Source organism: Ptychodera flava, unplaced genomic scaffold, assembly GCF_041260155.1.
Source record: "Ptychodera flava strain L36383 unplaced genomic scaffold, AS_Pfla_20210202 Scaffold_84__1_contigs__length_488627_pilon, whole genome shotgun sequence".
NCBI classification, from domain to species: domain Eukaryota; kingdom Metazoa; phylum Hemichordata; class Enteropneusta; family Ptychoderidae; genus Ptychodera; species Ptychodera flava.
The window spans coordinates 301,993-374,081 of NW_027248406.1; the positions used below are offsets into that span (position 1 = coordinate 301,993).

The window sequence follows — 72,089 nt, forward strand, 5'->3', positions numbered from 1 at the left end:
ATAATTGATGCAAATTAATTACTGTGATGACGTCATAAAAACCAAATGGCAACCGAAAATTACAAAATGGCCTCTTATGAAGTTCACTATGCTTAGTACAATAGCCCATTTTACGTGACAAAATGATAGTTTCAAGGTAATGTACAATTTGTCTTGATGATCCGTAAACTCAAAATAAATGATAAATGTACCAAAACTTAGCCAATAAGCTCAACACAAGTTGCAAACTATTATGAAATTATTGATTATTTAACGATGGCCTCTGTCTGAAAAAGTGAATCAATGTTAAGGGAATGAGGGCAACTTTACGCATCGGTTCTACCTTTGAAAGTGTTACGATATAGTGAGTAGATCAATAGTAGTGTGATTTCATGATAACGAAAACCATGGCGAGAAACCGGTGAATAAATCATGCCTTGACCCTAGTCATGGGACCTTGGCCCCCGAAAAAGGATTTATGTTTGTGATTTTGGTCTTTTGCTTACTTTGTTTGAGAAGCCTTTTTCGTTTGTTGAATTTTATGTTTTTTATGTGTGATGACAGACACATAGTTTTGTGCAACAGTAGTTCTCTTTTTGGAGGATGTGCTGGCCTAAAAAAGACCGCTTGGTCTGGGTTTTATGAACAACGAGAAGACTTTTTTGACTTTTGAAGCTAGCTTCCCTTGCTTTTTTGCAGCTTTCGTGAATTTTATGAAAAGCGTCTTTGCCTTTCGTTTTGGTATCGTTTTGCTGTTTGGAAACCAAAAACATAAAAACGCCAGGAAGAACATAAACAGAAATTCGAAGATTAAACAAAAGCGAGAGCTCAGAAAGATTCTCAGTTTTATCAAAAATCTTGCAAATCAAATCTTACCAAATGTTGAAATCAAAGCATTAAGCAAAGGCTTGAAATTTATTCCCACTCCGAAGTGCCTATACAGAAAAATTGTCCTGTCAGATATCAACAAATCTATTCGCATCATAAGATTGTGCAATATCATGAAAAACAAACGATCAATTCATCAATCAGACATCTGTTTGAAGATAAATCCAATGTCGACGCTACTAACAGCGGAAAATCCAAAATTGTAAAACTGTCTTGAAGCAATTTAGATAGATAGAGGAAATTCCATTCACAACCCACATCAGAAAGAACACAACTCTAACAGAAAAGACTGCCCTGAATAATCTGTCTAAAAAAATAAATCACAAGAAAACCCATCAATAAAGGAAGAGGCATAGCAATTGTGAATACGACAAGCGACATTAAAGAAAGTTATAGACAGCTGCGAAATGTACACTATTTCTGTACATGAAGGCAACACTTGGCGACATTAAACATACGGTGGAAATTGTATATGGAATCATTTATCTGCGACAAGAAGATCATTGACGAGGTGATTTACAGTTTTTCCATTCCCATAAGTAGGATAATTTGTACAACACGATGGTATCTCCTGCCAAAAATACACAAAACCAAAGCAGAAGGAACAATCATCATCCAACGTCTCAATAGAAATGGCTGCTCGAGCCCAATAAACCAAATCTCGGAATTTCTAGACTTTGTCATAAAACCAATTATGCAAAGACGACTTACATATATCAGGGACACAAAAACTTCATTAACTAGATAGAATCAATAAAATACAAGCAAACTCTATTCTGGTAACATTAGGGGTGGAATCAATGCAGAAAAAAATGCCAAAAATGAAGCCATAAATACAGCGATCGTAGCGTTTGACTCTGAAACAGTACCAGCCAACTGATACGATACAAAAAACTCACCAACAACGTACATGAAAGCCTAACTGTCGCTTATTCTGAAACGCAACATATTTTAATTCAACTGAGAAAAATACAAACGAATCTATGGATGAAGCATGGGCTCACCAGAAATAGCTGATATCACATACCATGAAACGGAGAAAACTATATTAAATCCCAAATCCGGTCAAATATCCGTATGGAAATGTTTAAAAGGTAACATTTTCATGATTTACTCAGGAACAGAACATAAACGTATACATTCAGAACATTTGTCGAGGAGTGCAAACGCCCTGTACCCTACGTTCAACTTGGGAATTCATAATTGAACATTTTATCGACAAAATCTCATACCCCTGACCTTGTGGTCTTCAAATGCCAGAGACGCAATCGAGAGAGATGGCTCGATTGTAAAACCCACACAAACCATCTGACAATATTTATCTGCCACCAACCTTCAAATGCTTCATTAAAGGTTAATTACTCAGATATGTTCGCACATGCAACAACAATATGGACTTCAAAAAAAAGGTCAATTTCTCAACACAAAAACTTCAACAACGAGACTACAAAAGAAAGACATAATTGTATCAAAAAGAAGTTAATGTCACAAAAGGTCAGCCATCCTTCATCGACAAAAATAAGAGTAATGATGTAACAAAAACCTTGTCAGCACAACCTCATCATAAACAGCCTAATCAAACTATGTAATAAGAAACAGGAAAATAATGAAGGACGATTATACGCTGGCTATGGTCTTCCAGAAAACCTATAATAACGAATAAAAGAAAGAAAAACATACAAGATATCCTCCTTCAAGCAAAATTCAAACACAAGGAGAGTACAAATGAACGGTCTGAGCAACAATTCACGCAACAATCAGACTACAACATAATGATCTTGGCATCTCTCTTTGATGGCTACCATCAAACTAAGCATGTTGGAATACAAGACCATCAAGTGACTGAAGAAGGGACCTCACTTTGGCCCGAAATGCCACTAGGAGGAATCACCATCATAAAACATTTTTCTGGGACCAAGGTCACATTACGAGGGTCAAAACACTATCGATTCACTGGTTTCTCACCATCTTTCTCTATCACGAAACCACATTGATCTACTCACTATACCGTATCATTAACAAGGTTGAACCAGTGTGTGAAGTTGCCTTCATTTCCTTTTATATCGATTCGATTTTTCAAACACAGATTATTGTTTAATAATGAATAATCTCATAAGAGTTTGTGACTTGTGTTGAACTTATTGGCTAAGTTTTGGTACATTTATCTTTTATTTTGAGTTTATGGAATATTAATACATATTGTACATTACCTTGAAACAATCATTTTGTCACGTAAATGGGTTATTGTACCAAGCATAGTGAACTTCATAATAGGCCATTTTGTAATTTTCGGTTGCCATATTGGTTTTATGACGTCATCACAATAATTAATTTACATCAATTATATGTTTTGTCTGTAATTTGGGGTGTTAATATCAGTTCAGGCGATAAAATGCTGAAACGGGCTTAATTAACAGTGCTTTAACATTTTAGACAATGTTACGACAGATATTTTGAATTTGGTCGGCCATTTTGGCTTTATGACGTCATTGTAATAATTGATTTGCGTCAAATTTAATGTTTTATTTATAATTGAGAGTGTTTGTGTCAGTTTATTTAAAAAAATATTGAAAACTAGCCGAATAAACCGTATTTTACCATTTTTAAGCAATATAATGGCGGCCATTTTGTATTTATGACGTCATGGGGTCTTTCTGGTGGCCCAAATGTTTGGAGCAATAGCTAATTTTGATCTACACATATATGTGAACCTCTGTAGCAAATTTGGCACTTTTGTCATCCGTGTAACGATCTTGCTGTTTTTTGTTGCTAAGCCACCTGACTATGACCGTTTCGAACTTGAACACACTACAAGCAATTGTTAACACCTGTTCCAAAATGTGTGGCCGTGAATGTAAGAGCATGAAATCACTGTGTGAGAACAGCGCTTTTGTCAAAGCTGCTAAAATCATCAGGGATCCTTCCCACCCATTGGCTCAGCATTTTGAGGAGCTCCCGTCGTCAGGTCGCAGGTATAAAACTCTAGCTTTAAGAACACGTTGTGTTCGACTTAGTTATGTACCCTCTGCCATCCGACTTCTCAATCTGGGAATATCTTAAGTCCACTGTTCAACACTTATTGTAGTTAGTCTGTTCGTACCTTAGATGTGTGTTATCCTTTCTATCACCATTGCAGTTTTTAATGTTGCTTGTCTGTGCCATTGCAAGACAAGTTTCCCATTTTTAGGGACAATAAAGTTTAAAGTTTAAAGTTTAGTGAACGCAGAAGAACACACATTCAAGTTTACTGAAGTAATTTCTCATGCATGAATGTGGATTGGCTCATTCTTCCGTACAGGGTTTACGTCTGTTGCAATGGTTACACTAAAGAAGCTGAAGCTAACTTGACTGCATATTGCCGAGGTAAATACTCAGTCTATGCCATAAATAATTATGCACCTTGAAAAACCTTACCCTATCCGCATATTGACTACGTTGTCAGGATGAAAGACACTATTATGTTACAACTTTTATTCTTCGAAGATTTTTTCAATCCTTGATGTCAAATTCTCCATCGCCAATTCAAAGAAAAGAATTGAACACGTCTCACATAGATTTCATTGATGCATGAGTTACAAAAGTCTGTTTTGAGTTGATATAATCATAAAGGGACGGCATTTGATTGTTTTGAATATAGATCTGATAACGTTTTGAAACTGAAACTAAAATGGCATAGAGAAAAATCTGTCTCTAAAACTGGAGGATTGTAATGTTAACTTCTTATGGTAGGCCTTTATTATTGTACATTTTATATGCCATCATTTTCGCGTGTTTTGAGTAAATTTGGTGAAAGCTGCATTCAGTTTGTAACGTTATTCTGTATTCTCTTATGTTGAGCACTAATGACTGCCTTCCTGCCATTTCATTTACTCTGGTCTAAACTTTTTTTCAGAATGTCCTTACGGAACCTACGGCAAAAACTGTTCTGGCACGTGTACATGTGAAAACGGCAGTACCTGTGATAAAGTTGATGGCTTTTGTACATGTCCTCAGGGCTACTATGGTAAAAATTGTGAATTCTCTTGCAATTGTCCAAATAGCAATACCTGCAATATGCCTGACGGGTCCTGTATTTGTCCAAGTGGTCGCCATGGGTCTGCATGTCAAAACATTTGCAATTGTCCGAAGGACACTTCTTGTGATGGCAAAACTGGCAAATGCAACTGCCCAGAAGGTTTCTATGGCAGTCCTCCGAGCACAATGTGTAAACGCTGCAATTGTAAAAAAAACGCCAAGTGCGATCCGTCAGAAGGATGTGTCTGTAAATCCGGGTACTACGGTCCGCGGTGCGACAAACAGTGTGCGTGTTATAATGGTGCATCATGCTCGATCGAGGATCCTGACGAGTGTAAGTGTTCTCATGGATGGACCGGACGTTCATGCGCACAATGTGACAGTAACACCTTAAAGGTAAATAAGCGCCCGTATTGTGAAGATAAATGTTTCATGTGCCTTGACGGGCATGAATGCAAACCATCTGAAGGGAACTGTGTTTGCTTACCAGGTTGGCATGGTGACTGGTGTGACAGAAAGTGTGACGATGGGTATTACGGGGAGAACTGCATGAGCAAGTGTTCGTGTTTGAACGAAGGTAGTTGTGATCATGTGACCGGCGCCTGTAAGTGTACACCATGGTTTCTTGGCAAACATTGCGAGCAGCCATGTCCTGACAATTGCGTAGACTGTAAAGATGAACGCTGTGTTTCTTGTAAACCTGGCTGGATCGGAACATATTGCGGAACACCGTGCCAAGTTGGTTTCCATGGTGATAGCTGTAGAAAAAGATGTGGATGCTACTGTTCTGATTCATGCGATCATGTAAATGGAAGTTGCCCAAGTGTTGTTAGGTATACAATGTAGTCTGAATGTGAGAAGTAAATAGGCGCAAAGCCCGGCTCAGCAAGCCACCGCATAGCAATCGACGCCATTAACACATTTCCAATCTTGCTCTACGCAAGGTATTAGAATCAATGCAAAGTCAGCACTTAACAAAGTGCATTCGTGCTTTTGACAACAAGATTTTTAATTTCCTTAAATAGTATTCTTGATCCTTATAACACAGAGATATGTCCAACATCTACAATGTAATATTCAACTGTCGTCTCTCAACATGATTGTATTAACTTCAACTTGTCTTTTTACAAGTCTAATAGATCCATCACGTCTAATATGTTAAAATTTTGTGATACCAATCCAGCAGTCTTAAAAATGACAAAGACATTATTTAACGATGGAAATAAATTAAATTTCAGATGTGATAACAATAAGTGCAGATGTAAAAACGAAGCTACATGCATTGAACATCTGAAGAAATGTGACTGCAACCCTGGCTGGATCGGACAAGACTGCAACGTGTCAGCAGCGACATCTCGTAATTACGGTAAATTCAGCCGCATATGAATTTCATCAACCGTACTCTCGGAGCTGATTTGATATAGTAACACGATCCCAAATTGATCTTTGATTGTTGATGCACGAATTTACTGAAATAGCTTCATAGTGATCTTGTACAACCGTGGAGACAGTCCTCATTTCAAAGCAAAAGATCATTTACGCTAATACTTAGTAATTATCATACAATTTATTTACAGATGGCAAGAACTATACATTCAGCGTAGGTTATCGGGATAACAAAGGCACTTATAAGCTTCTATCAGCTATGGGCCGTCATTTACCTAACGTTAGCCTTGGCCTTTCGATACTTACCTTACTGACAATAACCACCTTACCTGCATTTGTGGTGGCCAAGAAGTGCTGTAGAAGCCTGCAAAAGTAAGTTTTACAATATCTTGAGAGATTGTTTCTCATAGTAGTCTAGTGTATTACATTTTCCGGAATTAGTGGTCTGAGTCGGTAGTATTACAATTCTTTACGATCATCACATTAATAATATACATTTGTTTATTTTGACATGAGTAGAGGAACCAATTGTTTGTAATATTACAGCATTCTGAGCTATTTTCAATGATATGTTAGGGAAAATTTGATACTTCGTTTTTTTCAACCGCGAAATGGTTGCCATATAATCGCTCGGTAACAGAACATGCACTATAATGATTTGTGTTAGTTTCGGCCTAAGATACAACTATGCACCAATTTGTAGCCTATTTGTATTCAGACTTTGATTTTAAAATCATTCTTTATTTAGTATTTGATATTCAGTTATTCGCTCGGTAATTAGACATTTAACACTTCGTAAAGCACTCATTATTCCAACTCAACAGCGTTGAGGGAAAGAACCTTAGCTCTGTTTGGTTTCATGACGATATCGGTTTGCACTTATTATTGGCAGCGTATTGTAATGTTTACTTTCCGTAGAAAAAGATCCAGTGGCGTTCCAATCCAAGAAACCCTGGTTGTAGAAACAATCACATTAGCGTCCAATAGTACAGTATCGGAAACACAACCAAGTGTAAGATTCAATGCAGAATCTGAACAAGAAACCTCTTTCCCAATTTACGCCAGCATTAAAGACAGTGCAGAACATCTATGCCAAGAGAGTGATGCTACAAAAGATGAACGTGATGCTTTCCTAGGAGACCCATTGTGGGATTCCCGAACACAGCCGAATGATCAACAGAGTACGGATATTCCAAATGCATGCACTGACAATGCTGATAATTATGAAAACGTAGATGGAGCCAGCAAGCGGTATAAGCAACGCAATCTTTCTGATCAGGCTTACTATGAAAATATGAACCCCTTACCGTAGATGAGCCTCTGTTAATCAAGTTAAAAGAGCAACTCTTCCGCTCTACTGTCCATCGCTAATGCTAAAACTTCTAAGACACATAGATGAATTAAAATAAATTTCCAATTGACCCATATATCGGCCAGGGTTCGACGGTCTGCTGAGGGCGACACATTTCTCTGTATTGAAAAAGCTGTAGTCTAACGTATCAATGCGTTATCACCAATGAATGATTGTAAACCATCGCTAGAGTATAGTTAGCTAGAACTTGGTGAATGTTAAGAACGATAGTAGACTTTGAGACCTGTTCCATCGTTTGACTTTTATATTAGCACAATTTTATTTAGGTTTCTCATTAGGTTGTTTATCATAATCCTTATATGACATATTAACGAAAATTAATAAATAGTGTAATAGTGTAAATCTGCGTTGTATTTGATAAAACTCGAATACTAATCTTACATGTCATGAAAATGAACCTTCAAATCATTTCGTACTTTGATTTCGTCGCGATAAGTCGACATCTTTAAGTATTTAGTCAACGATCAACCGTTTTCTTTCAAATTTAAGTAGACTGAATATTACATACTTGGATATTGATAATGCACGACATACAATATTATTTTAGTTAATATGCATTGTTAGTGAACATCATGAAAGTGACTCTGTTTACCTTAAACCAAAGTGCGATAAAAGTTTAACCATGGGCCTGAAATAAAAAGGATCGAACCGCATCGAGTTTCACAATTGTATGTATATCATTGTCCTATTTCTCCTTTTTCCCCGTTTGCTCCGATTTTTTGTGATCCCTTTTATAATTTATAATCGTACTGTTTTATTTATTTTACACTGTAAACGTGTTCACGAATTTCTGTAGATAAGCATTTATAGAATAAGTAAAGAGACCAGCTCTTCCGCTCTGCAGTCTATGGCTAAGCTAAAATTTGTAAGATGAAATAAATATATTTCTGATCGAATCTCATCTTGGCTATCAAGTCTTAAGTTATCTACATGTAGCCTCTATTTACCCAAGCCTTGAACATATGTTTGAAGCTTCTATCGATGATCTGAAAAAAATATACGGAGTGTTTCAATCAATTCAAGAAGTTATGAAGTGTAAAACGAAAAAGCAACAAAACATTTATTTGATAGCGTCAATGATATGCTAGGTTTTGAAATGTTATAAAACAGAACAATAAAGAAAAACATCTATTGTCTCAAAGTTTATGAATACAATCAGTCGCATCGTATAATTACTAATTAGGGAGCGTTCAGTTATTATGGCCGGGGTTGGGCCGGCAAAATCCAGGGAGGGGGGTTCAACTCAAATTTGAAAACTGCAAGGGGGGGGGGGGGGTTCATGTATTTTTCTAACAGCTCGGGGGATCATTTAATCTTCATAAGTGTCCGTCCCGCCAAAAAGCAGTTTCAGTGTTCAGAAATATTCTGGAAGATAAAAATGATGCGTTGTATGATTTCATTCTCTGAAGTTATTCAACTGTAAATCTGAACAAAAGTATAATTATCTGCCACATGAACATCTTGACTTGGAAACTCTGAGGCTTGTCTTATTGTAAATCAAGCTCACTGAGGGCAATGAACAATTCATATTATTCACATATTAGATATGTAGCAAGTTTTGTCAGGGAAATTATTGTGAACACACACGTTTGCACAAAAATGTTGCGATCCACCTGTAATTTCTGTCCAACCCCTTTGAGGAGTAATTTCAAGATTATACCAAGTCATAAAGGGAAATTTGAGCATTAACACCTTGTGAGTTTGTAAGGAAGGTCATATGAAAAAAATCTAAGATTTATTTTGGATTCTATCGCTCCATACCCCCCCCCAAGGTGTTTGTGTATGCAGCTTTACTCTAGCAATGTTGAGGGGGGGGGTGGTCATGAAATTTTTGTCATCTTAAAGGGGGTCATCAATTTTTTTGTACAATGGGTAGGGGGTTCACTTATTTTGACTGATGCGCAGGAAGAATTTGCCGGCCCACCCCCGGCCATAATAACTGAACGCTCCCTTAGAGCTGCTCAATGTCACGTGTAATCTAACAGCTGTTTAATTTCAAATGAAATGTATTGAAACAGCGGAGTTATCACAATTACTAGTTGTGACATGTACCAATTAATTATATCCCCAATATGTTTACAACTAGATAACTCTTCTAAGAAGTCAGTGATTGGCATAAAACATTAAAAAGTAATTACGAGCCATCAGATCCAGAGTGTCTGGTAAATGAAGTGTAAAAGCATGCAAATGACATAAATGTTCAAAGTTAGCAAGATTTATTGAATCTTTAGTTAAACGGAAATATTTCAAAACAGCTGACGTAAAGGTAAAATAAAACCATAGCATAAAAGGGCTTTGTAACTGATGTCAACAGCTTCATGGGAATGTTGCTTGCTACTATGACTAAAGCATTAACTTGTTTCATAGATAATGTTCCCCACTTGATAATTTCTTAGAAAAGAGGTATACGTCACTTAAAGGATAATCTTACAGTTATTTTAACCCGTTTCCCCGTTGCATATCGGCGGAAGGTCTTGGAATGCAGTAAATGTGCAGCGAGTGTGCACCAACAATCGATTATCATTTATCATTTACAAAAGATCGATTCTGCAAAGCTTTTATCGGTCTCTAGCTGCAGCAAGTGTCCAAATTTGATGGTATTCATTACGTAAAGTATCTTGCATTTGTTGTTCTTTTCTGTTTATAAGGGAACCTCTTCTCAATCGTTGGCTGTGAGGGCGCTGCAGTTGCCCAGCCTTCCTGCACATTCTTTACCCAGAAGCCTGGCTATCGCTTCTACTGTCCACGGTCCGGGAATATATACATGTGTATTAATAATTTACCGCTAATGTTATCATTTCTTAAAATGTATTAAGAAGGGTGTGCTTTGATTGGGTGTTCAGACGACTTCAGCTCATGGGCTTGTAACATTCTGTGCCTGATGAAACTTTTTCATAAGAAAGATAACATGACCAAAACTACGAGTATTACCACTGAATAATGTAGGTGTTAGTTTTAGGCGCTTCTAAAACGAAATATGTCATCCTTGTTTCGGCGGTACGAATAAAAGTTTCATTGGTGAACGTAATATAGACACCACATGTAAGTTACCAATTGGTGCCACTTCTGTTCTCTTTCGAGCTGGCAGTAAAACCGGATGAGATTAGACTTGTAACAGGTCGACTGGTGGATCTTAGCAGGTGATAAAACATAAATAAACCAGATGTGAACTGAATGTGCTCACTTGGTTTACAACAGATTCATTACATAGAAGTACGCTCCACAGAACAATCACATATCTATCAGATCATTATATGTAGCAGGTTTCATCAACTTTAGCACAGTACTTTTGGAATTAAATCACTAATTACAAAACTTCATTTAGTATGCAAATGAGCTGTTTGGTGCCATAATTTAAGAGTTATATCACTAATTACAAAGTTCATTAAATAGGCAAATGACCCCTACTAAATGCTTCACAACACAGTCAGATATCTGTCGGATCAGTATCTGCAGTAGATTTTATCAAATTTGGTGGAGTCATTTGAGAGCTATAAGACAAATTACAAGTCCTCATTGAATATACAAATGAGCTATTTATTAATTTTACACTACTCAGTGCTTCACGTGACAACTAGATATTTATCAGATCAATATCTGTAGCAGGCTTCAACAAATCTGGCGCCATAATTTCAGAGTTATATCACTAATTACAAAGTTCATTAAATATGCAAATGAACCCTCAATTAACTTCACACTACTTAATGCTTCTCAACACAGTCATATATGTGTCGGATCAGTATCTGCAGTAGATTTCATAAAATTGAGTACAGTTATTTAAGAGTCATATGACTAATTACAAAAGTTTATTAAATATGCAAATGGACTGTTTATTAACTTGATACTGCCCAATGCTTATAAGTACAATTAGATGGATATATATCAGGTCAATATTTGTTGCAGGTATCATCAAATTCGGTGTAGGAATTTCAGAGTTATATCACTAATTACAAAAGATCATTAAATATACAAATGAGCAGATAATTGGCATGACACTCCGGACTCACAGTTTCATCATAATGTTCTGAGATTGTCATATGTGAAAAGTTTCATGAAATTTTGTGCAGTATTTCTTGATATAGGTCGACAATGTCACCATAGGAATCCATTACATGAAAAAAGTGATATTTCATAACTTCATTAATATGCAAGCCACGCTAACCAAAATTTAATTAGTTCTTGCAATTAGCATATGGCACCTATCTAACAAATCTAACTTGAATCTGTTCAGGCGTTTTTTGGTCATCCTGTAAACAGACAGATAGACAGACAGACAGACAGGCAGACAGAGAGACACAGACACAAACACAAACACTCACACACACGGAGAGAGAGAAAGACATCGCAATGACACAGTGGGAGGCTTGCACGTCAGGAAAAAAGCAAGAACATGTCTTGGAACGTGTAACCCGTTCCCCGCCACACATTTGTATGTCTGTATTCAAATGGGACGTCCCTTAATGATAAACGACACTGACATTGCACTTTAATGGAATATGCTCAAAATTAAAGGGACATTAGCTGTAAATTTTGACTAATTTTTCACTACTCTTTTTCAATGCATCAACTACAGGATTTTGACTATAATCCGATTTCATGACCAATGCCCGGTGTCCTGCTTGCCATTACAGCCTGTGTATGCGAAATGACCATTGTTATTGTTGATAAATGTATTCTAGTCTGGACCTGAATACAAAATTTAAACAATAACAATGCAGATTATACTCATACAGGGTATATTTATGAGCTAAATATTAGGAATTTCTCCATGGTTCAGGGATTCAAACCAGAAACTGCAGATGATACACAGAACAAACAAAATAAGAAAAATGACCAAAGATACAGCTAATTGATCTCATGGTGTGAAAGACATTCAGTCTAGTTATTGCACTGACGGACTGACAAGAGCATGAAGAGTCTCACGTTGTGAACTTGACGTCTAGTTGATTGGCGTGTTAACGTTCATATTACGAAGCACGATGACGGACCGCACCTAATGAGTTAGGGACAATATATCACGAGCGTCGAAGTTTATTGTAAATTGATCTATTTTAATTTTAAAAATGTAAGTTTTGTCTCTGTCGTCCTTATTTCTAGCAGTTACCGTTATTTATTAAAAGAAATGTCTTCAAAAATCTGTTAGCATTGTACAGGCGCTAAAACTGTGGGGGAGTAAAGTGACGATGAGAATCCCCCGGGGTGGGTTCGAGTTAAACTGACGTCGAAACAGAAGCGAGTGATTCGGTAAAATGTAAAAAACCAAGGTTGGTTTATTACAATTCGAATCCAACAACAGTAACTAGTAACACCATAGTAGCTAAGCTTCTCCAGCCATAGATCAGCAATCTAGAGCTCTCCAAAACATGTAGTCCGTGGGCTAGAGGGGGTCTACGTGCACCCCCCCACAGGATAACAAACCTGTATTGATCCCTAGAATACGAAATGGAATTTTAACAGAAAAATATAGGGACGCAATAGCTGTTATGGTCATGTTTTGAAGGGTACCGCAAAATCACGATTTTCCAAGCCAAATGCATTTTCGTCAAATCTGTCTTCTTGTAAGTCATGTGCTGAGCTCATTTTTTAACATAACCTCATTTGTTTGGTATCATTAGAAAGGGAATTTATTCCTCTTTCAGATGACATATTGCACTATGCAATATCTTCTACAGTTTTTGTCAAATATAACCAAAACTTACCCCTTACCCCAAAATTTAACATTGCAAATTACAGTAAAACTCAAATTCTACCAATTTTTTAGCTAGGCATAATAAAATATGCATTGCTTTGTCTGAAATCTGTTTTATTTGATACAGGGACATGTCAAAAATATGAAATAGACTTTTAACAGAAAAAAATATTGGGAATCTACAGCTGTAACAGTCATATTTTGAAGGGTACCGCAAAATAACAGTGTTGCAGATTTGCATGCATTTTTGTTAAAACTGTCTTCCTATAAGTTATCTGCTGAGCTTGTTTTTGAATATAACCTGGCTTGTTGGGTATCATTAGAAAGATAATTAACTAGTTTTTGAAATGACATATTGTAACATGCAATATCTTCTATAGTTTTCATGATATATAACCAAAACTTACCCCATACCCCAAAGTTTACATTGAAAATTGCAGTCATAGCTAAAACCGAATTCTACCATTTTTTTAGCTTGACACAAAAAATCTAGCCGTTTTTGCTATTAAATCTGTTTTATTTGGTACACGAACATGTCAGAAATATGAAATAGACTTTTAACAGAAAAAATATTGGGAATCTACAGCTGTAACAGTCATATTTTGAAGGGTACCGCAAAATCATAGTGTAGCAGACTTGCATTCATTTTTGTTAAAACTGTCTTCTTATAATTTATCTGCTGAGCTTGTTTTTGAATATAACCTGGCTTGTTAGGTATCATTAGAAAGATAATTAACTAATCTGTAGAATGACATATGGTAGCATGCAATATCTTCTATTGTTTGAATGATATATAACCAAAACTTACCCCATACTCCAAAGTTTACATTGAAAATTGCAGTCATAGCGAAAACCAAATTCTACCATTTTTTTACCTAGACATATAACATCTGGCCATTTTTTCTATTAAATCTACTTTATTTGGTACAAAAACATGTCAGAAATATGAAATAGACTTTTAACAGAAAGAATATTGATATTCTGTGGCTGTAACAGGCATATTCTGTGGAGTACTGCAAAATCACAGCAGTGCAGACTCATATGTGTTTTGTCCCATTGTAGGTCATCTGCTGCGCTTATTTTATTACATAACCATGTTTATTTGGTATCATTAAAAAGCTAATTTACTACTTTTCTAAATGACATATTGTTATCTGCCATATCTGATATAGTTTTCATGATATATGACGAAAACTTACCCCATACCACAAAGTTTATATCGAAAATTACTTTCGTAGCTATCGTCAAATTCTACCAATTTTCTAGCTAGACATAACAAATAAGGCAATGCTTTCATGAAATCTTTTTATTTGGTACTGGGGAATGTCAGAAATATGAAATAGATTTTTAACAGAAAATATATTGGGACTCTGCAGCTGTAACAGTCATATTTTGAAGGGTCTCGCAAAATCACAGTATTGCCAACTCGCTTGCTTTTTTGTTAAATCTGTCTTCTTATAAGTCATCTGCTGAGCTTGATTTTTGACATAACCTGGCTTGTTAGGTATCAATAGAAAGGTAATTTACTAGTCTTTAAAATGACATATTGTAATATGCAATGTCTTGTTTAGGTTTCATGAGCAATTATCGCAGGATTGAGGCACGATTCATTCATGCAAATGAGATTTTGGGTAGCGAAGGGTAGCTGAGGTAGCGGATCATAATTGCAAAGTTTCATCTATTTGTATCTTCTTAGTAATTGTTTAAAAGTATAGTACTTGCTTAATGTCAAACAATTACACCAAACTATCAACCTTTAACGTGTCAATTAAACCCAACACGGCACACACTATATTCTGAACTCGGATGGTTATGTCTGCCGTGTGTGCGTAACTAGTGCGAACAGCTTCAGCCAGCGGGACCCACTGTACAGCCACGGTCGTGGAGGGTCGTGGTACAGCACATCTACCGAACACTAACTACGTTCCCGGTTTTTGTTCAAGTTAAAGAAAGATAATGGTAAGTGCCTACTGCTTTGTATTCCTATAAGACACTGTGCGGCTGTTATGAAGCTAATAACCCTTTCCCGATTTTTGTCGTGGGTAACTTGTGAGCTGCAGTGGCTTCTACGAGTCACTCGACCCACGCTCGACCCCTGACCGTTTCGACCCCTTCGGTATGAATGAAACTTGTATCATTATCATCTCGAAAGTACGTCCTCAGATTTTTCGATACTCATAGCACTTTGAAAGACTTTAGTGGAACCTTGTAACGTCTGGAACGCACCCGAATGGCTTGACAGATACATTGTGTGCGGTGGGACGCCGTATAACGCCGGGAACACACAGTATTGTATTTCCCGGTACAATGTTGACTCAACTGTGACGCACTCAAACACACATGGCACACACACAATATAAATACCAAGCTTGTGCTTACCAATAACAGTATTAGTCGGCTCAAGTCGATATATCGATGCTCCACGCTGCAGAGCTGTAGCAAACGGTGTATTGCCTGCTAATGTGGCTCCGAAGCGTCGCAGAGCTGTTTGGATCCTTCGGATAAAACACAAAGAGAAGTCTCCAGTAGTTCCACACGGGAGAGTAGAGTAAAGACGTCTCTGTATCAGGTTCCGGGATCCGTAGGTGTGCACTCCCGCCAACTGCTGATATGTCTTTTATACTCCTAGCCAGGTCAGGTGACAAATACCAACCAATCCACAGATGACATCCTGGACGGCTTCCACCGTTGAGGTCTCCAGCACAGATAATTACCCAAATACTACAACAGCACGGTATTCAGGGCACATCGCAGTTACGTGTGGTTCATTACACAGCGGCCGCGGTTATGCATACCACGGTTATGCATACCACGGCCGCCCTGCCGCCCTGCCGCCCACGGCCGCCCTGCATGCCTGCATACCATGGCCGCCGTGTAATTCTGATGCAGGGCCAGGCCAGGCCGAATAAAAAGAGGTCAGTCAGTTGTGAGCTGGGCCAGTAGGAGTATGGTTATATGATGAGACTACAATATTCTTCTATTTTCTAGGTCTCGCTAAGCAATGTCAATGTCATTCATGAGCGCGATGTTTGCAAACATCCTTCCGCCATGGAGGTTATCTCGCTTCAACGCTAACTACACGATGACATCGGCCGGAATGTGGTACATCGTATTTTGCTTTACATTAAAATACCTTTGAACCTACGATTTACTACTGTCAAACCATAGCATAAAACGTTATTCATCCAACGATCAATGATTAAGTCCACATGTGTCCGGAGTTGCCGGTGTACATGCATAGAGAGAATGGGAAGCTGTGACATGGTTTTGCCCTCCGGAATGAAAAAGACAATAAAAATCCATGTATATCAACACATGCAGTCAAAAAACAACCTTCCTCCGACAGATAAATACCTTTGACGTTTAATGTCCAACCCTGAGACGTGTTAATCGTTATTTAGTCTCTCTTTTGGCCCTAAATTCCTGGTTACGTACATCCTCAGGGTGTTACGTACGTCAGCCATTTTGAACGAGACAAATTACCCAAGGTTCAGCGCGCAAAAGTGATGAACTCGTGACCTTTGCACGATCAAAACAAACGTGAATCGCGGGAATAGGAGTCGTGGTCTATGCATATGTGTCGAAATCTTGCGTTGGAGACCAAAATAAGCAATGCTGTCGACCAGGGCCACAATATTTTTATTCTTGGCCAGGCAGGGACCGGCAAAACGTGCCTCATTACGCAATTATGCCGACGTAAAGGGTCATTATGTGCAATGACCGCAACAACTGGTGTGGCGGCAAGTCTCCTACCAGGCGGACAGACGATCCACAGATTTTCAGGTGTCATGGACGGCCGTTTCACTGACCATGAATTGGCCAGGAAAATAATACATGAACCAGAAATGAAAGAAGTCAAAATGAATATTCTCAACACCGAACTTCTTGTTATAGATGAAGTTTCAATGCTATCGGCTAAGATCTTTCTTCGGGTAAGCATCATCGTTTGTACTCCATGTGATCATGGATGTAAAGACATCCATGATGTGATGATGTGGTTGGCTCCGAATATTTTGCTAGTAAAGCTTTAATTTGTTTACATTCTAGTTTTATGTGTCGTACATCCCACCTAAGAAAACACTTTGGGTGGGTGTGGGGGCCTTGGGGAAGTCTTTCATACAGCTGCTTTTGACGTGATAAACTTTCTACCCCCCCCCCCCATATTATGGTGTTTTTGTCATAATGATTTAATTTATTAATGGCCATAATTTTTTCTATTTGTTAGATTGAAGCAGTTTTCCGTATGGTAAGAAAATCCAGTCTCCCTTTCGGTGGAATGCAAGTCGTTTTAAGTGGTGACCTTTACCAGCTTAAACCAGTGCCAAATATTGCATACAATGATCCTGGCTGTATGTTTATCAAAGCCGAGCAATTCAAGAACTTAGTTCCACACTGTTTTTTCCTTTCTACAGTTCACAGGCAGACTGAGAGTGAGTTGATATTTGAAAGGTAAAATATTTCCATGTGCAGCGTGCATCAGCCTTCTGCACTTTTGGAGCTGAACGTTTCACCACTTTACCATGATGATTACCGGTAGGCATTATGAGAATACAGAAATTTTGCATTGACTGATCGTTTGTTCACCAATGTGCCCTCTCTAAGCCTATTTGACGCGATATGACCCATGAATATTCTCCCTGATACCAACAAATTTTCAGTTGAATAGGAAATTATACATTGTGACTCCCCGGGTGTGACTCAAATAAATTCACAAATTTTTCAATGGACTATAAAGTTTCCTGAAATGTCTTTTGTTAGAGGGCACACTGCTGTTCACTCTGATACTATTCCATATTACTGTTTATTTACTGTGGTTTGATGTAGTATGTTACATTATTAATAATTGGTACCTGTAATGGATTCCATCCTATATTTCCTATCATTTACAGATGATCTGATTGAAGCAATTAATCTTTGCTGTCGAGGTGAAATTAAAAACTCTGTAACAAATTTACTGAAGAGGCTTCAACGGCCCTTGCCTCCAGGCGAAACACCGGTGAAACTTTTTGCACTCAACTATGATGTGGATATTAGCAATGCCAATCACCTAATGGCAATGGAAGGTAAGAATGATCATGAGGTAAAACAGCTTGCACCACTGTTATGAGTCTGATAGGAAAAACATTAAACAGCATGGCCCTATCTGTTGATAATGTTTTGATAGATATATTGAAAACAATACTGGGTGTGTCATACTGGTATGGACTGTTCATTCAGATACGTGTAAGGATGTATGATCACAAAGCTGTCACCTGTCATCATAATTTTGAATTACCGTTAGTGATTTTTAAATTCAAGGATGCTTGCACATTCTCATCATACACCAGCACAAAATAAAAATTCGAACAGTAAAGATGCTTAATATAAAAGAAAGATGTTTTAATAAATTGAGTAATATATTTGTTGCCAATATTACATTAAACCCAAATCCCACAGTATTTACAGTTTCATTAGATGGATTATTTGAATCTTTGAGTGTTATCAATTTTTTTTTTCAAAATTTATAAATCATAGGTTTTGTCTTGTGCAAGTGAAGGGGAAGTTCATGCTATTTTTTTATATGTGCTAGAATTTTGGTCGCTTAATCTGTAAAAAGCCATTTTCACATTTTCGCCATTGCAACTTGCATTATTTTCCACAAAAAAGAATAAAGGTAGTGATGGCAGTTGCAGTTTAGGGATTCATCAACATAATGTATGATGAATCATGTGGAAAAAAGCACCAAGCTTGGCGTTTTTATAACGTGATGTAGCAGGGAACATCTGTTGATGGATATGGCTTTGTCTTTTCACTGACTTTCACTGCTGTGCGTATTTTCAGAACGTAAACAATAATTATGCAAATACGCATAGCCTTGTGTGAACTTGAATGACACTGCCTTACCCATCGAAAGATGGTCCCAACAATATCACCAGATGAAAGCGCCAAGCTCGGCACTTTGTGACCATAATCTGCAACTTCCTCCACTATTTTTATCCGTTTTTGTAAAAAATCAAGTGAGTTACAAATGGTGAAAATGGCTTTTCTGGATTAAGCGACTACAAATTTAAGTTAGCACTTATGTAAAAATAAGCCTTGATGAACTTCCTCTTTAAAGAAAAAAATGTATCAAAATTAACAGATTATATACTCTTGTTTTGGAAACTTTTCATAGCTCAACATTAACCCAGACAAATTTTGACCAATTTGCAGTTGGCTTGGGCTAACAGATATAGAAAGTCTGCTCATGTGTTTACAAATGACACAAGGAAAAACCCAACAAAAAAATGCTGAATGAATTCAAGAACTAAAATATAAACTACTAATGACTTCTCGATGACCAGTACAGAATGTATATACACACCATACAAAGGCAGTATCGAACATCAACATATACATGTAGAACTGCACAGTCTTTTGTTATGTTTTCTGTAAGTACATCCTAACGGTGGTGCATTCCTCACATAAAAGTTGAACGGTTTGGCTTTAGAGAGCCCTGCATTCGATTTTCTTCCTCGGGAGATGGATGTTTGGCCAAGGATAACCGCATTCACTGTTTTATTGTAGGTCATGTAATTGGGATTGGTGAGATTACCATTGTGTAGACCTCTTTGTTGGCAGAAGTGATTTTCCACTGGATCAGAATTGAACAATGCTGGAATGATGTAGCTCCCAGGATAAGCTTTTAAATGTTGTTCGCACACAGCCAGGAACCCAAGAATGATTGAGTCCAGATTATCTAAACATTCATTCGATGGCAACATTTTGGAGCTCTTTGCTTGTTGGCCATTCTTATCAGAGAGGACAGAGGTACGCCATTTGGAGAACCATTGGTGTGTATTCTTCAGGGCATATAACCGGTCATCTGATATTGAAGTTACTGGTCGCCGATCACGGAAAATTGCAATCAGTGTGCTAGTTTGCTTCAAGAGAGAAATGGTGCTGTCCAGATGAGTACCATTTGTCAAACCTGACTGATATGTCTCCATGAGGTGCAGCATGTCATCGTTTAACATGTCCTCTGCTAAGTGATTCCTCATTTTGTCAGCGTTAGTGGGGGCCAGGTGTGTGTCTGTAATCTTGTGATAGATCGGCCTGCTGTTTACATCACGGTCCCAGATGACAGCACTTTTCAGATGATCCCATAGGATTTCTTTCCCTTCATAGATGAGGGTGCGTGTGTGCAAATGCTTCACGTGCCCACTGCTTAAGATGCTGTTTCTCAGTTTCTTTACATCATGGGAGAAGTCCTGAACATGTACTATGTTTGTGGTTGGGTCCACTAAATTTGGGCTGGTGTATTTTGAGTCCAGTGGCAAACTGAGCGGAAAGTTAGATTTAATAAATTGTCTGTTCTCCTGTCCTCCATCTTGCATGATGAAATCAACGTGAAATGACCAGTCATTCAGCTATGAAATAATATCCCATATTATTATATGGAGTTCAGAAGCCTTAACTCCACACGTAGGGAAATGGCACACAGGGAAACGAAAGCCAGTATAGCCAATGAAAATAAACTGTATCACATCTGTGGCAAGTTTTCGAGTTATATGCCCATCTTTCAAAATCAGCAGATTGAAAGCTTCATCACCAAGGTCAATCCAACCAATTGATTTTGGCTGACCTCCACTCACTGATAACACCAGATCCTGCTGTATTTTTGCCTCATCATGAATAAGACCTCCAGCCCAGCCATGTTTTGGGATTTTAGCTTCCTTGGCTGTGTGGTACATCCACTGGAATACTCAATCATCAATGCCAGCTGATTGTGGAATCCAGTTCTTATAGCGTGCTTATTGTCTGCCTGAAGGAAGTATTAACATGTTACTGTCTTTTAAGTCATTGTAAGACTTCGGACTCCTTATCCACAAATTCAAACATAAACTAATGACTTCTTTCTTCCAACGCCTTTGATTGGGTGATTTGCATTGGACAGCATCATATTGGCTTTGTAGAAGTACTTTCATATCTTCTGGTGCATCTTTGAAAACTGAACTGAGTATGGAACTTATGTCTTTGTGAACTTGACCATCAAGGTTTAAGGTATCCTCTACATCAAGGATTTCTGCTGCTTCCACATCTTCCTGAGGAGTTGATTTTTTGTCTACCGGTATGTTGTTGTTTTTATATGGTCTGCATCGCACTTGACAAACATAGCATGTTTCTGTTAATGCACTCCATTGTACGACTTGGTTACAATCATGTGAACGTAAAGTCTTGCATGATGAATTTTCATCACCCTGTATGGAAATATGTTCTTCTTCACACTTGGAGGAATACTGCATTGAGTGTCCATTTGTTGTCAGTTTAGCAGGTAGTCCTGTACACACCTTCACTTTGTCTACCAGGGACAAGATCTCTGGAATTGTGTCTTTGCTTAGAGTGCACAGGCTTGAATCAATGTCGATGGCTCTCAAGTCCACATTTTTGCCCCTGATACTCAATTCCCAGTGGTCTCTGTAGATATCAATTTGTTTGAGAACTATATTTCCATTACTGATGATCTTTGAAGGAATGGCTAACTTGATGCAATCACTGCCACACCTGGGTAAGACAATTGCTGTGTCAGGTATATACTGTCTCATGTCATGTAGGGAAACACTTTCATCGTGATGTGAAGAGTCAGACTTCCATGTTATTCCTCTGTACAAATTGACTGTTTTCTTTGTAGCTTTGTCCCTTGTAGTAGATACAACAATGTTTGGAAATATCTTCTTGAGAGTTTTTCCAAGCGATTTTCTCATATTGGTGGTGCATGCTGTGGCTTCCTCAAATCTAGACCATAACTTATCTGCCCGTACAGATCCCATGGATGATTCTTTCATGGTTTCCTTCAACCTGAGAATGAGAAATAGTTTTTATAGTGAAATAACATCTGTAGATTCAAATACACTTTAGAGGAAATACTAATAATTGTTTGCATCAATACTCTACTCTTGTAGGTGAAATGAAGTTGTTTAGAGCTGATGATACAGGTGAAATCAAACTACTTTCAAAATGTACTGCGCCAAAGACTCTTCATTTAAAAGTGAGTGCACCTATCATCTTGATCACAAATTTGTCATCCAACCTTTACAATGGCCTACAAGGTCAAGTTATTGATCTTGATCCACACAAAGTAACAGTGCACTTTCCATCCAGTCAAAGAACTGTTTCCCTGAAGCGACATGATTTTAAAATATACTGTCCCCAGACTCAACAAGTGAAAGCATGCAGGAAGCAATTCCCCATCAAGTTGGCATTTTCAATGACTGTACACAGATCTCAAGGCTTAACTCTGGACAGAGTTGAAGTTGACTGTCGAAACATGACTCAGCCAGGTCAGATAGGAGTAGCTATTGGTAGAGCAAACACAAAACAAGGTCTCCGAGTACTCAACTTTAGCCCAGCTCTAGTGTCGAGTCAGCCTGCCTTCATAGGGGAGTTTTATGACAGTGAGCAGACACCAGCGGAAGAAGACTTGGCATGTTGCAGGAAGGAAATAATACAAGAAAACACAGATGTTGATGTACAAATAGTAGAGGTTGAAGAAGAAAATGAGCCACTCACAGACGAGCAGCTAGATGAAACTATGCATGATTTTGAAGAGCAATCATCAAATGACAAGGATGATGCAGCAAATGATAATCATGATGATGAAGACCAGTGTGAAGGTGATAAAGGTTCTGATGCTGGAGTCAAAGATGGAGGAAATTTGCCTGATGATGTACTACCAGATCATGCCTTTTTTCAGTGCCATACTTATCAACAGCCATTGACAAATGAACAAAATGTATTCAATGCTTTGTTGTCCTACCTGAGTGGTGAAAAGACAAGAGTTGAAGTCTTCTGTGCAACACTTTGGCACAAAATAAATCAGGCATATATTTTGTCAACGTCATCTGCCAAGACAACACTGAGTAACAAACACACTACTCAGCTGTACAGAGAAATTGCAAGTATTCTGCAAAGTGATCAGTACAAGCAAAGTGTTTGTTCGCTGTTCCAAGTTGCAAAGCCATCATCTCACCATTTTCGTACTGCCTTTTGCTTGGCCAAGCACGTCAGAGCTAAAGTGGTAGAGATGCATGCTACTAAGATAAAGGAGAAATCACAACAAGAGAAAACCCAGGAAGTGAAGACATTCAAAGGATCAGCTGCTGGACGGGGAAAGATTAGATATATAGGTGGATGGTGTGTGGCCACATTGAAATATCGGAAAAAACAGAATGTCATGAGAATACTGTACAATCGAAGATATGCAAGGAAGATAGCGAAATTGGATACAGAAGTAAAGTATTTGGAACATCTCACTGTGACTGAAGATAGCTTAAGAAACTCTACAGATCCAGAGACTCTGATTGAAACTAAAAGAAAACAGAACCTAAGAGGTGGTCTGACCAACATCAGTGATGACACCTTCCATTTCTTTGAAGATTTGGACTTAGCAGTGAGAAAGTTGGAAAATAAGAACAACATATCTGTTTATGGTCAGTATCTATACCAGCATGTATTTGAGAAGCTTATGCATGAAGACAGGCTATTCAAGCACTGGACATCTCTTTTCCGAAATATTTTGTGCAAAACTTCATATCTGTACTCAGAGGATAAATATGATGATGCCAGAGACATGGACAACTCACAAGCAAGAATTCAGGATGGAAATGATGCCAACGAGGATGAGCAGCCTAGCATAGACACTGATAGCATGGTGCAAGGAAAATGTGACAGTGATAGTGAAATTGATATTGATAGTGACAGTGATAATGATAGTGTTTTCCAATATCAACAGCTTGACACAGTAGTCAAAATTCTATATGATGAGGTAATTAAGAAATATACTTTTAATGTCAAGTGCTTCCTTTAGAAAGGAATATCTGCGAGACATGAAAACAACAAAGGAAGAAGCTCATAGGAAACAAATAAGAATGAGTAAACCAGAAAGATTGGGTGGTAAGAAATACTGTGTTACAGCCAACACTATAGTCATAATGTTTCATATGCATGAAGTTCTGTTCTTTACGATATTTAGTAATCAAATCTTATTACACAATCATGTCAACAAAATGCATTTGTTTTACAAGGTATTGTGTTCTACTTTCTACACCACTACCAGCACTACTACGGATCACTCCTCCATCCATTCAGAAAGCCAGTGTTTATTCTCAAGTTTGGTAAAAAAGTAAATTGACAAATTTATGTAATGTAATGATACTTTCACAGCTCTATGGGCAAAAAAAACAATTTATATAAATTCTTTAATATTCATGAACAAAATATATGAGCCTGAAAGTGAATGGATGAGTCGATCACTATCTGTATTTAAGTACATTGTTATTGCATGCAGTTGGCTAAAGATCATCACATATGACCACCACATGTTATCTTGTATAATTTCCATACATGCATTTTAAGTAGCATTTATTATTTGCATGAACAATGCAGATTTGGAAGTTGGCATAATTATTGAATATGTTACCTACAATATTAATTTACAACATTATATTTTGAAGCCAAGAGAGCATATTTTCATTAATTTATCCAGAAAAAGTACAGATAACTGTATTTCCCATGAAATATTTTTATTGGATAAAATCGAACTTTGTCTATCATTTAGTTTTCATGTCTTATAATTTATTAAGATAAAGCTGTATCACAGAAAAGGAAAATGTTGACTTCATTTGAGTTGCAGTCTGCAACTGTGTTATTATATATTAAAGCCCGGGGCGAAATGGACCGGGATCCGGATTAATGCCAAGTTTCGGTGGGCGTTTTGGGGCACGGCTCTGCATAATGAGTCTGTTGGTAACGGTTGCTATCGTTCGCATTATCTGCGTAATCTGTTTGCTCTCAACTCACGCTCTGACTATAAGCTTAGGTATAGCCTTCGCAATACGCGAAAGAAAAAAGAAAGAAGGAAAAAATATCAATTTCCTAAAAACAGGAGCGTGTTGAGTTGATGTACTGAAGTTTTTGCTGAGTTGATTCACTGAAGTTCTGGGGTCATCGTTCGAGAATGATTCTGCTACTGACCGCCATATCTACATACGGAATTGGCGCCGTACGTAGTACGCGTAGTGGAAATATCATCAAGAAAGTAATAAACATAAACATTAAAAATAATCCGAAGCTGGTAATTTTGTATGTTGAAATCACGAATTACCGATCTAAACATTGACTGAGAAACACGGTCAGGAAAATGGTAGGAAACAGGTGAACGACGCGACGTCATGACCGATCGCTAAAATAGAAAAATAAGTTCACTACATCACGGAAGGATCGAGATTTCCATGAATCTCACGTACCACGATATCTGTAAGCGATCGAGGTCGGCTGCTCGGTTGCTTTGTCCCCGGAAAACTCATCACGATCACGAGTTATGTTTATTTTCGGAGCAATGGGATGAACCGGGGACTGGGTTCATAGATATCTTCGTTATTGAAGAAATTGAAGTCCAACCTTTGTCGAAATCATACGATGTAGTGCCAACTCAATGAGCCGATCTCGGACACACGTATCAGTAGGCCTAAGCCTTTCAAAGAAGATCGGGTGATGACGCGTCGACGCTCACTTGCTCACCTTGAACTGACATTGACAAATACTGTTTTGATGTCTTTACAAGCTTTGTTTAATTCTCATAGCAGAAGTCCAAACGTTACTGGGGCAACCGGTATGTCAAAACCTTACCAACCCTCCGAACACGACATGTCATTGTGAGAACACGTGTACATGTACAAACCATACGGCCGTTTTCAGGGCTAGCATTTATATAAAAAGCGACAGTAGCTACCGGTACTTTCGGCCGTAGATTTGGGGGGGGGGGGAGGGCTGTTTAAAAAAGTGGCTCTCTTTGACTGACTGTAATTAAATTGATCATGGAGGCTACCGCCATGCTTTAATATTTAGTTGTTTTCGATGTCATTGTAAACTATGGACTCTGCCTGCAGTTCTGTAAAATACAGTGTACGCACTTTTCGCAAGGATACATCGTACCGATACTGACTCATCTCTTGCTAAGTCACGACCGAAAATGGCTCACTTTCGCGATGTCATTGCATCATAAACGCTTGTTAGTAAAATAGTTTATGACAACCACGACGTTTTCATCCTGTGTGCACGCCAATATACATGTAACTCTGAGCGTACACATGGTTTATTTACATCGCAATTATTCTCGTATGCACAGCAAATGTTTGACCAGTTTACACCTTTGCGCGTCACTGCATGATTGACAATTGTTTGAATCGCGGAACGACTGTTCTCTTGGGGCCATTTCCTTTGTTACGAAAGCGATTTTTCCCCCAATCGTCGTAATTTTAAATGGGCTTTGTGAAACTTTGCGGATACCAGTATGGCCTACGTGTTTATGAAACAGTCTATGTTTATGGTATGCTGGTAATGTTTGTTTGAGAATTGCTTCGGCTGATTTTCACGGAGCGGTCTACCTTGCTGTTTTCAGTTGTCACTCAAGCGCCTTTATGAATTTTCGATGAGTTAGGGGTCTTTTATACCCCGCACCGGGGTTTAAGAGTAGATATAGAGTGAAATGTCCAGTCTCTGCGGATGCTCCATGTCCTATTGGTAAGACCATAGAGCGCCTGTTGTATATGGACTTTAAATTGTTTATTTCTCCATGACTCTGTTTCTTTGTTAATACTAATATTTTGTATCCATTTGTCAGGAAAATATGTTATCGCATGAGCATGATTTGTTCACATTCTGTTATGTAAAATATTTAAATTATACTGATTTCGTGAGCAGGAATGTGGTTTTATACTAGAAAAAGAATTCCCTTTCAATAATTCAATTCAAATTCTCTTTCAGGAAACATGCAACCATCAGGATCTGCTGTCACGACACGAAGAAGTCAACCTAAAAGAAGGAGAGTAACAAAGTGGCCGTGTGGAAAGTGTTCAGATAGCTGCGTGACTGAAAGTGTGTGTTGTGATATGTGTGATAACTGGTTTCACTACAAGTGTGTAGGCGTCAAAGATGATGATGATGTGGAAAATGAAACTTGGTATTGCCCTGGATGTCTTTCTTCTTGAATTTGTAGTTCATGTTAGATTTCTCAAGTGAAATTTACAACAAATAATCTTTTGTCAAGTAATAAAATAATTATGTTGAACTTTACAATTTTTTTCCCATCAATTTTGTTAGTATTTTGTCAAGTAAAAGGTAGAATGTGTAAATGTGTTCTTGTAAAAGTTGACCTAGGAGGCAAAAGTGATTATCAAAAGACTGACACAGCATTATATTATGAAGTGTTATTGATTTATTTATTGTAAAGGGGTCAAATTGCTGTGAAAATGGACTGTCTGCATACATGTGCACAGTTATCTGTGAAACTTGAAAGCTGAATACTTTGGTCTTGTTTTCTAAAAATAAAATAACCCCCAGTATATCATATATTGATGACTCCATGAACAATGCAGTTTGCCCAGATTCGAGTTTAAAGTTAACTTCCATGACAGCATATTGTTTGTTTTAGTTATATTGTTGATGTCACTAAAACTTATTGAAACTTGTATGTGTTTAATATCCACTTTTTCATTTTAATGGTAAAATAGGCAATGTTATTACTGAATACAGTACTTTGCTGGTTAATTAAAAAGAAATGGAAAATAAAATACAAGTTTTACGAGTTATGTGGTAATTTTGTTTTTTGTTTTTTGTTTTTTTTTCAAATTCCAATTGAAAGTACAGTTCTCTCAGGAAGTTCTGGACACTCAGAACATACGCTTACCAAAAACAATTAAGGTATTGTAGCAACTGAACTAGTAATCAATGCAGTGTAAAGCATTCCCAAGCAGGGATAAATAATAGATCTGAGCCAACAAAATTATGATGAATATCAGTAACCAAATAGCCAATTTTGATTAACAAGAACAACCGGTGTCAAAGCCTGCCACTACTTTTATTTCAAGTGTTCTGTATGATTCAATTTGCAACACACCTTTTCTGAATTGATAGTGCACATGTTACTTTGGTGCAGTGAAAAAAAGGAATAAAACATGTTAATGTTGAGCTTATGTTCAATACGAGGGGGGAAAAAAGCTGATGATTTTACTGGGAATTAGTTTGAAATCTTTTGCGAAAACTTTTGCAATGAAGGGAGATTAGACTCACTTTGGCACTGTTCAGTCTGTTGAAACAAATTTGCAGTAAATTGCAGGCATTGGTCATGGATAAAAAAACAGACGAAATGAGTGAATAATGTAAGTGTGTTATGAAAAAGTTTCTAAAATACTTACCAACAAACAATGGTAAACTTTCCCATGACTTGAGTTCGTGCAAAACGCAAAGCTGGACGATGTGTACACCAATACTTGAAGCCCGTTTGATAGTGGATTTAAATTTAGCGGTTGCGGGGTCACGGGTTCATGTGGAATGCAAATGAACCCGCAAAGAATGTAGTTATCAAAATGGCTGCCCTACGTAACAGCCTGATGAACGGGGCTACCAGAGAGTTTTCGGCCGATATCGAGACTAAATGCTAGTTTGCATTCTTGAAACTTGAGCGTTAAAGACAAGAGGTATTTCGATATCGGTGTAGACCTTTTATTTGACTGTAAACCCCGTATTTTATTGTATGTTCATTCCGGAGGGCAAAACCGTGTCACACCTTCCCATTCTCTCTATGCATGTACACCGGCAACTCCGGACACCTGTGGGTCTAGACTGTACAACATAGGATTTAAATAAGCTTCGCCATTATGACCTGGCCTTTGACCTCGGGTCAAATGATGCATTTATGCTTGACCTGGGGAGTCAATCTTTTGCTCAGTTTATGAAGTCAGTTTTGCTGCCGTTGCTATTATGTAAAGTGATGAAAGTTTCAATATTTTGCAATTGACCTGGATGTAGATACATATTTTGTCTTCATTTCATGTAAGTTTGAATGTAAAACTTTAAAAGATAGGCAGCCGAACTGACCTCTCACAATTCTGCTTTATCTACCTCGAATCAGCCTTTTGTTTGATGTGTTAAACGTAGGCCGAGAAATCCGAGAGAGTGTACATGTTTCCCTATTTATATTGTCTGCACCTAGATCCATCACTTTGAAACTTTAATTGTGAAGAAACGTAAATTTTTAACATTTGATAGAGCATGGACATCCCTGGATTGACATAGACCTCGTACCTCCATGGTTAGAGAAAGGTGGTCAGAGGTAGGTAGTTTCACTGAGATTGAACAAGTATAGTGTGGACGTAGTACCTCTATTTTTGTATACATATGGATCCAAACATTGATTTGATCTAAGTTTACAGTAATGAAAAAAAGGTAAACGTTATAGAATAAATTACTGAAATTTTGATAGGTATAGCTGTTGCAAAACTCCCACATTGGTTTATTTTATCATCAATGGAAATGAAAACTACAACCGTGCAGACAGTATAATATGGAAACATGTACATCAAGCAGAAGAGTTAACATAAACTGAGCTTACCTTAGTGTATGTTGATCAAAATACACATAGCCATGAGGTTAACTGTAACATTGACTTTATTCAAATATCATTTCGGAACTGTAAAGAAAATCAATAAAAATTGTTATTAATTTTAAATTCCAATAAGGCAGTAACAAAACACACAAATTCATTTTTAAGAAAACACCAATACCAGTATTAGCAAGCCTCTTGACAGAATCCTACACCACATGAGCCAGCCCACAAGTGATACAATTCTTGCAGATACTAAGGTCTATTCCTCCCCCAAAAATGCCCTTCGCCTTCGTTCATCCCGTTCCTCCCACAATTCCCATTTTCGCCCCCTCCCATCCTCCATGCATCGCGTATAAAAATTGTCAAAATTGATCCAAAAATTGTTTGCCTCTTTAATTGTTCTTGTACCAATTCTACGAAACAGGTCCTTGGAATGGGCATATGCTCTCTGGAACAAAATCAAACAAGGTAAGTAAGATGATGAACATGAAATTTTGTTTAATGTTTCTCAATTTTTCATTGCAGGCTTATCAACAGTTAGCTGTGGAAACGCAGCTAACTGTTGGTGGGGTAGCGGGCATCGCTATGCGGGTCAAAGGTCAACAATATCCGTGGCGGGGTCGACCTTTGACCCGCATAGCTATGCCCGCTACCCCACCAACAGATAGCTGCGTTTCCACAGCTAATCCACAGTAGACCAGTATACACTGTTTGAACATGTAACATTGAGTCGACCCTGTTAAAGAGCAGCTGTAATACAACTAGAATGACTGTAGCCTCTGAAGGAACTTCATATTTTGTTGAGTATATAATTATAACATCAACAAATGTTTGGTTCTTGTTGAGGTTTTCAGTCACATGCATCGGGAGAGTGGTTCAACTAAATCCATGTCCTGGCGTAACTTGGATATACTCATCAGCTGATATTATTTATCAGAAGTAATGTTATCCAACTGTATTCAGAGATGTATGTTATCAATATATTAAGCATTATTTACAAGTACAAATAAGTGAACATTAGTATATTTTTGATGAAAAATGCCTTGCAACTTTCAGTTAGTATTTTGGTTTGATACAAGTATAATAAATTATCTTGAGAGAACTTTTAATTCCAACTTAGTAGTCACATTTTCATACAACACCTAATGTCCATTTTCAGTGTTTGACACTTGTATGCAAATATAAATGTGTTAAATGTTGTGATTTAGTTAAAAACGATAATAAAATTGAAGACAAAGAAATTGTTTCTACCATTATTAGTGTTTTCTTGAGTGTACACTCAAGGTTCACATCTTCAACAGGAAAGTATGCTTTCCATAACAGTGTGTTCAGGTCCTTTATTGGCAGCCCTCTATTTGTCTGGCTTCTCAGGAGCTATATGATTTTAGGCGATATATAAAAAAAACATAAGAAATAAATAAGATTATGAACACGAAATTGTGCTTATGTTTTGTAATTTTTCTGATACAAATCTTATTAGACTATGTTTCTGTCCTGCAACACTACCATTTGTCCAAGAAATATTTCTCAGAATTTTGATATGTAGGTCCCTTGGGTGATTTTTGTTCAAATTGAATTGTAGTTTTGAGACTATCTTTGTTTTTGATAAAAATCCCTGAAGTGTCAGTTTTCTATATCTAGTAACTATTTGTTTTTTTGCCTTTTCTGGCCATTAATCACCTATATGACCCATCAAATCAGAATAATTTGTGAGACAAAAAAGAACAGTTTGAAACTAATGCTGTTATGTTATTTATACAATATGTAGTAACATTTGTTGCAGACAACTATTCTTTCATGGGCATGTCTGTGTATATACTGTGTATGTATGTGAGGTTTGTAATTATGGGCTATCCAGAAGCAGTTCTTTTATCACAAAAATTGTTGTCAAAAGGACCTTTACACACGCAATCTTACATTTTGCTATGTATATCTATCCTACCACCCAAGTTTTTAGAAATTACAGTGCCATTGTTACTAATTTTTTATGATATAAATTAGAAAAAGAATAACATGCCGCAGGAATATAGTTCATGAATATGTATTGCTGTGTTCAAATTTGTGTGCTGTGTATGTAAGAGTGTGTTTTATACTAATATTTACTGTACACACCTTGGCCCTTACATCACCCCGGAAATCAGTGAATTTCTTCAAGGCATACAGTGAATTTCTTCAAGGCATATGATATCATTTTCTGCAAATTAGATGAGCTTGCCTCAGCCAATTCAGCAGTTAGAAGGCTTTTTATCTTGTCCTATTTTCAAAAATAAAAATGCATACTTAATTAATAATATATATATAAATATAATTGAAAATTCAATGGTAAGTAGATAGTAATACTGCATGTGGATGTTTAGACATTTGTATCGGGAAATGCATATTTTGACATTTGCATAATGCACCACTCACCATAAATTCTGTTGGCAGGTTATCATAATATAGATAGTGGTTCCTCGTAAACAATGACTTAAGAAAGCATAAATATTCAGGCTGTAAAATAAAAGAAAAAGAAAAAGATTTTTCAGTATTTTCTATTTATCTATTTGTAGTGATAAGAGTTATTCAATTTATAATTAGTATTTTAAATATATCACCTTGCATTTGGCCCGTTCAACTTTCCATTCCATTTGGCCCTTTTTCTTCAAGCTTGTCTATTCTCTTTTTAATACTTCTGAGTTCTTTTAGTACCTCTTTCAACATATTGTTGTTCTCTCTTGTCAGTGTTGCTACAAAATAAAAAATTAGATTACACTTTTTTAGTTGGTGTTAATCCAACCTGATATCCAGTAAAACAAAGGTAATGAGAATTTACAGTTTAAATTTTCGTTGAACATTAATCTTTTTTAGACAATATATTACAGTGCTCTAAAAGCCTGAGATACTATATTTCAGTAGCCCCTACTTCCTAAAAAGGGACACTCTAAAACTGACTTTCAATAATTACATGCATAGTCTAACAATGTTGTTTTAATGTAATTTCTACAGTTGAAAGGGGTCTCTTTCTCTGTAGAAAGCATTATATTTATCAGTTACTAACCTGTGTCGACATCACTTCTTTCAGTAACCATAGTGTCATGATGATCCATGTTACTCCGAGATTCTTGAGAATCCTAACAATAAAAAATGCAGTCATAACGACCACCTGTTGAGTCCATTAAAAAACAAAGGATGCGTGCAGCCTATACACGAGGGCGCGATTTGCAACACAAATCCTATTGTCTATATATTAATCACACGAAACACTGCACTGTGCTTTGTAATAATTAACTGTATGTGGATAGAGGGACTGTGATGCATTGTATCTAGTCTATATGACTCCAGTTTATCTAATAAGAAAGGTGGTGAAAGGCTTAAATGTTTCCTGGAAAACGGTTCAGCTTGGACTTGTATGAGAGGTCTTCGACGTGAAGGTGCCATTATGACCCTTCGCTTGTGACCGATGACCTACATGCAAATTTCATTCATAAAAAGAAACCAAAACAAAGTCAAGAAGTAGTATGTACATGTAGTACTCGGACGTCGTACGATTAGATTAGTAACTCTTGTGGAAATTATTGTGAAACCGGAAAATATTTCAACCTTATGGCTATGGAGCATCGTTCGGTCGACATTCCGAGATCAAAATAACACAAATTATTATACATTAAAAGTATACTCACGTAAAAGAGATCATCGTTACTTAATTCGTCGGGGTCTGTTGAGGCCATAGTGAATCAGATTGTTTATCTGTAATGTATATGACAAGATGTGATATAAACAACGACGATAATATTGTCGATAAACTACAGATTCATATGTATGACCGGCGATACGTTTGCGCGTGACTTGACCCAAGCGTTTGACAGTGGGTGCAGATGACTGGCTCGCGCTTCCCGTGTGTATACATATGTTTCATCGAGCACCTTTCCATTTATAACTTGTATTAATAAACTATATATTATATACGACGACACTGTTTTGGTATTGGTATCCCAATATATTTATCATTTGAAATGGTAAATATCTTAAATGGAAAATACAAAATGCATTTTGTTCAAAAATGACAATACTCAATGCGCGCGACTGTATTATCGTTTGTAAAACACTTCGAGGGGTATGTATGTACACCAAATAATATTGTTTGAATATTTTGTATGTTAATCTTAACCGCATTCATATGGTAGTTTAAATAAATATCATATTTATAATGCAATTGTGGAGTGACTCACCTTGTGAAAAAAAAACTCTGGAGCGAGCGATGCGTAACATGCGATGAGTGGGAAAACTGATGATGAGCGGTATCGTGATTACGTCACCAAAGAGAATGTCGTCTGCTGTATTTTCATTAGTCAATACCATCTGTATGTAATAAACGCTGATTGGTTAATACTTGAAGCAGACGAAATGGCGGAAAGTGAAGGTACGGAGCGCGTTTTCAGATGCGAGTATTGTAAATTCAGAACATTCAGAGAATCGAATATTCAACGCCATCGACAAAGCAAGAGACACAAAACATTAAGCCGTCTATGCGAGTGGATTGTCACTTCAGATGACACGGCGACCTCAACGCCCATTTGTGCTGAAACTTTCGAAGTTGACAGTTACGAAGATTACGACATTTCTGATGTATGTATTCCAGAAAACATTGGGGTTAATGATGAAGAAGATAATACTAACTTTGATCAGTGTGATGAAAATATCTGGTATCCGTTTCCCAGTAAGATCTTCTTTCTTTTGTACACACTATGCCATTCAGGACCTCGGCCAATGGTAAGCTGATGTTTTGTATATACTATATTAACAGCATGTGTATTCTTCATGTAGAGTATTAATGTGTGTGTGTGTTCAGTTTTAACTTAAAATAGTGTTATTGTGCTGAGACTCGAAAAAAAATCAGCAGTTGTGTTCCAGACAATACCCTGTCTAATATCATTTAGTTCATGCACCTAAGATGTAAAAGTGACACCTGTTGATTTAACTATAAAATACCAGTTTTTGTCAACTTCTTTTTGTGATAAAGTTCATGAACTTTCTGAATTCTGATACACAATATTTTCCAGGGTACTGTTATTGATTTTTGTTTACAAATTAATACAATGAAAGTCCATGCTACTTTTAATTTTTTAAATAAAAAAATAAAAAAAAGCCCATCTGTGAGAAAAAAACAAACATAATACTCAGTGATTTACGAAATAATAAAAGATTCATCACATATTATTATCATTATTATTGATTGTTGTTGTTGTTGTTGTTGTTGTCAAGTTTAAGCAGATTTCAAGCTTATATAGGGTTTGGTTAGATAGATTGTTTTTACTATTAGTTTAAATTTTATGACCCAATCCTTTTCAACGTGAGTGAGTTTGTTGATTCAGTTTGTTAAGGCAATAAGTGAATCAACTATATTCATAGATCCAATAAAAATCTACCACCAGTATTTTTTGTCGGGTGAAATTTTAACAAAATTTTACGGAAGTTGTTATCATTCTTTATTCTTGTAATCATCTTTTCAGTCTCGTGAAACCAAGAAGTTTATATGGTTCATATTAGAAGAACTGAACGTTCCAGATATACCATCGATAGAATCTGTCTCTCAGTTTTCAGTTCCAGGGTTCGAAGATTTAATTGGAAAGGTAATTTGAACATTGCCATTACAAAAGACAAACATACTTATCATTAGTAAAAACAGTAGCTATCAGTTCTAAAGGTATTGTCACTGCATTGTGAACTGAGGGGACTATGTGGTTTGTGAGATGGCTGACCAGGTTCTTATGTGTATATAAGCTAGCAAAACTTTGAAAATCAGTTGGACTAAAGTTAGGTTCTCAATTATCCAGGTCATTGACTGTATTATTTTTTTTAATAAATTATAATACTCTTTCTCTACAGGGGACGGCATCTGATGAAACACCCTTTACATACATCAAACCATCAGCTCTCATCAAGCTACTTCTGGGGAACCCAAAAATCGCATCATGTATAAACAGGTGAACATTAGACACTTTTTTCTAATGTTGGCCAGTTTTTGGACTGGATCTTTCATTAATTTTTCATTTATTACTTTCGTTGATCCTGCTTGAATATCTAACATACTGTGACCATTAAATCTGTTCACTGGTGTTACTTATTCAGTTTAGATTTGAGTAAATGTTGTACTCTTTTTTGTACTGGTATAAGGAATGTAAGGGTAGGCATGAGTTGCTTTAGACAGGAACGAAATTAACAAAAGTTACAACTTTGCTCACAGATTTCCTACATACAAGGACACACTGCATCATCAATGTGAAGGAAAAAAGTGGCAGTCAGAATTCCCTGCGTCACATGTTAAGGGATATTTTGCTGGAGATCCAGTCTTGCTATCAAACAGAGAGACTGGCATCATCAAGTCATTTATGAAGAAGGTAACATACAAATAAGATGATACCAAAAGAAGCACCTACATATGTTGGCAGCTATCTTGGTCATTATTCAAAACATGCATACTGCAAAACCTTTTTTCCAATTTTTTTGCCAATATTAATAATCCACTGTTAATGTCAAGTTTATTCACAGGAAACAGCTGCCTGGCAATTTGAGTTCCTTTGTATCATCTTATTTGCTTCACTCATCACAACCTCAACTGATACACACTGTGGAGACACATATGTATGACTGGACAATATATTGTTCTTTATTATCTACTGTTAATTATTGTAACCACTTCTGTCTCAATACTTTTATGGGAACAATTCTCGATAAAAGTTGTCACAGAAGATCAGTGTTGGAATTCTGACAAAGCAGTCTTAGTTGTGAGCAACTTGACAGCAATTAAAATCACTGCCTGAAACTAACAATGGCAAATGTGGTGCTTTTTATCAACAGGTAGTAAACTCAATGGCTGGGAGTACCTTAAAGTTACATGCTGTTGTACATAAAACTGTTCTATACAACGATCCTCTACTGAGACCATTTTCAGATATTTTGAATGAAAGGTATGAAGTTACAACGTTATCAATCACTTTTACATTGTTATATGAGATTATATACAATCTAGTATTTTGCGAAAACATGATTCTTGGTTCAAATTTCCAACAAGAAAATGGTATACAGAAAACTGCATACTTAAAGGTATACAGTCACCCACAATTTACATATGTCCATATATGGTCAAAAGGGGTATGTCTATGTCTTTTAGTGACCATATGGTGGTGCACTTTTTTTTGCATGGTCACCCTGTGAAAATCTGTGATTGGCTAGATCTCCACTCTCCATGGTGACAGTGGCTAAATTTGCACTGGTGACTGTATACCTTTAAAGGGCATACTTCTTGATGTTAGTCTATTGTTCTAGTAACTTGGTGTCCTAATTTCATAACCATCAACCTTGAAAGCTTTTTTGTTTTCCACTGAAATTCTAGCTTTTTGTTTACTTTAATCAGGAATTTAGGGATTTGCCTCTTAAATAAATCATAATGACTACTAAGATTGAGTTCGTTATGAATGTCACACACACACACAAACACATGTATATATATATATATATATATATATATATATATATATATATATATATATATATATATATATATATATATATATATATATATATATATATATATATATATACACGAAGTATGCGGTTTGACTGGTCCGATACAAAGTGTTTAATACAAAAGACAGAGTGGAATATTTCATGGTTGCTGAAGAAATTGTTTCACAAATTCATCTCTACAACGTTGTTTCGTGAACCACTGGACTAACTTGTCAGGAGTCTCCTGAAGAGTGAGTCCAGTGGCTCACAAAACAACATTGTCTAGATAAATTTTTGAAAAAATTTCTCCAGCAACCCAGATGTGTGTGTGTGTGTGTGTGTGTGTGTGTGTGTGTGTGTGTGTGTGTATATATATATATATATATATATATATATATATATATATATATATATACAATGTGCCCTCCCGGTTATAACGATAATGGCTTTATGGCAACCTCTGAACTTGGGCACAGAGAGTACGGTTACACATTGTTGAGGATTGAAAATATGGACTCACAAGAGTGCTCTAACGGCAATACGTACCATAAGCAAAGCATAGTGCCAACAGTGAACGCCCCTTATATTACGCAAGAGGCTGTCCAACAATCTCAGAGTGCTCTAACTACTATTAAAGCAGTGAGCGAAATACACAAAATGTATACAATGTGCCCTCCCGGTTATCACCATAATGGCTTTATGGCAACCTCTGAACTTGGGCACAGAGAATACGGTTACACATTGTTGAGGATTGAAAATATGGAATATATATATATATATATATATATATATATATATATATATATATATATATATATATATATATATATATATATATATATATATATATATATATATATATATATATATATGTACCTTTCCTAATGTTATGAAATATTTTTTTCTTCAGGTCCTTGGTTCCCATGAGAGACTCAACAATGGTAGTTGATGTTGATGATATAGTGGGTATCTCACATCCACATGATTACCAAATCAGCCATGTTCTAAAGCTAGTGAATGGTGATGTATATCTGGAGGACATTACACAAGATGTAAGATTACAGCCCTAATAGCTGTATTTTTAGCACTGTTTTCATGATTTTCCTTTCAGAGTAAAGCCACATTAGCAGTATTTTTCGAATATTTTCATGATTCTTCTTTGAAACAAAAACTATATGTTTTTTTATAAACTACTATGCAAACAGTCATGCAAACTTCGAATAAATAATGACTTGAGCCTATGTATAAAGACAGACACAGTTGACATATCTCTCTAGACTGTTATACTATCATGTCCCAGTGGCATGTTTTCTGCTTTGTAATATTGACTGATGACTGACTTCATTTTTCCAGGAGGAATTGCTCTTCAGTCCGAACACAAGTCGCATCCCAGAAGTTTACCTGCCAATAAATATTTATGCAGATGATACAAGTGGTAACAAGAGTAAACAATGGAACAGTTATCATGTCCTCTCGATGCAGCTCGCAGGTCTACCAACATCAGAAAAGGACAAACTTAAAAATGTTCACTTTGTATCAACATCAAACATAGTAAAACCGAATGAGTTATTCCAGCCAATCGTTGATGATATAAAATCTATCAGAGATGGGATATGCACTCTTGATGCATGTACGGGCAAAGAAGCCATATTCAAACCACGCATTGCGATTGGTATCTTTGATAGTGTCATGGGATCAAAACTATCCAATCATCTTGGCGCAACTGCAAATCACCCATGTAGGATATGTGATGTAAGTATACTAAATCAACACAAATGCACACTGCACTGTGTTGGGACACATTTTATAATAGCAACCCTGAGTACGTGCCAAATATCATGATCATTGACCTTTGGTACTTTTCACACAATCCACCTTGTATATAACCATCTCTGTTTGTCAAAGCACATACAATTACACATTCCATTATCATTTGAATGATCATTTGCAGGTATTATCATCAAACCTTTCTTAATGTGTAACTGCATGTTTTTTGCCACACAGATTGACAAGTCTTCATTGTCGCATGTTGGAACCCCAAGAACAAAGGCTACCGTAAAAGAAATCATCAAAGAATTAGAAGCTACTGAAATGGAGAGCGACCGAAAGCGAATTCGTAGAGAAAGTGGAATCAAAGAGGGAGATAACTGTTTACTTGACATTGAGGACTTCAGTCCCTATAGGTAAGTAAGAACAATCATTTACTTACCTTTTATAATAGAACTGGGAGCATAATGTTCATTTTGTTTCAGGAGCTAGTTGGACATAAAAATTAAACGCAGCATAAATATACAAAGAATGTTTCATCTGCAGTAAATCATTTGGGAAAAACATGATCAATGTGCCTTCTATGCCTATTTGATTTGCCATGACTCATGAATACCCTCTGTAGTGCTATAAAATTTTCAGTTGAATAGCTAATAATGCATTGTGGATCAAGAAAATTTCACAAATTTTTTAATTGACTCTAAAGTTTCCTGAAATTTCTTTTTGTTAGAGAGCACACAGAACGTCACATTCACAAAATACATTATTTCACCAAAATTATTTCTAGTGACACGCCACAAGACAGATTGCATGCTGTCCTTATAAATCCCAACAAGAACCTTCTCAGTGAAATCATGGCCATCATGGATGAAAATGACAAAGCAATCCTCGGGCTGTCAATGGAGGAATTTGATTGGACGTCATTTGAAAGAAGGTTGACCTCGAAGTCTATGGCCCATTATGGTAGTTTCATTGGTAGGCACTACAAGCTTTGGGTATGTCAAATATAATACGGTATATTTTTAGGTTTGTCATCATGGAAGGTCACTTTGTTTTTTTTCAAAAGTAATTGTGGATATGCCATGTGAATAGATCTGGAGCAGTACTATAAAAAGAAAACTGGTGAATTGTAAATATTACATAAAGTAATACCAATATGAAATAGACTGACTTATGTACCACTTTGCTGGTTCAATAGTGTTGAACACTATTTCCAATTGCAATTTATTTTCACTGTTTTTGCTTGACCCTATATCCTTCCAAACAAAATCCAAATGGACCTTCTGATTTCCTATACTTTACATGTAGTAAGTGAAATTAAAATCTCAGTGAAACATTAAAATTTTGTTTTTGGCAAAAATAAAGTTCAGTAGTCATAAACTAGTCCTCATTTTAGGAAACTATAGGTTATTAAAGAAAATTGAATTAAGGTCTTGACTAGAATTTATTTATCAAAATAACAATGGTTGTTACACATGTGGAGAGAATATTGCATCACAGAATATTGGTATTATAGCATGCTGTGGGGAGTAGGACAAGAAACTGCAGGTGATATATGGAACAAAAAAAATTACTGAAAACATTGCCAAAAATTAATGCTTATGTTATTTTAGATATAACAAAAATGCTTACCAATTAACTGTCATTTAGTAAAGTCAATACATTCTTATTCAAAAATACAGGTACAAGTGGCACCTTTCCACCTTGCACGCTGCAATTCCATCCCTATTGGGTATATACAAGCATACTGTCTTTTATCAGAGGTAAGCTCATGTAATGTACATATACCTTATTTAGAGTTGCTGAGACGAATCAAAGTGTACAAGTTATTTACCACACATCTCTCTCTGCTTCTGGTGACACAACAAAGAACATACCAGTGGTACAACACACCGCTCAATTTCTGAGTTCATCTCAAATAGTCATCTTATTGAGTCAAAGGTTGTTGGAAATGACTGAAAAAAAATATAAGAGTAGAAGGATTATACTCGCATAGAAAAGTACAACACAACTTTCTTTACAAACTGTAACCATTTCTCCATCATATAGATAGCTCACCTTGTATACAGACCAGGTCCATATTTAAGTGAAGAATTGGAGCACCTCAAACTGATAATTCAACAATTCATATCAAAGCTGACAGAAATTGGAAGTGCACTAATAAGGTATAAAAATTTTGGTGTCCATACGATAAGGTTTTTGAGTGTCAAAATGAGAAATGTGCTTTGTTAAAACCTTTCATTATTTTACACAGTGTAAGATATCACCACACCTGTCTATGATATGCAATACTGTCTCTGCACAATTATATTTTTGGCACTCTTAAATACCTGATATAACATAATATAGGATTTACGTTTATATCAAAAGGTCTACAAACATCTTGTTCTATCAAAATTCATCAAATAGAAAAGTGTTCTCATATTTCACATGTAATCCAGTTTTGGATATCATTAAGTTAAGTGAAATCCCTTTCCTGTCGGATTCATATGTGACCAGCCTGACGTTTTCATTTGATTTTCTCATTTGAAGTATTTGACTGATTTAGTTCCATATTTAGTCCCATTTAATGTGCTTTCACTGTCTTGACCACTAGAGATTTCCTAAAATCGTCCATAACAAGGGTGAGCAAATCCAGTCATTTGAGGTCAAGGACTATCAATTTTTTTTGGATTCAGACCAATGGATTTCGAATTGTACTAGTCCTGTTGACCAGTGTAAATCGTGCATTCCTATGATAAGGACTGAATTCGGAACTGCCAGGCTAGGTTGCAGGAACATTGGATTTACACTGATACTGGTCATTTGGATCATCAAATGCTAAATGGTTATAATCACTCTTACCTTAAACATCGTTCTATTGAGTCTTGACCAAATAAACCACCACAATATTTATACTGATTTTCACCAACTTGACCTGATAAACACAGTTGAACCTGGCAAGATATGGAAAATGGATATGATTTTGACTGACTTGATCTTAAAAGGATTAGATTCAAACATCATTTTATGTCATGACATGTCTCATTTATGTCTTTGTTATTTCATAAAACAAACAAACCTATTCAACTTTATCTTTTAATTCTCAGGAAGCATACAACCCACTACCTTCTTCACATCCCGGATGACATACTCTGACATGGACACACCCAAGGCTTTCAGGCTGAAAAATTTGAAGAAGAGAACGGAAGGATTAGAATGGTCCAAGAGTACACAAACAGACATAACCCCAGCTCGGATACAGTGGTGCATTTGGCGAAACAAGAGATACTACGATTTTTGTTAGATGGTGGGAAATGGAAGGAACATGACACAGTGTAAGTTATATCATAATATGACAGAACCCATGGTGAGAGAGTGCAAGCGCGCCGTAACAGCGGTATTTGCACGAGTGTTTGCGGGGGATCCGGCGGTCGTGCTTTCACGAGCACGGGGGGTGAAAGGACAACCGAATTCAGACAAAAACGAGTTCAAATACCCCTGGTACAGCAAGCTTGCTCGCTCCCCATTATTATTACATATGTTTCCCCCTGTTTATTTTATCAAGAAAACAAAGGAACTAAAAAGACAAGCGAACACATTTTAAATAGTTTACGCGACACACATTGAAAGACAAGGATGTTCTATTCATTCTATTTGCTGTTCTATTCATTTGCATGCAGGTATGGAATAATGTTTGTGGTATTTGCACTACATTGCAAATACCTGTGGTACTCGCGCTCCAATGCAAGTAAACGGCAGTACATATGTAATAATGACCGGTAATAAAGATTTCATTCAGCCCATACATTTTTCGTGATACACAAGTACTGTTACTTTTAAATGCAACTAAAAATGCCTTTTATTACATGCATTGTATATCGAACGTCACGCGCTACATAGGATTCAATGGTACTCGTCGATGACGTCGCAGGCCGCATAGTCATCACTGGACTGAAAGTGAACTGGAACTATTTTCAACTTGACAATGTTTTGATTGAAAAATGTTGAAATTTCATGTTTTGCATAAGAAATCCAAGTTTAGGAAAATTTTGTGGAAAAAAATGATAAACCGTATAACAGTAATTTAAATATATCAATGCGCCATTCGGTGATACAAATGATTCCATTTTTAACGGATTTTCATCTAAGGTGGAAATAAAGCATTTGATTATCATTTGCCAATAAATCTAAATATTTTGAATGAAAACTGTGTAAGAGAGACATGTAATAAAAACATTATAGCACAAACAATGGACTATGTACCATAGGGGCAGGAGACCATTTGCCCGACATAAGGAGGGCAAATGGTCACCTACCCTCGGGCAAATAGTCCCATGTTAGGGCTATAATATGTAATACCAGTTGCCTAATTTTTTATCAAGGATATAGCACTGACAAAATATTATATGTGAGCAAAATATGGACATTCTAATTCTTTACAGATGTGAAGCAGGATCTGGTATCCAAGGTTTTGGAAAGACAGATGAAGTGAACAACTTCCTATTTGGTCGTGAGGTCAACACAATAAAATGTGCAGGGCAATTAGTTTTACCAGACAGGAATCAGCAAAGACACAAGACAATAACATCAATTCAAGGAATTAACATACCCCGCCAACAATTACTGGACTTCCTCAAAGAACAACAAACTAACTTGGATGTGGATGACATACATATGGCAAATGGAAAGTACATAAATTACAAGGGAGTCATAGCCAGATCTGTTGAAACAGTCAAAGTGGGCTCGTCAGTCTTGTATTACAATAATGAAAACAAGGTATTAATATTACACTGTTACTAAATGGCAGCTGCAAGAGGACGGTTGACTTATAAGAGCCTCAGTGCCCAGATTAGTCTGAGGTCAGGTCGCTTGGAACCTCACAGCCATCAATACTTATAAACACATGACCTCTGGGATTCTACACACCTGACCTTCAAACTGTAATTCTAAGGCTCAAAGGCATTTGGGGCTCTGGTTCTAAGATCAGAAGGCTCTGTAAAGTCAACTTTACCTAGTTGCAAAGATTAATTATGTTAGAGTCTTAAGTTAATCAAGATAACGGTAACATATTCACAACATTGGTTCACTTACCTTTTCCCAAATTGGTAATAGTTAGATCTATACATTTTGATAAAATGGGCACTTGTCCACCACAACTACCAGAATCAAAAGTAGAAACAATTCAATATAGAACGATCATGTTTTGGTAACTCTATCAATTTCCTAAACAATAAAATAATGTAATATTACACAAGGCAATCACTAAATATGTCACTAATTTCTACATTGATATTATTTTCAACAGATGGAGATTGGTATAGTCAACTCAATCCATGATGTAAAATTAGAAAATATGGCATGGATAAGTATGGTAGCAGTAAATGATTACACTGCCCAGCGGGAATATGATGCTATATTTGACTGCCAAATCCTACACAAGGGTACAACAATCAAATTATTACCACCACAAAATGTATTACAGATGGTGAGTGTGGCTCATGACTGTAAAGGTGGCAACTGCAACCTTAGACTTGTAAATAAAAAATTCAAGGTTGAAAGGAGTGTAATCAGGCGAATAAAAAGTGCCTTTAAATGCAATCTAAACCATAATGTATTTTTACTAAACAGATTTAGATTCACACATCACAAAAGAACATTTGGCATTGACTGATACATGGAAAAGAACAGAAAAGACAGAGAGAGATATACAGAGACAAATGACAGACAGATAGATAGACAATCTCACGACCAGGCAGAGCTCAACGGATAGAAAGAAACAGAGATGTAGACAGGGACAAAGAGAGAGTCAGTGAGAGTCAGGAAAAGATACAGAAAAAGACAATATAAAGCGGACATACAAAGATGGACAGAGACAGAGTATTGACCGTTCAATTTTATACTTTTTGTATTTCAGCATCTGTAGTGTAACTAGAGTTTATGAACAGCAAGTGAGGGTATTTAGTTGTTGATTTAAGGCCTCTCTGAGAAAATCATTATATTTGGCAGAAAATAATTACAGACAGAGCTGCAGGTCTTACTTTACTACAAACAAAGAAAACAAAGAATTGCACATGAAAACTTTATTGTTACTCCTATATAGTAAAATCTTTTGCCGGTGCACGATTGTAATCTCGTTTCTTATTTTGCCCCGTTCTCGGGCTATAGGTCGAAGAACGGCGTGATTCTGGGGCTCCAGATTCTCTACGATTTCAGGAATATGGTGGTATACAAATTGTGTGATAAAAATCCCGAAATTTGACTAAAAATGCGATTCTTTAAACTCCCGTTTCAGTCTCGCGAGAGAGATGAAATTCTATTTATTCCGTCAGTCGTCGGCACCCCCGTTGGAGGTTCCGATCGTAAATGGCTAATTAAAGCGATTTTTGCAAAAGATAATTGTAGTCGGTAACCCCTAATTTGTATGTCATTAAATTTAGAATATTTTCTTCGATTCTCGATTTTCGGCAGAAATTGCACTTTTCTGTAATTTTACTCGGTCGGTCGAGCGCGTGAGTGACGCTCTTCCATTTACTGCCTAACACCATTTTCGAACGCCATTGATACGTGACCCCCTTCGCTTACCCTATGCAGTTCTGTGCTTTTACGGTGCAGAAGGACAACAAATAAATGGCTTAGAAGTGGCACATCTTGATTGATTTAACCTCAAAGGTATATTGCAAATTTGTATGTTTATCAATATTTCGCAGTTTGAATGAAGAATTACCTGCGCCTAACGACGAAAAGTAGAAAACTCGACATGTTACGAGTGTATCGGTGTGCCCCCCCCCCCCTGGCGTGGTATAACCATAGGAGTCATCGAACTCACAACAGAGGTTACGCGCGGAAATGTTATAATTTGCAGAAGAACAAGCGGGAAGGACGTATCAGTTCGCGCCAAACATCACAAGTTTACTGACCCGGTGACCTGCTGAGGTCAGGTGTTCAGCGCTAGCGGGGCAGCGGAGCGAGCTACGGCCGCGGTGCCGGTGGGCGGGGATACATACGCAGTTCTGCCGTCGCGTGTCGGCTTTCATACGACTACTGAAGTTTTAAATTCTGACACAAAATGTATTATTATGCAATGACGATTATATCTTTGCATTTTTCATAAATATTTTCTAACTCTTGCTGACTGGTCATGTACAGTACGCGTTCAACACCGTGTACCGTACCGTATACGTGAACTGATATCGATCACAGGTGCAGGTATGGTGCGTAGAGCTTCACGGTTGCTTGGATAGTCGATCGAAAGTGTGAGGCCGAAGGCCGAACCTCGGTACTGCTAATCTGGAAGCAAGTTTGATAGATTGTATATCAAAACTACAACAAACGATATCGGTCGACCATTCTCAGGACTCATTTCATTAAAGTTGTCTATCAATGAATATCGGGACGACGGGACCATGACCACAGGTACGCATGGTGTCTGACACGGCGTGAAAACACAATAATTCAGATAAATTCACGTTAATGAGTTGCCTGAATTATAGAATAATACACGTGAATTCACGTGAATTCACATGACTATAGGCGTGCTGAATCCAAGAACTGTATTCTTGACTGTATTCATCTGTATATGCACTATTCAGCTAAATAGCAATAATCAATGCTAATACAGTACGTATTATAGGGTTTTTATGCAGTGTGCAGCATTGCTTCAAGTTGGATAGTCGATCGAAAGTGTGAGGCCGGGGTGTGAGGCCGAAGGCCGAACCTCGGTACTGCTTTACACCAGTCAGTCCGGTCCCGAGGCTCGGCCTCAAACTTCGATCGGGGACTATTTCATTCAGCAGGGTTCTGCGAAGTATCTTGTAACGTATTGCAATAAAATATAAATCATTAAAAAAAAAAGCGCAGTGGTCGTCGTGCCGCGCTTGCCCGTGAGGGGGTCCCCCCTTGTTGTAAACATATCCCAGAATGCCTCACTAATCTCTGCAAAATAATGGCGGCTATGGAGTATGAGACTTTGCGAAAGCGGGATGCTTGGAAAAAGCGAGACGCAACAAAAATATATTTGCGTGCCGCTCACAATGATTGGCAAACTGAAAAGCTGTGCCATTATGCCAAATCTTCGCATACAGATTTTGCAGCTCATTTACTGCAGATCCACCGTCGAAATTGTAGTGAATGCTATCCTGTTCCTGATGAATCTAGGCTCGCGGCGGCTAATAATATTGCTGCTGCCAATTCTGTTATGCCGTCGTCTCCTATCACACTTTCAAGGTGAGTCCGAAAACTTCTTAGCATGGCATTACTGTTTGTATGTAAAGTGAATGTTGCTGCCACCAAAATGGTTATCGAATCATTGAATTCATGTGGCCGGGTCACACTGTCTGTACACACGGAACGGCAACTTACACTCAGTCACAGCATGGTCACAGCGCCCAGATTCCGTACGACACCAGATGCCGTACAAATGTAAATGTCGTCCCTTCCACAGCATTTCATCATCCAACTGAATCATCGTCAAACATCTGTGTCTCTAAAGTAGTGTAACCGCTAGCAAGTGGTAGTTACGGGATTTCTTCAACTTATTTAGGAATGATCATTGACGCGGCCGTATGTTTGTGTAAATAAACACGGAACACTGTGTCGATCAGAGGACACCGCGCCTTGACAATGTTCATGGTCGATCATTCAGTTCAAATTAGTTTTACAGTTCGTCTGTTTTTCCTATAATCAAAACCTAATTGGAAGTAATGATCATACTGCTGCCTCACTTTCTCGTTGTTCATTTACGTAAAATGATAAAATGACTGAGAACGACTACCCGTCTTTGTTCAACAATGGACGTTTCACGCCCAGGTTCAACAACGCCTTGCCCTACACACGCGATTGTGCAGAACCTTTGCCAAAGCTTGGCCGTACTCTAAGCTTGTGCGAAGGTACTCATCTGTAGGTTTGGCCAAGCTTATCGGTAGATAATGTTACTCCAAGCTTATCTCTGAATCTTGTGCCAAGGTTGTGGAGCAAAGCTTAGGGAAAGGTTATGGTCAAATCTTTAAGAAAGCTTACCTATCACTAAGCTTCACTAAAGCTTTGTTTCAAAGCTTTGATAAACCTTGCGGTATGATGTGAACTATTACCGTTTGCCTAGGCAAGCTTTGTTGCGGGCCACACAACGTGCTAGTTTTTGTTAGTATGTGTGTTATGATTTTTCTTTTCACAATTTCACATTTTGTGGTCCTTTTTAATGTTATAAATATTAACGTAATATATTTGAACATCAAACTTTTTCAAAATTTACTTTTAGTTTCTTGTAAATATAAATTTAGGGTCAAATATTCCTGGTATGGCAGGGTCAATATAGGGTCACCATATGTTTTTTTAGTTTGTAAATTGTACTAGATTGGTTGCCATACTAGTGATTTTGCCCCTACCAATCGCAGGGATTACCCTGGCTCAAGAACGGCATGAGATAAAATCGCACATGAAAAAAAACAGTGGGAGAATTTCAAAGTCTGTGGGAACCGGACTTAACTTTCCCTGATTTTCTGCATATTGGTTAATTTGCATAACAATACACTCAGTGAGACAGTTTTCGGACGACCTCAGTTTTCAGACATTTAATGACATGCTGTTCGTTATACGCCCTTCGCTCCGTTTTGATAGCGTTTTACAAGTCATGCTACAGCATATTAATATTAAGTCAGGTGACGCTGCCGTCCCGTTTTGGATTTTATTTTGGGTTTTTGGGGGGGTTTATATTTCGGGCGCTACAAACTTGGTGAAGTTAGCCACACCGTGAATACTAGGTGTAGAATGCAACACACAGGGACAGCCCGTGTCCGATATCTAGAAGCGCTATACACGTTGAAATATAATTGCGTCGTCCATGGATTAAACGTAACTAATTATCACGAAATATTTCCACATAGTTTTCTAAACACATCGAAATTGAAAATCGGGGTTCGAAGTTTCAAAATATCAATATTTAGCCCCTTATCACATTCAAAATACGACGTCCGATTGCTGCGATAGCAGTCCGATTACACGCGCTCAACATGGGGCAAAAATTTGGCAACTTTGACCCCCCTAAATGCCACTTCTGTCGGTGTTAACAGTTTGAGGATAAACACAATAAAGTTTCGAAGGGTATGGTAATAAGATGTCGTTGTGCTCGTCATTTATGAAACGGCTTTGGGCGAAATTCACTACCCTGTCCGAAAACTGTCATTCTGAGTGTGGTTGTAATCGGAGGCGGTCGAATCCATACTTTCCAGTGCGGGAGTAACGGAAGTACAGTAGTCCAGAATAGTGCATTTTCGTTTTTTCTTCGCACTACCACTCGTACTGGACACGAATATTCCTTCGAAAGCGCCATTTTGAGCTACGACAACACACTGTACATCAGCAATGAACACTTGCTGTATCGACTCCAATGATTTGTCAATGAACGCAAAACTTCCTGTTGGCAACCAATCACAAACGCTGTTGAAACGGGTAACTCTGCAACAGCTTTTCTCTCGCGTAATTATAGCGCTCTCTACGGCGACACAATGAGTGGTTCTGTACTGAAAACCAGCCAAATGTTACCGATGAATTTAGATCGCGTAAAGGTATCACGTACGCGCCATTTGAATTATCGGCGCGACTTTTTTGCCCAATTGATTTTTCTGAATGCGATTTTTCTGATTTTTGAGCGTAAATATCGCGTTATCGCGCCCCAAAGTGATCCCTGCAATCGTGCTAATGTATGGTAAACAAATGTCGACAGCAATCTAATTATGACTCAAAGTAGCCCAACGAGTATGGCGAGAGTGTTTGGCTTTGGCTATGTCGGAGCACAGACAGAGTCCACTGTCTATCATGGTCGGAGGAGGCGGCGTAGTCAAAGCCGGACACTCTCGCCATACTGGTCGTAGAGCTAGACCCGAAATAGCCCTGTGTTCCCGTGGTTGCACATGCACAAAACCCGGAGGTACAACGTACGTAAGTAGCCAGTGTTGTGCTGAATATACAGTGGAATTTGATTGAGTGTCCGGTTTGCCTTGCAGAGCTCGACGAGTCTACATGTTGCTTATCATTAGAAAAGTAAACATTTGCAACAAATTGAGTCTTCGTCTTTGGTTGGTGTTAGATTACAGCGCGCGGCAAACGTTTCCCATACACTGTCTCGTCACGATCACTGCAGTCGTTTCAGCATGTCACTGACAACAAGCATAACACTGCACTACATGCACATCACCAGTTTTCTTTTAGGTGTTTACTTTTAAATCGGGAACTTTATGAAGAAACAAGTAAATTCTTAAAAAAAAACCTTTCTTCTCCTCTCGATGTCAGCAATCACGACAACAGTTCCTTCAGCATGCAGTCTGTAGCATTGCGAGTGCAGTCTACTCTATCAACAAGTTTGACACGATACAACACTGAATATTGTCAACCAGAAAATGCTAAACACTCCTAAATGAAACTTTAATCCCGCTTCTCTTTTGTCTCAGCTAAATGAAACTTTCTCAATTGACACTTCTCTCTGAATTGACACTTCTCTGAGCTACAAAATAGACTTGAAGAAAAGTGTTGATTTTGCACAGGCAAGTGCAATTCAATCAACACGGTACATTTTGTGCCATTGAATAACACACCAAGTGTTTCTGAAATAATTCACCGTATTTTGGCACTTAATTCCCGGACGGCATCATACACGGCAACGGGTTAGCATGGAGGGGACGATGATATCTCTCTGCCTTCAAAATATTCTTTACCTTGCTGAAAAAATACAATGTTTCACTGTAATAAAACGCCGAGAGTCAGTCCGGTTGATGTTGAGGACTTTCCTCGAGATATAGATCCGACACTCGAAAATATGCCAGTGAGTTTTGTCTGAGTTATATTTCCTAAAATCAAAGTACACAAAGCTGTAGCTGAAAAAAACTTTGATGATGTGCTATAGCTATAGTGCGGTGTCAAGCTTGTTGTGCATGAGTGGCATGCTGAAACGACTGTCATTATTGTAGACGAGACAGTGTCTGGGAAACGTTCGCCGCGTGCGCTGTAATCTAACACCAAATACTCAATTTGTTGCAAATGTTTACTTTTCTAATGATAAGCAACATGTAGACTTGTCGAGCTCTGCAAGGCAAAACGGACACTCGATCAAATTCCACTGTATTATGAAACGAACACAATGGTGAATAAGTTGACAAAATGACTAATTTTATTTTTTAAATGACATTGCGGGTTACAAAGTATGATATGTACATCTTTATACTGCTCATGCCACAGGCATTCTAGTCAATGCAAGTATGCCTATTGCTGCGAAAACGAGCCCTGCCACTCCTTGACGTGTTCTGTTACCACTCCAATGACCAAGCTACCCGAGTGGCAGAGGCTACGGATTCGCAGCAAGTATGCCTACTGATTACTTACATGTACGTGTACGTTAATCAGTAGATGAACTTGCATTGACTCGAACGCCTGTGGCTCATGCGATGGTTTGTTTATCAGCTTGGGGGATAGACACAACAAGGATACTGCAATGAATGAGCAGCAAGAAAGAAGGCATCACATCATGACCTTAAATCATGGTGATTGCATTTGTATGTCATAAACGTTTATAGTGCACCTTGATGTAATGCGTTTTTGGAAATATTTAAGTTGTATGTTGATATATGCTAAATACTTGACACATCATTATGTTCGGTTGGATTTGAACACGAAAAATGTCTTCATCCAACAAAAATTTACTTGAAAACTTGCTAAAAATTACGGATAGTGAAGTTTTAATTACCAAAATTAATTCATTTCAAATAATCAATTTTCAGTGTTTACAATGATAGTTTGTGCCCAGCTGCAGTCAAGATGACAACATAGATGACAAAGATGTTTATAATGATGAGGATTACACTAGTGCTTTGAGACATTAATGTATAGGACTGATACATAGGAAAACAAGATTTTGAACGTTGGTAAGTTTTGTTTACAATAATATAAATTATAATAATAATAATACCGGTAATGTGTATTTTATGGCTTGTATTTAAATATGGGATTTAGAGCACATATGTGGCAATAAAAATGTAATACAAAAATAAGATTACATTTTAAAATAAGATTAAATATTTAAATATTAAATACCAAAATAAGATTATTTATTATATATACAAGATGCTTCGCAGAACCCTGCTGAATGAAATAGTCCCCGATTATATTGTGTATGGGCTTTATGCGCTACAAAAATGATTGAGAAGTGGATATATTAGAGCACACCCCCACCCCACCCAAAGGCACTTCTATTGAAGTATTCACATCAGATTCTGCAGTTTTGACACATAATTTAAGAAAAATGTTCACATTTTCCTGTTTTTGTCGGCTTAATCTTTGACTCACATTGACACATTGTGAGCGGTTGCCTCAACAACAAAGTTGCATATTCACAAAAAAATCACATTGGGAAAAATGTTTTACAGAATTTGATTGGAGACAATGACATGATAAGCTTTTTTTTCAGTTATTTCGTTTTTGATATACAGCAAGAGTTGGGGATTTCAAAATTATCTCAGTCCCTTCCACGGTGATCTTTATTTAATTGTCCGAAAATATAAAACAGGGGAGGTAGGAAAATGATCAAATAAATCAAATTCTTGTTCCCCGGCATCTTGTGTCTAACGTGTCTCTGCCGTTGGAGGGGCTCAGGTAACTCGTGACTAGAAGATTTAGATTTAGATGGGCGAGAATCTTGAATCTCAAGGTAAATACATGATGTTGTAGCTCAGGGATAACGTTTGAAATAGGGTAATTTATAGAACTTAGTCTTGCCAATTTCCACCTGTGTTATCCATTTCAAACTGTGGCCCGATACTGCAACATGATATTTACAGCTACACTAAATCATACTAAAATGTCACCTTACTTCCATTCTTGTGAAAAGCATACCAAGCAATAAGTGATCAATGCTTATCAATATTTTTTTTCTAGACACCCCTCAAAAGTCAAGTAGAACTTGGTATTTCTGGATACACTGGTTTATTTCTGGTATCAATGATTATTGATATCTACTTATTTTGTCTGCATTCAGTTGTATTCATTCACGAATGTAGTATTTGAAGTTTTATCATAACAAACAACACTCTTTGCTACACCGTTTTCTGGTTCTTGAAGGTGCCATTAATTGTTTTGAGAGAGTGGAGGTGCCACAGCTATATTGTGTTGAAGAATGAATTATGCAGAGGATGATGCGAGTCATTGATAAAGGAACGAGTCAAGTGTTGAATTTATGACCTGAAATGACACAGAACTGTGTGAAATTATAACTGTACAGAAGTGTTGAAAATTATAACTGTCAACAAACTACAGTTCAAAGGTCTATCCTGGATAGCTTTGTGGAAATGTGTCAGAACTTTCACTCATTCAATATTTGCTTCATCATCGTTATCTCTTTTCGTTTTTTGGGTTATATTTATAAATGTAAGGCTTATAGGCCTAATACTTGATCAGTTGAAAACTGATCATTTCATTAAAGCCTAATTTTATGACAATAACTTTCTGTCATATATTTTTGTTTGTATGTCCTGTCATTAAAACTGATGGTAACAAATCTAAGCTTATATGTATACTCAGTAGATAATCCAGCCTACCAATTTTCAAAACCCATCCTGAAACTTTCATTCATTTCCCCCATTCAATCTTTGCTTCATCATCATGTTGTTTCTTGTGAGTTGTAATTTATGCAACGTGTAATCAGTTGCAAAAGGATCAATTCATTAAAACCTATGACTTTATATTTGTCGACATGTCCTGTCATAATAACTGATGGTAACAAAATCTACCGGTACATACTCATACTCAGTGGGTGAACCGACCCACCAATTTTCCAAACTCCTTATCCTGAAAGTTCGCTCGTTTTACACTTACAGGTTCTAATTCTACATAAAACTTTTACCGTATTTGTGAGAATTATGCATTAAAATGTTAAGCGAGACTGTATATTTTAGTTTTCTTTTAGATATCCTGATATACATAAAGTCAGCTGAAAATAGAGGCAATAATTGAATAGACAGATGAATGGATTTTATCGAGCTTGGTAGCCTATTAAGCGTCCTGTTGTTATAAAAATAGACGCATGTTTCTACCAATGAGACCAAGTGCCAGTAAACTTGTTGAATCTCAACTTTTTTGGAACATTTTTAAATAGAAAGATGCAATAGCGCTGTTCACGGTTACAGGTTTGTTACTAAATATAGCTGTACGCGCGCGACATCGGACACGCAGTTTGAAATGCGGACAGATTTTATCAATGTTGCCTACATGGCTGTTTTTGCAGCTTGTACTCTAACTGAGTCGTGAATATGCCTTTTAGTTTACGATAAGCACAGTGTGTGAACTAAAACAGGAAGCAAGTTTGATAGATTGTATATCAAAACTACAAACAAACGATATCGGCCGACCATTCTCAGGACTCATTTCATTGACAACAAAAGTTATCCATCAATGTTATTGTTACCACAGGTACGCATGGGTGCAGCATTGCTTCAAGTTGGATAGTCGATCGAAGTTTGAGGCCGAACCTCGGGACCGGACTGACTGGTGTAAAGCAGTACCGAGGTTCGGCCTTCGGCCTCACACCCCGGCCTCACACTTTCGATCGACTATCCAACTTGAAGCAATGCTGCACACTGCATAAAAACCCTATAATACGTACTGTATTAGCATTGCTATTTAGCTGAATAGTGCATATACAGATGAATACAGTCAAGAATACAGTTCTTGGATTCAGCACGCCTTTAGTCATGTGAATTCACGTGAATTCACGTGTATTATTCTATAATTCAGGCAACTCATTAACGTGAATTTATCTGAATTATTGTGTTTTCACGCCGTGTCAGACACCATGCGTACCTGTGGTCATGGTCCCGTCGTCCCGATAACATTGATAGACAACTTTAATGAAATGAGTCCTGAGAATGGTCGACCGATATCGTTTGTTGTAGTTTTGATATACAATCTATCAAACTTGCTTCCAGATTAGCAGTACCGAGGTTCGGCCTTCGGCCTCACACTTTCGATCGACTATCCAAGCAACCGTGAAGCTCTACGCACCATACCTGCACCTTGATCGATATCAGTTCACGTATACGGTACGGTACACGGTGTTGAACGCGTACTGTACATGACCAGTCAGCAAGAGTTAGAAAATATTTATGAAAAATGCAAAGATATAATCGTCATTGCATAATAATACATTTTGTGTCAGAATTTAAAACTTCAGTAGTCGTATGAAAGCCGACACGCGACGGCAGAACTGCGTATGTATCCCCGCCCACCGGCACCGCGGCCGTAGCTCGCTCCGCTGCCCCGCTAGCGCTGAACACCTGACCTCAGCAGGTCACCGGGTCAGTAAACTTGTGATGTTTGGCGCGAACTGATACGTCCTTCCCGCTTGTTCTTCTGCAAATTTATACATTTCCGCGCGTAACCTCTGTTGAGAGTTCGATGACTCCTATGGTTATACCACGCCAGAGGGGGGGGGGCACACCGATACACTCGTAACATGTCGAGTTTTCTACTTTTCGTCGTTAGGCGCAGGTAATTCTTCATTCAAACTGCGAAATATTGATAAACATACAAATTTGCAATATACCTTTGAGGTTAAATCAATCAAGATGTGCCACTTCTAAGCCATTTATTTGTTGTCCTTCTGCACCGTAAAAGCACAGAACTGCATAGGGTAAGCGAAGGGGGTCACGTATCAATGGCGTTCGAAAATGGTGTTAGGCAGTAAATGGAAGAGCGTCACTCACGCGCTCGACCGACCGAGTAAAAATTACAGAAAAGTGCAATTTCTGCCGAAAATCGAGAATCGAAGAAAATATTCTAAATTTAATGACATACAAATTAGGGGTTACCGACTACAATTATCTTTTGCAAAAATCGCTTTAATTAGCCATTTACGATCGGAACCTCCAACGGGGGTGCCGACGACTGACGGAATAAATAGAATTTCATCTCTATCGCGAGACTGAAACGGGAGTTTAAAGAATCGCATTTTTAGTCAAATTTCGGGATTTTTATCACACGATTTGTATACCACCATATTCCTGAAATCGTAGAGAATCTGGAGCCCCAGAATCACGCCGTTCTTCGACCTATAGCCCGAGAACGGGGCAAAATAAGAAACGAGATTACAATCGTGCACCGGCAAAAGATTTTACTATATAGGAGTAATTATTGTTGTTTACATTGTTATTCAGTCATTTCCTGTTCAAACCAGTTGTGTTCTAGTATTGCACACGTTCCTGTGGGAAACTGATACAAACTTTATGGACCAGGCCATTCTAGTCAATCACAACGCAGCCCGCTAAAATTGTTTTGTCCTACCGAGCCTATAGCATATAAGCACGCATGCCATGTGTTTTTGGGCACTGTCAGCGTGAGCGTGAGCGAGAGAGCACATGTAAGTCATGTAACAGTACTGCAGTCAATAAACGTGCGTTCCCAGTTACAGTTCAGCCAAGTGTCATTGTCTTGTATCGTCACCCACTCATTGCTGTGAAACGAACCCCCTTCCATTGTGGCTCACCCACATTATGCTTTGTCTGGAAAACTTAGGTGATTTTGCTCAGCTCATGTCTGAAGTTGCATTTAGTTGCGTTCAGGACCCGATAAACAAAATGTTACACTTGGTGGGGGTGTTCGTGATAAGTTCGTTATCAGTGCGTACATATGACACACACACCCACCGACTCATTAAGCTGGCAAAAGCCCTCGCAGAAATTTGTATGGGAAAAAGTTGTCATGGTGATTCAGGATTAGTTCCGTTAGGCTGTGAATATGACAACTGAACAAGCGTTTTGCCGACGATAGACTCGCGCTTCTACGTATAGTGTAGATTGATATATTATTGTCTGTTTCTGGATTAGGTGACTCGTAAACACCTGCAGGAGAAAAATGGTGAGATTGTCATATACTAGTAATGACGTCACAAACATGTGTTTACTAGCAGTTAAATTAGAATATAAACCATTGCAGTTGTCCAGGATAGCGTCACTCCTCACTGCACGGGATCGCACCAGGTGTAGTTGTACGTTAACACGACTGAAGGGAACTGAGTAATTGGATCTTTTGCTAAAGAAGAAAAGAAGCTATAACTCGAAAGGTGAGCTGCAAATTTTTTATTTGCTCTGCAAAGATGCCTTTGATATCGTTATCTCTACACAAACTCTCCGTTACCCCATTACTCCGTACATAGACCCTCGTTTTTCTCTAGGGTGTATGCTCCGTACTATTAGAAGCAAAGATTGAAAGCATGTTGACCCTAATCGCAGGAAGGGTCAAATATTTTGGACGAAAGAAGACGAACTACAAAGACGCATGAGGGAGAAGATCCTTTGCAACAAAGCAGCTACAAAAGAACATCACACAACAAGCAATAAACGAAGAGTAAAGTACCAGTACATCTACTTTCCCGATAACTCTGCGTTGTTTTCTTCTCTGGAAGGAACCTACCAGGAAATTTGGCTAACAGCTAAATCACACACGGTTTCTGTTAGGGGCCTTGGATAATTAAAACATGCGCACGGTAAACGAAACTAAGTGCGTTTGTCCTCGACCGCCTCCCTATACGAAATTTTGGAAGTGCGAAAACCCAACCAAGCCTCATTCTGTATCTGCATCCAACCATCGGTGATGACGTCGCTATGAATCACGCGTACGCTACCGATCACCTTTCCCCTCATAGCCCCTCTGAAATCAATTTCTGTTAAGTGCCAACTCAGCAATGACGCAACCAATATAATGAAATGAAACAGTGTATCCAAAATGATTGTTACGTTATTTTGCTCATGCACTGATTCACATGTATGTCAAAAGAATGCTGGTGTAGCGCGGGTGCCGTACTGCCCTGATACACGCCAAACAATGTAGCATGATATTTTGCGAGACAGAAAAACGTGTAGCGACATGTTCAGCCTGAACGGACGGTACCTAATTAACATATATTTATGAGGATACGGTTGAATTTAGACAGCACCCTCTAGTCGGAGATTGACCGTTAGTAACTTTTTCACGGAGATTTTCATCACTGAATTTTACCGTCATCGTTGGTCAATCGTATCTTCTTTATGGTGATATTGAATGATACTGTTGGAAAGTATTCACATGTAATTTTGTTAGAGTTTCTATGCTGTGAACTCATTTTAACGATATGATTGGTTTTTTAGGATCGACTGAAGGCCCAAGTTTAGCGATGCCGAAAATACATGCAATGATATTTACGCCCAAAAGAAGTCCTGCAATCGATTTTTCGTGGTTTTAGAAATGTTCAGACGTAATTTCAGTTTGGCTCAAGATCTGGATACAAACTTACAGTCATTTAAACTTGACCCGTGAATCGGCGTTTCCATCCTGGCGGCCTTCACTTCGGACATACTGAGTACGTGTTGTGCTTGTATAAATAAGGCCAAAGTAATTAAATTCTTTGTTTTGCGTCCACTCTAAATGGGAAAAGGTACGCGTCTAAGCGGCTGAAAAACACACACAAGAAAATTAACACAATGTAATTTGATTGCAGCAAATAAAAAATTGTAACAAAATTTTAGTTCAGAAAAGCTAAGCGGTTATGTCCTAAAATTTCCTATTCAAATACACTGTGTGTGTTTTTCATGAAAACCTTATAAACCTAAGCGGGTGGGGACGCAAAACAAAGAATCTAATTACTTTGGCCTAAGTGTTCTAAACAAAGTGCTACACTCAGTTTGACAGTTTTCTGACAGGATGGTGAATTTCGCCCAAATCCTTTTCATAAATGACAAGCACAACAAATCTTATTATCATACCTTTCGAAACTTTATTGTGTTTATCCTCAAACTGTTAACACGACGGAAGTGGTATTTGGGGGGGTCAAAGTTGCCAAATGACCCCATGTTGAGTGCGTAGTAATCGGACTGCTATGGCAGTAATCGGACGTCGTATTTGGAATATTATTTTAAGGGCTAAATATTGATATTTTGAAACTTCAAACCCCCAATTTTCAGTTTAGGTGTGTTTAGAAAACTGTATATAAATATTTCGTGATAAATTAGTTACGTTAATCCATGGACGACGCAACTGTATTTCGACGTGTATGGACATGGACTGTCTGTGTGTGTTGCTTTCGACGCCTTGTATCGTACGGTGTGGCTAACTTCACCAAGTTTTTAGCGCCAAAAATAGCTCGTACCGAAAAAACTATCCAAATCGGGACAGCAGCATCACCTGACTTAATATGCAGTACCATGACTTGTAAAACGCGATCAATACAGAGCGAAGTGAGTACAACGAACAGCATGTCATTAAATGTCCGAAAATTGAGGTCGTCCGAAAACTGTCACACTGAGTGTAGGGTGTCTTATCTCTGTATACGTGATGGGAAACCCGTGAACAACAGCGTAAAACAGCTATACTTGCGTTGTCCGTTTACCGTACTCAGCAGCGTGGACGCCCGCGCCTCAATTCAATGCGCACACCGGTCTCTACACGGCGTCACTTAATCATGCCGCAAATACACGCAATATATCGTACGGCCCTGAAATTTTGACCACATACTATCGATAGTATAAGTAACATTTTCTTAAAGTTTTTCAGTGTGGCTCAAGCTCTACAAGACCCTTAAATGTTAGGTTTTTCGGCAAAAGTTAGATTCCAATACGTCGTTCGAGATCGTCCGCCTTGGCACGGAGATTGTACCATCGTAAAAAATTTGCACTCTCTAGTCAAATACTTTTTTTACAACCAAAATCGGTATAGTTAAAATATGGATAAGTTTCTGTTTGAGTTCACGTCCTTGTTTTTTAGATCGTACGCAGGTCACTCTCCCACACACACTTCCGCACTCAGCGAGGTAGCGAAAACGAGGCTCTCGAACACGATAAAATTTGGTACGGCCCCTTATGTCACACGATCAAACATGATTATCACGCTTTTTTGGGTAAAACGATATACAACACGCTTATGGCAAAAGAGGCAGGGGTAGCTTTGTTTCGATGACAGTGCACATTTTTGCAGATTCCGCATCAAACTTTGTTCTGCATTCTTGACGAGTTCTCTTTCGAGTGAACGTATCACACGAGGTACAGATTGCTATCAACCTTAGATCGTTATTTTCATTAAAAGCCGGCAGCCGTCGAAATTTGACGGCTGTAACATTATTTTCGTTGCCTGAGATTAAGGAAAATATCATAATCATTGAGCAGCACTGCACCGCAATTGATCAGGACATCAGATGGTAAACTAGACTGTCAACAGTACCTTGTATCTTTTGTTTTCTAGTATAAGTATCGTCTCTCGCACACACAGGGATGCACATGGGGATGCCGAATAACGGTGAGTGCAGACGGCAAGTAGGGACTAGTTTGGTCAAGTCTAGTCCCTCGTGCCTTCGGCACTGGTGTTTATGTTTGCCGCATTCAAGCTCGCGTCTTCGGCGCTATGCTTGTGACCCTTCCCCCTTATCTACGAGAGACTATATCAATGGTAAAAGAAGAGGAACAAGGAACTCTCGACAGTCTAGTGGCAAACTCATACACGGCAGACATTATATGTATTGGCCCGATAAACAGTGTGAATTGTCGACGACGTCACCCTATGCACATACAAGGAGAAAAAAGTTTTCTCCTTGTCAGTGCCCTAATGTTAGGTCGACGTCGGCCTTCCGTAGACAGGTTTGGCCCCACGTTTTACGTGAACGCAAACGCGTAGAATCCACGTTGGCGTTGTCGTACACGTTCACGTGCAAAATCACGGTTTGGCAACGCGTTACGTCACCCGTTCATGTGGCAAGCGCAAGAAATGATTCGGCTCGGCTGGGGTCCCCATACTATACAGTACGGACGCAGATACCCGAGACGCGCACAATCGATTTTCCTTCGTGGGTGGTATGGAACGCGAAAATTCAAAAAAAAAAAATCACTAAATCTAGCGCTACACATTGTAAGGAAATATCGCCTGTAGTTCATCGAGAATTCAACTTATGTGAATTATAGCTAGTAGGCGAATTGAAAGATAAATAGTTAGATTTAACAAATCGTACATTATTTAGTGTCTTATTAGTTTATATCGCTGAAAAATCGCGAAGTCAAAATGTTGTCTCGTGCGTTTTGACAGAAAATACAACTCATTCACTCCTGAATTTTCCGGTCATGATTATTACATGTTTCTTCTCCAAGTTCGATTTTGTCACTGTCCATTTACAGAGACATCCAACTTAAACGCTATGCCCTCAGTTTTGGCGATAAGGCCGTGAGACGGAAATGTTAACTTAAAATAGCACTGACAGGTACAGGTAGTCCTTGCAAATCCCTAAAATTACAGCTAAAGGGCATGCGTGAAGGTTGCCCTCTAGCGACGATACTCATTGTAGCGTTTCTCAAATATAATTTTTACTATAACCCAAACGGGATTCGAACCCCCACACACTCACAGCAACATCGCCTAGCTGCTAGGCCCCACACAAAACCAGTCGGCTACCGTTTACCGTTTCTCATCCTGAACTTTTGCGCCGGAGAAAGTATCTCCCCTATAAAAGTGCAGAAAATTAAGCATAAAAAATGAGGCGATATACTGAAGCCTTGTATCTCTAAAGTGGCCAATATATATTTACTAAAAAAACATAAATGAACTATTACTGATTGTCACTGATTTTTCTGAAATGCACACTTGCATATTGAGCCAGAAAGGCAAAAAAATTACAAGTATCACAGCTTCAAGGCTATACCTGAGTTCAGTTATTTTAACAATTGTTGTTCTAAAAGTACAGGTTTAATTAATGATGAGGTTATGCGATTTACCTAAACTAAAATACGTATTGTTTATAAATCTTTTACAATTTGATGCAATAAGTATCTTATAACAATACAACAACAATAGGCCCTATAAACTTTATTTTAACTCTATAGCCATGATAGGTATACGCCTCTTCTCACAAGGGTCAAACACAAAGAAAACTTATACATAGAAGACAAAGTACAGGATAACAACAACATTACAACACTACTCACAGACAGGTTTCATGTAAAAGTGTCGAAAACGCTTTGTCGATAAAATTTGTAACAAGCCTGCTTAAAACCTCTAATACTTGTACAACTTCTTATTGCTGAAGGCAAATCGTTGTACAGATAAATACTCAAAAAGACTGCTTAAATAATTCGGTTCTAGCAAATGTAACTTGTAGAGCTTTATTACTAATAAATCTTAAAATCTTTGTGGATCTTTGTACTTCGTTGTTATATCCCGGATGTATGGAGGAGACTGGCCACAACATACCCTTGTAAACAGACACTACTAGGTTGTACTTATACCGATGGGATAGCAGATACCATTGTAGAAGTGTAAACATTTCAATGGATGAGGTACCAATGTCACAATTCAAAATCGGTCACATTGCCCGCTTTAAAAGACAGTTCAAGTGATCCATATCCTTTTGACTACAACAACCCCAAATACCGAGACCATAATCAAAATATGGTAAAATGAAACTGTTATAAAATTGACGCCTTGCTGAAACTGGTAAAAATGTTTAAATTCTGGCAAGAAGATACAGATTACTCTTTATTTTTTCACAATACTATCAACATGTAATGTTTATGATAAATGACTCTGAATCTTCCACACCAAGCAGCTTTTCGCTTTCTACATTTTCAATATCACTGTCACCATCTTATAATGGAACTTTGAGTTCATTTTCAACCAAAATTCATAAAATTGCAGCAAATCTAGATTGTAATATTGATTAATGTCTTTAATGGCAATAAATCATTGTTGTAATGACATGTCATGTCAAAAAGAAATTTAAATGTTTCAGTCTTGTCACGCATAACGTTCACTGGCCGTCAGTCCATGTAGTGTTAATCTGAAAGAATAAGTTCACGCCACTTATACATGCATATTAAAAACCAGCAAATTTATCATTTATTATACATATGTTTTTAAAGTATTTGTCAATGATTATTTATCAAGTCCTCAGTCAATTGTTAAGACAATTTAGTGCGTAAATTGTATAAAGAATGACACTCTGAAAATTATCTCTTCAATGGATAAACATGCAGGATGTATGTACAGATATCAGTAGCAGATATTGTTATATAAAACAGGATTTTCACAAAACATCCTTCCATATCAGCTGTTCTGTGGAATCGTCCGACTTAAATGCTCTCATTTGTTTCTGATAGGATCTCATCTCACAAACTTAATGCACATCCGTTGTGAACTCCCAATAGACTCCCTATACTTGATGTGAACTTCAGCCTAATTAGTATACAGCATCGCCCTCTAGACTATCATTATCTCTAATGTGTACAGGTGAAGCTAAAAAATAGCCACTGCTATGGCTACAGACGCGGGTCATAGGAAGGGGACTTTGTTTTTTTTCATGTTTAATACTACGTCACATTGTAGACACTCAGCGAAAAATCAAGAGAAGAATCGGAAATCGTACCCAAAAATGCAAGAAGATCGTTATTGACGATAAACTAAAACAGGTATGGATTCAGAGACGTATTGGAAGCCATCGATGCTGGTTATTGAGTAAACTATAGCTTTTTGACAGGAAAATCCGTCTCCGAACTCGGCTGTACGTGCGTATAGCGGCTATTCCATTTCCCGACTTCATATGTTTCTAATGCATACCAAAGCGGCCATCGCCGTATATCGAACAGCAAGTGACTGTGGCTCGAGGGTAACTTGCATGGTATTGTTTTGAAATACCGCGACGGTTATAGCTATTCTGCATGATAATACATTAAGTAAGCGACAGAAGATTGTCAACTTAATGCTTCCCTAACAAATAACTGGATTAAACGACCGTGATACTAAATATGAATATTGTGAACGAAGTTATCATCAATTATATCGCCTGGAAAGTTAATGTACTTCCGGTTTTCAGGTGTCTGCATTTCATACGCTATCGTACTGTCAAATGACCTCCCCCAGAAGCGATATTCACAAAATCTATTCCTATACATAAACCGTTACGGAAATTACCAAAATTGTTCAAGATAAGGCCGTGTGACGAAAATGTTAACATCAGAAAGCAGGACATAATACCGACAACTTTCTCCTAACGATGCAATCCACTATCGTCAGTAATGTCTATTTTCTTTGGGCATATTTACATTATTTAGAGGAGGATTACTGCATGAACGGTCAATTTTGATCGGAGACCAGTATTCTTAAAATAAGATTACTTAAAATATTCGATCTCAAACTTACTTGGCGAAATTAAACGAAAATTTGGAGAGCTCCATCTACCTGAACCGTCGCCCAATCAGTCTGATGTTGCTCTGAAGCGCACGCCAGGACCCCTTGGCAACGATGGAATTTGGCATAAGCATGCTTAGCAACAACGGAAAAATCGCATATCTGCGTCCGCACTGATACTCTGCTTCCGCATCACAGGGGTAGCTCTATGGTTATCCGGTATGCCGCGAATCGACGAAGAAATTTCACATAAAAATAACGAAAATACATGAATATCTTTGAGGATGACACTGTCATATATCCAACTAACAACGTGCATGAATGATCCACAGTTTTAGATTATATTTTGATACCTAAAGAGGAGAATAAATTTATACGTTCACAAATTACGTGAAAACAGCTTTCTCCGCGTAATAGAGAGGTTAAGATTTCATCCATAGCGAGAACGTAACGTAGAGTTGCTACGAGTTCCGTACGCGTAACGTTCCGCACAAATTCGGATTAACAAGACTTGACCGGACCCGTCGCTTTGCTTTCCACGGCAGCAGTAACTGGCTAGCTGAGCAAGGTTCACATGTCTGTGTTCACCTAACGATCTACGCAATCAGGTTGATAGAACACAGAGATAAAAACTTGAAAATACTGAAATTTTACATTGTGTTAGAAAAAGCATGTAAAGCCACGGAGGTAAAACAAATGACAATGTTAATTTCAGTCTAGACTGAATGTTATCGGCAGTGCAGTGTAACCACAGGCGACCCAATAAGTTCTGACTTTTTCACATTGTTTTCTCTATCATTTTCTCTTCTTTCTTCATGCTCTGAATGATCGGAATAAATAAAATAAATGGTTTATATAACCTTTTGTTACCTAAAATATCTCAAAATCAGACGGCGATCGATAAAACCAAGAGCAACAATACAAAACGAAAGGAATGTCAGTTTTGAATATCAAGTCTATGGCGAAGCAGCGTGAAAATCACTCTCGAAAAAGGTGTACGAGAAAAGTGGCAGTTTCACGTACAAAACGACTGCCAAACGACAAGAGAACATTTGACATCATCAGAATATGAAGAGAGCGCGCACAAAGTGATGACGTATCCGTTCCCGTTCCGTTCCGTTCCCGTATGAAATCTTAACCTCTCTAATACGCGACGCCAGCTCCGAGAACGTACGCACAAGTCGATGACATCAGCGCAGAAATTATTGACGTTACGCGTTCACGTTCACGTAAATGTGTAGCCAAACCTGTCTATTATATCATTAATTGATGAAATAATGCCCTACTTTTGTAAATAAAGATATGATTATTTACATTTACAGCCATTTACACACGTCTTTTGGAAGTAAACATACGTTTTGTGAACTTTTTGTTAAAGGCTGAGAAAGCATATTCTATTGAATCGAAGCGATCCGAAGAACTAACTTGTCTATTAGATCTAGATAACACTATTCACTGTTACTTGTAATCATCTCTTTGTGCAGAATGAACATTAATTTTTTTGTAGGTTGGCATGACGTCAAACTAACTGACATACTTTGGGATTACAAGTGAAAACATTATATTCAAGTTTTCCATCTGAGAGAGTACAAACGAGACCACCTTAGATCCGTTAGGACTATCCATGTGTACGAGCCATATTTGCATATGAATTCTCGGCAAGAGAGAAGATAACATGAAGTTAGTATAGGTCAAATTTCATTGGTAATATAGGTATTTGGTTTATTGACTAAAAAATGATTTGTTTGTGTTTCGAGTGACAGGTTGCGTAATCTTTAAACTTGTTCTTTAGATGTTATAAAGGGCAATGACTACCAGTGCGGACGCAGATACCCGAGACGCGCAAAATCGATTTTCCTTCGTGGGTGGTATGGAACGCGAAAATTTCAAAAAAAAATCACTAAATCTAGCGCTACACATTGTAAAGAAATATCGTCTGTAGTTCATCGAGAATTCATCTAATGTTAATTATAACTAGGCGAATTGAAAGATAAATAGTTAGATTTTCAAATCGTACATTATTTAGTGTCTTATTAGTTTATATCGCTGAAAAATCGCGAAGTCAAAATGTTGTCTCGTGCGTTTTGACAGAAAATGCAACTCATTCACTCCTGAATTTTCCGGTCATGCTCATTACATGTTTCTTCTCCAAGTTCGATTTTGTCACTGTCCTTTTACACAGACATCCAACTTAAACGCTATGCCCTCAGTTTTGGCGATAAGGCCGTGAGACGGAAATGTTAACTTAAAATAGCACTGACAGGTACAGGTAGTCCTTGCAAATCCCGCAAACAACAGCTAAAGCGCATGCGTGAAGGTTGCCCTCTAGCGACGATACTCATTGTAGCGTTTCTCAAATATAATTTTTACTATAACCCAAACGGTATTCGAACCCCCACACACTCACAGCAACATCGACTAGCTGCTAGGCCTCACACAAAACCAGTCGGCTACCGTTTACCGTTTCTCATCCTGAACTTTTGCGCCGGAGAAAGTATCTCCCCTATAAAAGTGCAGAAAATTAAGTATAAAAAATGAGGCGATTTACTGAAGCCTTGTATCTCTAAAGTGGCCAATATAAATTTACTAAAAAAACATAAATGAACTATTACTGATTGTCTCTGATTTTTCTGAAATGCACACTTGCATATTGAGCCAGAAAGGCAAAAAAAATACAAGAATCACAGCTTCAAGGCTATATCTGAGTTCAGTTATTTTAACAAGTATTGTTCTAAAAGTACAGGTTTAATTAATGATGAGGTTATGCGATTTACCTAAACTAAAATACCTTATTTTTTTTTTATAAATCTTTTACAATCTGATGCAATAAGTATCTTATAACAATACAACAACAGTAGGCCCTATAAACTTTATTTTAACTCTACAGCCATGATAGGTATACGCCTCTTTTCACAAGGGTCAAACACAAAGAAAACTTATACACAGAAGACAGAGTACAGGATAACAACAACATTACAACACAGACAGGTTTCATGTAAAAGTGTCGAAAACGCTTTGTCGATAAAATTTGTAACAAGCCTGCTTAAAACCTCTAACACTTGTACAACTTCTTATTGCTGAAGGCAAATTGTTGTACAGGTAATTACTCAAAAAGACTGCTTAAATAATTCGGTTCTAGCAAATGTAACTTGTAGAGCTTTATTACTAATAAATCTTAAAATCTTTGTGGATCTTTGTACTTCGTTGTTATATCCCGGATGTATTGAGGAGACTGGCCACAACATACCCTTGTAAACAGACACTATTAGGTTGTACTTATACCGATGGGATAGCAGATACCATTGTAGAAGTGTAAACATTTCAATGGATGAGGTACCAATGTCACAATTCAAAATTAGTCACATTGCCCGCTTTAAAAGACAGTTCAAGTGATCCATATCCTTTTGACTACAACAACCCCAAATACCGAGACCATAATCACAATATGGTAAAATGAAACTGTTATAAAATTGACGCCTTGCTGAAACTGGTAAAAATGCTTAAATTCTGGCAAGAAGATACAGATTACTCTTTATTTTTTCACAATACTATCAACATGTAATGTTTATGATAAATGACTCTGAATCTTCCATACCAAGCAGCTTTTCGCTTTCTACATTTTCAATATCACTGTCACCATCTTATAATGGAACTTTGAGTTCATTTTCAACCAAAATTCATAAAATTGCAGCAAATCAAGATTGTAATAATGATTAATGTCTTTAATGGCAATAAATCATTGTTGTAATGACATGTCAAAAAGAAATTTAAATGTTTCAGTCTTGTCACGCATAACGTTCACTGGCCGTCAGTCCATGTAGTGTTGATCTGAAAGAATAAGTTCACACCACTTATTAATATACATGCATATTAAAAACCAGCAAATTTATCATTTATTATACATATGTTTTTAAAGTATTTGTCAATGATTCTTCATCACGTCCTCAGTTAATTGTTAAGACACTTTAGTGATAGATTCTTTATTTCAGTACTATTGGCCTCCGGCCATGAAGTACAAACGTTAGCGATATATTGTAAGGATCGCTAGTAAATAACATTTTATACAATATTACAAACACTGGAAAAGTTACAGACTGTTGCCCTGGTTAAGCAGGGTATTCTCCCTGAGTTGTGTGGCATAGAAAATATATCTGCTTAAATTTCTCAAAGTAGTACTATTACAAGTGGAAAGAAGTATCGCAAATTTATATACAAGCGGTGGATTAAAATAATATGTGGCAATATATTTACATCTTAAATCTCTATACTTTGGGCAGACAAGAAGAAAATGGAACTCATCCTCGACAAGATTCAAATTACACATTTCACATGTTCGATCAATTCTTGGAATATTATTCCATCTGCCAGTCTCATTTTTAAAGTATGTGCGGAAATTCTAAATTTTGATAATGCTATTTTGAATACAGGTTTATCAATAAAGTTCAATATGGCTCAAAAATAAGTTGTTTTTTAAAGGTTGAATAAGTACTCAGTTTCTTTGATTTACTCATATCCTCTAGCAATGATTGCATGTCAATATCGATGCATCTCTGTTTGAAGATATTTAAAAAAGCAGATTCATTGCCCACCCCTTGTTGGTTCCAGACTTCCCCAAAACCATAACTTTGTAATAAGTGTCTTACACTCTTTGCCCAAAAGTCGTACCTGTTCACATCAATATTGTCTAACTGAAATACATAACATTTGTGGGTGAGCCTGTTTCTATCCATTTTTACAATTCTGAGCCAATATTTAACAATTCTAAGATATCTTGGTACTCTTAAAGACACTCTGCCCAATTCTCCTCTCATGGCAATAATTGATGTATTGTGATATAACCTGAGGATATAACGCAGCATATTGTTGTGGATTTTTTCAACATCTGGTGCAGGATGAAATCCCCAAATTTCACAGCCATACAGGAGGATTGGCATGATTTTACAGTCAAATTTTTTAAAGCCATTGTTGCTGGAATATTACCAAATTTACATAGACAACTTTTCAAACTAAAAAGAGCCTTATTGGCCTGTTCACTCAGACTTTTTTGGACTAGAAACCACTGTCCAGTCCATGAAAGAACAATACCCAGGTAACTTTGAAAGGAGGTTACTGCCACTCGTTGCCCATTATAGAACCATCTTTCGTACTCTTTCAGACTTCCACCCCTTCTAAAAACAATGATTTTGGTTTTGTTAATGTTAACAGTTAATTTCCATGTATTACAGTAATCATACAACTGGTTCAATAAACGCTGTAAACCAATTTTAGAACTACTAACAAGGGTTAAATCATCAGCAAATAATAAATAGATGATTTTGAGAAGGCCAATGTCAACCCCAGAAAAATACTCTGTGTTCTGTAATACTTCCCCAATATCATTGACAAATATATTGAACAATAAAGGTGACAATACTGAGCCTTGTTGAACACCTAGGCTACAATTAAAAAAGTCAGTAATTCCATTTGGTGTTCTCACACAGGATTTAACATGTTGATACATTGAGAAAAGTACCTTATACATTTTACCATGTACACCTGATTTGAGTATTTATAAAACATACAGTAGTGGTTAATCCGATCGAATGCTTTTTCAAAATCAATGAAAGCTACATACAGTCGACCCTTTTTGTGTGCCAAGTATTTAGAAATGATTGTATGAAGAATAAACAAGTTATCTGAAGTACAGTAAGCTTTGCGAAAACCTGCTTGCTCGTCCACTATAGGATAGTTATTATCTATCCAATGGCGCAACCTATTGTCTAAAATATTACAGAAAATCTTACCCATTATTGGCAGCAAAGTAATTCCTCTATAATTACTGGCAAGATCTCGGTCTCCTTTTTTAAAAATTGGAGCAATAACACCTTGTGACCAACAGGAGGGGAAAACTCCAGAATCAAAGACCGAGTTAAAAAGTTTACACATCATTACTCGTGCTATATGTGGACAATTCTTATAGAATTCTGAAGAAATACCATCAATACCAGGAGCTTTACCAACTTTGAGCTTGTTAATACATGTGTCAACTTCATCTAAGAAATTACAGCATTTAAAGACTCAAAATCAGCAGATTCATTTCTTACATCTAGCTCAAAGTTGTCAACAAAATCTGTAATTTCATCATACAGTTGATGATAATTATCATTAGTTACACTTGGTGTATTCAATAATGTTGCAAAGTACTGATACCAGTCATCAGTATTTATATTACAAGATGGTGGGGTAGACCTCCCCTTTACCAATGACCAAAAATACTTGGAATTTACTTGTCCGGCTGCATAAACTAATTTATCTAAATTAGAACTATTATAATTTTTCTTTTTGTGAGCGACCAACTCTCTATACTCACGTTTACACTTAATAAGTTCTTCTAAATTACACAAGGATCTATTATTTCTAAATCTGTTTACCCTTGTACTTAAAATGCGCTTAAATTTTCTACATTCGGTATCAAACCAGGAGTTTTCAATACACGATTTTCTACTTGATCTAGAATTACACTCATTTGTACGTTTCATTCCAACCGCAGCTGCCTGAAACATTCTCAAAAGACAATCAGCAGCTTGTTCCACATTCAATTCATCAACAAGAGAATGAAAATCACACATCTGTCTTCTAGTTTGAATAGAATTCCAATACTCAAGGTAATTTGCATATTTGTCATTTTGCCATACATACTTCACAATGGGCGTGCTAACATCTGTATTTCTGGAGTCATCAATGCTGTTCAAAGTTACATTGCTCAAACTTGACTGATTTTGCTGAGGCATATTCACATCAAAATCGAAAACAAGAGGTTGATGGTCTGATTCTATTCTGGTATCTACATAAAATTTGACAATATTACAAAAATGACATGGCTGTGCAAGGAGATAATCAATGACACTTGATCCTCTATCAGTTATAAATGTGAAGTCACCACTACCCAGTTCTTTAAACAACCTACCATTGACAATACGTAAATCTGTAGTTTTACAAAACTCGAGAAATCTCTTTCCAGCGGAATTACAAGTATTATCTCTATTCATACGAACAGGAATATTTACATCACCATCAGTCAAAATTGCATTTTCAGGACACACATATTTTATTACACAATCATTTGGAGTGTCTGGTTCGTTGGCTGTACGGGCATTAAAATCGCCTACAACATATAACTGAGCATGAGGAAATTCACAGACAATTCTAGCCAACTCTTGCTCTAAAATCTCAAAAGTACACTCCAAACTGTTATTTCCTGTATTATCTGGAGGAATATACACAACAGCTAGCATTATTGTAGGTAAATTTACAGAAATCGCATTATATAAAGACATCCAAACAATATTATCAGAAATACTCGGGATACAGTTGACCACCAAAGAAAGTGACTCTCGGTAAAAAATAGAAAATCCTCCAGAATGTCTCCCATATTTAGATTTTTTTGACCCAGCTTTGTGAAATGATCTAAATCCCGGTAGGTCATAATTGCAATCTATGCCCATCCAAGTTTCTGTTAGCATAATCAAATCGAAGTTTTGTAAATGAGAAGTAAAATCTACATCACACATTTCAGATGTCAAACCATGTATATTCCAGGAAATACAATGAATACGTACAGAATTGGTTTCCGGTGCCAAATCAGAATGTTTTTCGGAAAAAGAAGTATTCGGAATGTTATTACTGGTGCCGCTTTCAACTTGGCCTTGGCCTTCATCCTATCTGTTGCGGGTCGACCTACCAGACAAAGGACGGATATCATCACATGCGTTATCGTAGATGTATGTAGTGCCGTCGATTTTGAGCTTGTCGTATGACAGGAATGCCCTCTTTCCCTCTGCTCTCGCCGCTGCCAGATGGTGTCCGAGTTTTCGTCGTATGTCTCTCACTCTTTTAGTAAAATCTTCAGTTACCTTGAACTCGGTATCTTTCAAAACCTTGGCTGCTTCATACACCTGTTTTCGTTGCTGGTAACGGTT

The 72,089-nt window shown here is 37.5% G+C and overlaps 3 protein-coding genes and 1 long non-coding RNA gene across 4 annotated transcripts; 2 read left to right on the top strand and 2 right to left on the bottom strand.

Moving 5' to 3' along the window:
- The first annotated feature begins 16,618 nt into the window (after positions 1-16,618).
- Positions 16,619-27,620, top strand: LOC139129006 (uncharacterized). The gene is made up of 5 exons (XM_070694683.1): positions 16,619-17,260; positions 17,554-17,758; positions 18,218-18,391; positions 22,250-22,335; positions 27,111-27,620. Exons 1-5 carry the CDS (start codon positions 16,898-16,900, stop codon positions 27,174-27,176), a joined length of 894 nt encoding a protein of 297 aa, XP_070550784.1. The 5' UTR covers positions 16,619-16,897; the 3' UTR covers positions 27,177-27,620.
- On the bottom strand, positions 18,685-28,666 carry LOC139129004 (uncharacterized). Its single transcript, XM_070694680.1, has 2 exons — positions 28,541-28,666; positions 18,685-22,145 (listed from the first exon to the last, which is right to left on the bottom strand). Exons 1-2 carry the CDS (start codon positions 28,564-28,566, stop codon positions 21,101-21,103), a joined length of 1,071 nt encoding a protein of 356 aa, XP_070550781.1. The 5' UTR covers positions 28,567-28,666; the 3' UTR covers positions 18,685-21,100.
- A 5,447-nt stretch (positions 28,667-34,113) lies between these two features.
- On the top strand, positions 34,114-41,214 carry LOC139129011 (uncharacterized). Its single transcript, XM_070694687.1, has 11 exons — positions 34,114-34,479; positions 35,220-35,339; positions 35,596-35,693; positions 35,954-36,107; positions 36,568-36,677; positions 38,126-38,267; positions 38,569-38,967; positions 39,220-39,398; positions 39,770-39,977; positions 40,665-40,745; positions 41,032-41,214. Exons 1-11 carry the CDS (start codon positions 34,114-34,116, stop codon positions 41,212-41,214), a joined length of 2,040 nt encoding a protein of 679 aa, XP_070550788.1.
- Positions 41,215-51,099: 9,885 nt separating this feature from the next.
- On the bottom strand, positions 51,100-51,349 carry LOC139129007 (uncharacterized). Its single transcript, XR_011551485.1, has 2 exons — positions 51,319-51,349; positions 51,100-51,213 (listed from the first exon to the last, which is right to left on the bottom strand). It is a non-coding gene; the product is annotated as an uncharacterized lncRNA (long non-coding RNA).
- Between the last annotated feature and the right edge of the window lie 20,740 nt (positions 51,350-72,089).

Excerpts from the sequence above, each read along its gene's own strand:
- LOC139129004 (XM_070694680.1), bottom strand. The coding sequence starts at position 28,566 with ATGGGAAAGTTTACCATTGTTTGTTG. Across the intron at positions 22,146-28,540 it reads AAGTTTACCATTGTTTGTTG|GTTGAAGGAAACCATGAAAG; the intron begins GTAAGTATTTTA and ends TCTCATTCTCAG.
- LOC139129006 (XM_070694683.1), top strand. The coding sequence starts at position 16,898 with ATGCATATGTGTCGAAATCTTGCGTTGGAGACCAAAATAAGCAATGCT. Across the intron at positions 17,759-18,217 it reads AGTTCACAGGCAGACTGAGA|ATGATCTGATTGAAGCAATT; the intron begins GTGAGTTGATAT and ends TATCATTTACAG. Across the intron at positions 18,392-22,249 it reads TCACCTAATGGCAATGGAAG|GTGAAATGAAGTTGTTTAGA; the intron begins GTAAGAATGATC and ends CTACTCTTGTAG.
- LOC139129011 (XM_070694687.1), top strand. The coding sequence starts at position 34,114 with ATGGCGGAAAGTGAAGGTACGGAGCGCGTTTTCAGATGCGAGTATTGT. Across the intron at positions 35,340-35,595 it reads TCGAAGATTTAATTGGAAAG|GGGACGGCATCTGATGAAAC; the intron begins GTAATTTGAACA and ends CTTTCTCTACAG. Across the intron at positions 36,108-36,567 it reads TCAAGTCATTTATGAAGAAG|GTAGTAAACTCAATGGCTGG; the intron begins GTAACATACAAA and ends TTTTATCAACAG.